The 60,948-nt window shown below is 41.6% G+C and overlaps 2 protein-coding genes across 3 annotated transcripts; one reads left to right on the top strand and one right to left on the bottom strand.

Annotated features, from left to right (window-relative positions):
- The first annotated feature begins 9,375 nt into the window (after positions 1-9,375).
- LOC309796724 (zinc finger protein 81-like) lies at positions 9,376-29,201 on the top strand. 2 transcript variants are annotated; one of them, XM_082610016.1, is made up of 6 exons: positions 9,376-11,526; positions 12,102-12,145; positions 18,404-18,530; positions 18,847-18,945; positions 20,130-20,255; positions 29,086-29,201. In XM_082610016.1, the coding sequence occupies exons 1-6, from the start codon at positions 11,484-11,486 to the stop codon at positions 29,148-29,150; spliced, it is 504 nt and encodes a 167-aa protein (XP_082466142.1). In that variant the 5' UTR covers positions 9,376-11,483; the 3' UTR covers positions 29,151-29,201. The 2 variants fall into 2 exon arrangements, with proteins under 2 accessions (XP_082466142.1, XP_082466141.1); XM_082610015.1 differs by lacking the exon at positions 9,376-11,526 and having other exon boundaries at positions 11,623-12,145.
- Positions 20,997-54,598, bottom strand: ZNF674 (zinc finger protein 674). Its single transcript, XM_082610014.1, has 5 exons — positions 54,550-54,598; positions 54,022-54,335; positions 52,374-52,500; positions 51,958-52,056; positions 20,997-23,814 (listed from the first exon to the last, which is right to left on the bottom strand). The coding sequence occupies exons 2-5, from the start codon at positions 54,109-54,111 to the stop codon at positions 23,189-23,191; spliced, it is 942 nt and encodes a 313-aa protein (XP_082466140.1). The 5' UTR covers positions 54,112-54,335; positions 54,550-54,598; the 3' UTR covers positions 20,997-23,188.
- Positions 54,599-60,948: the final 6,350 nt, after the last annotated feature.

The raw sequence follows: 60,948 nt of genomic DNA, 5'->3' as shown, positions 1-60,948 counted from the left end.
TATTATGCTGCCACAAGCCAAGGAACTACCAGAAGTTGGGAGAAAGGCCTGGGGCAGACACTTCTCTAGTGCCTCCAGGGGGAACATGGGCACTGCCAACACCTTGATCTCAGACCTCTAGTTTCCAGAATTATGAGACAATGAATTTCTGTTGTTTAAGCCACCCAGTTGTGGTACTTTGTTATGGCAGCCCTAGTAAATTAATAAACCATTAATAGCCACTCTCCACTTCCCCCTCCCCTCAGCCACTGGAAACTAATCTACTTTTGTCTCTAGGGACTTGTCTATTCTGGATATTTCATATCAATGGAATCATAGAATAGGTGGCTTTTTGTGTCTGTCTTCTTTTTTTAACTGAGGTATAGTTGATGTACAATAGTATATGTTTCAGGTGTACAACACAGTGATTCGATTTTTAAAGGTTATATTTCATGTATAGTTATTATAAAATGTTGGCTATATTCCCTGTGATGTACCATACATCCTTGTAGCTTATTGATTTTATACATAGTAGCTTGTGCCTCTTAATCCTCTACCCTTATCTTGCCCCTACCCCATTCCCTTTCCCCACTGGTATTTTGTTGTCTATATCTGTTTCTGTTTTGTTATATTCATTAATTTTTTAGAATCCACATATAAGTGATCTCATATAGTATTTATCTTTCTCTGATTTATTTCACTTAGCATAATACCCTCCAAGTCCATCCATGTTGTTGCAAATGGCAAAATTTCATTCTTTTTCATGGCTGAGTAGTATTTGACTTCTTTAACTTATAATGGTTCATACACATTGCACATTGTATCAGTACTTCATTCCTTTTTATGGTTAAGTAATATTTCATTGTATAGATACACATTTTGTTTATCCATTTATCAGTTGATTGACATTTGGTTTGTTTCCACTTTTTGGTTATTAGGAATGATGTTGCTCTGAACGTTTATGTACAACAAGTTTTTTTGGTGAAAATGTTTTTCAATTTCCTTGGGTATACACCTAGGAGTGAAATTGCTGGGCCATATGGTAACTCTGTTTAATCTTTTGAGGGACTGCCAAACTGTCTTCCCAAGTGGCTGTATCTTTTTATTCAATATATTCCCACCAGAAAAGTAGGCGAGTTCCAGTTTCTTCTCATTAATTTAATACAATGATTGCATGTTACTCTGATTAAAAATATGATGAGTTGTTTGGCTTTTAATAGGTTTGAGGTGTGAATTAGATTCCCAAGCATTATGTGCAGTAGGAAATGTAAGATTATAGTTTAGAAAGAATTCAGAGTCAGAGATGCAAATATGAGATTGAGCACACCTCCCCCTCATAAATATGAACTTTATTCCTTTGAAGATTATATCCACATGGTATACCATCCAAAAGAAAAACTAATTCAAAATAGTTACAACTTTTTTCTTATTCTGTGACTAGCTTCTTCATATTCTTTGTCCAATTTTCTATTTTTCTATTCTCTCTTACAACAGTTTGTGAAGATATTTTTATTAGGAATAGTAGCTCTGTTGTAAGTGTTGCAAATATTTTCCCCAATGTACATCTTTTTAAAAAAATTTATTTATTTATTTATTTATTATTTTTGGCTGTGTTGGGTCTTTGTTGCTGTGCCTGGGGTTTCTCTAGTTGTGACGAGCGGGGGCTACTCTTTGTTGTGGCGCACGGGCTTCTCATTGTGGTGGCCTCTTGTTGCAAAGCACAGGCTTTAGGCACGCGGGCTTCAGTAGTTGTGGCTCACCAGCTCTAGAGCGCAGGCTCAGTAGTTGTGCCGCACGGGCTTAGTTGCTCCGCGGCATGTGGGATCTTCCCAGGCTAGGGCTGTGTCCCCTGCATTGGCAGGCAGATTCTTAACCACTGCACCACGAGGGAAGTCCCCCCAATGTACATCTTACCTTTTAATTTTTTTTTTGGTTTTAAAGATGTTTTAATGAGGTCTAGGATTTACTTTATGGCTTCTGAGTTGTTCCCATTTATCCTCCATCACAATGTTTTATGATATTTTCCTATATTTCATTATGACATTTTATTATTTTGTCATATTTAATTTTAATCCATCTGGAGTTTGTCATTGTGTACGATATGATTTAGGGGTCCAGAATTTTTTTCCCTTACAAATAGATTTACATCATATCAGCACTATCAGTTTCCACAAACTTGGAACAACACATTTGTCATGTTATTTTCCATATATGCATGGCTATGCATTGGACCTCTGCCTTCCACTGACTTTTTCATCAACCATCATAACCTAGTTTAACTAGATTTATAACTTTATATACAGTAAGGCAAAGTCCCCTCTCAGTTTCTTAGTTTTTTCACACTATTGTTAGCTAAACTTCATTTGGTATTTCATATACTTGACACTGATTCTGGATTTTTTATTCTGTTTCAGTGATTTCTTTAATTCTGCTCTATGCTACATGTTTTATTTACTGTAGCTTATAATGGAGTATAATATCTTATATGTCTTCCCTTATTATAACTACCCTCAAAATACCCTTGGCTGCTTTCATATATATTTTTTCCTGCCAATTAAAATGAAGAATTGTACCAAAGGCCCCTGATCCTATTTAGAATATTGATTCAAATTGCCTGAAATTCATGGATTAGGTTTATGGACAATTGGGGTTTTACAGTATTGAGTCTGCATTCATGAATACAGTTTACTTATTCTCTTTTATATAGATGACATACAATCTTCTTAGGTTTATTTATAGTTGAATTCTTGCTTTTTGATGTGCATCATTCTTCCTAGTACATATATTTTACTAGTTATCATTGACATGTACATGATGGCTAATCTTGATTCTACAAAGTCCCTAGTTGGTATCTAGCTAGGATATCTGTGCATATTAACAATGATACAATTTTCATTTCAGAAAAAAAGTGACAATGCAAAGGTTAATTTGAGATGCACAGGGGAAAAGGGAGGCATTTCAGGTAAAAGTTATCTATGCTAAAGAAAAAACTGGGGAAAAAAGAGGCAAATGTAACAAACCTGGTAAAGGTTTCCATTTGAAGCCAGTGATTCAAGAGCATTTTCACAAAAGGAATTAGAGAAACTCAGTATTATATATATGATTAAAAAATTCCCATATAAATTTATTCCCAATAAAACAATATTATATATGTGATATATATGATATATATATGTATTATATATTAATACTGTATTACTTTTTACCCAAATAAATTTACTCCCAATAAAACAAAGTTGCTTATGCTAAAGAAAAACCCTTGAAATATAATGAGCGTGAAGAGAAGTCTACTCTTGGGAATTCCCTGGCGGTCCAGTGGTTAGGGCTCTGCACTTCCACAGCCATGGGCCTGGCTTCCATCCCCAGTCAGTGAACTAAGATCCCAGATGCCCACGTGGTGTGGCCAAAAATAAATAAATGAATAATTTTAAAAAAGAACCCAGCATGTTTAAAAAAAGAGAGAATTCTACTCTTGTGCTCAAGGACAAAGATTTATTTTGAGTAAAATCCTATAAACTTGAGAAATGGCAAAGACTTAGTTAATGCTCAGCGTAAACATCAGAGAAAACATGGTGTAGAGAAAATGTACAATTCAAATCAATTTGCAAATGCATTTAGTTCTGGATCACAACTTATTCAGCATTATAAACTTTCTACTGAATAGAAACCTTATTAAAGTAAGGAACATGGAAAGACCTTAGCCAATACGCACTTCTTACTCAACATTAGAGAATTCATATCAGAGAGAAATCCTGCAAATGTGTTGAATTAGCCAATCCCCATATCTTACTCAACATCGTAGCATTCATACTTAAGTGAAACTCTGTAAATGACATGAATGAGGGAATGCCTGCAGACATGACCTCTGCGTTGCTGAGATATGAGAATTCTTGCTGGAGAGAATCCTACAAATGTATTAAATCTGGGAAATCCTTTAGATGTGGCTGCACTGTTGCCACTACCAAGCATGAGAGAATTCATACTTCAGAAACCCTGTGAATATAGTGAATGTGGATGGGAGGGATGTGTTCTTACTCAGAAAACTCATATAAAATAGAAATATGAATCTCCTCTATACTCTTTTAAGCATACTTCATACTTTATTCATCAACAGATAATTTAATAAAATCTAAATAATTGTAATTTATAGGTTATCCTTTTTTTCTTAAAGAATCAAGCATTTTTTAAGGGAATTCCCCCATCTTATTGTTATTATTTTAAAAATTTACTTTATTTTATTTTTGGCTGCATTGGGTCATTGTTGTTGCACACAGGCTTTCTCTAGTTGCGGTGAGTGGGGGCTACTCTTCGTTGCGGTGCACGGGCTTCTCATTGTGGTGGCTTCTCCTGCTGTGGAGCACAGGCTCTAGGCGCGTGGGCTTCAGTACTTGTGGCACACGGACTCAGTAGTTGTGACTTGCAGGCTCTAGAGCACAGGCTTAGTTGCTCCACGGCATGTGGGATCTTCCCGGACCAGGGCTCGAACTCATGTCCCCTGCATTGGCAGGGGGATTCTTAACCACTGCACTACCAGGGAAGCCCTATAGGTTTTTCTTGGTTTAGCATGCGAAATTCACAATGGAGATGGACATTAAGAATTTGTTTTGTGCTACTACATTACAAATCAACCGGAAACTCGTACAAAAATAACTGAAGCAAGCAGATGTATAAAAATACATTTGGCTACAGGCAATAATTTTAATATATTAACCAGTGGTAAGACATCTGGCAAAAACCACTGTTAAATTCAGATGAGATAGTGACATCAACACAGGACATGACGAGTACAGCAAAATGACTGAAGAGAGGGGCACAAGAGGAAAGAGCCTTCATTTCTGAAAACAGCAGCTCTACTCACTCTACATACTCTCCTGCCTGTTTCCCACAGTACATATTATTACACACTGGCTTATTACAACATCTTTCAGTAACAGAAAGAGACCTTGAAAGTAGAATCGTCATCAGCTAGCTGAAGTCTTCCTCCTTTGGGGTTTATTGTGGTTCACACACTTCTCAACTAACAGACACAGTCATCCAAAGACTGAAGCTCTAACCTCTGTGCCACCTGACAGTCATGTGATTGGCTTCATGCCACCATTTTGGAGCCATCAGCCAGTTCCCTGGGGTGGATTCCCATTTTGTCTATTCCAGCCCCATTCACTCTGCACACTCTCCTGCCTGTGGAAATCTGCAGAGGCAGTGGCACACACACCAATGCAGTGCAGCAGGAGATGAACACTTGCAACTGGCCTTCCCCTTCCTACAGGAACTCACGCAGTTCAAAGAGCAGAACGTCATCAAGACATTGCTGGATGGACCTGTCACCTCAGTCACTGCAGGGAAGACTTCCAGGAAGAGGCAGGTACCAGGGACCCTCAGCAGAACCCTGCACCACAGCAAGAAAGCAAGCTCCCTCAGCTGCCGCCCACTGCAAGTACTCGGGACCTCTGTTCCTCGGAGGCGGGAAAATCACAGCAGTGCCCTCCGGCTGCTGCTCCTCAGGTCTGCAACCTCTGCACAAACACCAAGCAAGTGTACTGCTGGGGGCGGAGTCACACTGTGTTCATGAGGTCCACCCACTGGGATGGTTGAAACAAATCAACCTCAGAATCTACAGCAACAGTATGTTCAGGTTCCCCAGGACCACCCTCAGGCTTGAAGATTCCCTAGGACTCGGAACTCAGAAAAGCTGTTAGTTCTTTCCAGAGTCTGTGAGTCCTGCTGACCTGTTATATACAGAATTATTATTATTTTTTAAAGAAGTTTATTTATTTATTTATTTATTTATTTGGCTGCACCAGGTCTTAGTTGCGGCATGCAGGCTCTTTAGTTGTGGCATGTGGCTCTAGTTCCCTGACCAGGGATTGAACCCAGGCCCCCTGCATTGGGAGCATGGAGTCTTAACCACTGGACCACCAGGGAAGTCCCATACACATAGTTAGGATTTATGACAGTGAAAGTAAAATCAGCAAAGGCAAAAGGTGCAGGGGTGAAGTCCAGTGGAAACCAGTGGTGAGATCCAGTTGTCCTCTCCCAAAGGAGTCACATGGACAATGCTTAATTCTCCCAGAAATGATGTGTGACAACACATGCAAAGTGTTGCCAGTCAGGGAAGCTCACCCATGCCTAGGGGTCCAGAGATTTGACTGGAGGTCACTCATGCAGCCATGCAGCTTCCATGTCACTCACTTTAGCTACTCGGTCTACAGCCCCCAGATGTCAAACTAATACAGCACAGCCGAGGGCCTCACACATACAGAACAGACCCTCACCATACATCACATCATTAGCATGAACTACCTGGTCAGATGGAACAGAGGTGCCTGGATTACAGAAATACCCTACTAGGCAGAACACGCCAGGGTCTGTGTGGTGCTCTCCCAGGAGTGGGACAAGGACCGGTCTTCCTGAGACAGGCTTTTCTTTGGAATTTAAGGGCTTGAGTAACCTGGGCCTGCAGGGGTTACACTTTACAGTGAATTTTAACTTAATTAGAGGCCTAATTGCCATTAAAAAATGTTTTCAGGGAATTCCTGGTGGTCCAGTGGGTAGGATTCTGTGCTCTCACCGCCAAGGGCCCAGGTTCACTCCTGGGTCCTGGGCAAAAAAAAAAAAAAAAAAAAAAAAAGACGTTTTCAATGGTGACCCTGGGCAAGGTTGGTGGCGAAGGGGAGGGAAGAACACAGTGCAGGAAGGAGCAGCATTAGCACCAGCATGCTCCCTAGTGTTGGGGAGAGGACAGCAGAAATTGCCACGGTAACCAAGCAGGACCCTATAGGCCTTCCCGGGACAGACCCCTCCCATGTCATCCACCTGCTTCTCATCTGTAGAAAAACTTTAGCCTCCTTGGTCTTCCCCAAGTTTCAAAGAATAATTTAATCAGAGAAGTGAGAAAATGCAGAAACAGAGGAAAACAGTCAAGCAAGACAAAATAATAGTTTAGCCATTAAACAAAGTCAAGGACCTTTAGTTCCTCCCCAAGGGCTATAGATAATCTTCGGAGCCATATCCTGTGACCTGTTTTGCAGATACTGAAACCCCCATCAGGTGGAAGACATTAAGTGCATGCTGACCACAAGCACGTAGACCCCAGACTGGTTGGAAGCAGAAGGTTGATGAGGTTGACTCCCCGATTACCTCACCACCAACCAATCAGAAGAATGTCCATGAGCTGATCACACATCACACAACCTCCTGCCTCACTCTGTCTTTAAAAACCCTTCCCTGAAAGCCATCGGGGAGTTCAGGCCTTCTGAGCACTAGTTGCCTGGACTCCTTGCTTGGTGCCCTGCAGTACATGCTGTACTTTCCTTCACCACGACCTGGTGTCAGTACATTGGCTTTATGGGGTGTGGGTGAGTGGACCCAAGTTGGCTTTGGTAATACCACCACTCACCAGGTGCCTGCCTTAGGACACACTCTGGGCTGGGGGCGCTAGAGATGTGCCTTTAAACAATCCTGACAGCCCGTTGGGATGTGTGGTCTTTAGCTATGACGTAGAAGAGGCCCAAAGGGCCGGTAAGTGGTGGAGCCAAGCCTTCTCTTCTACGGATCGGTAGATCCCAATGGCTGGGTGGAGTGTGGCCTGGAAGAACACCATGGCATCTTTTTTTGGTTCCTGGATGCCCACGTCACACTAGGAAATGCTGGCACGGCATGAGCAACAACTGCACGCCCTTTGCCCGCCCCTTCTCTTTCTGAGAAAGCACTCATTCCTGCAGAGTCAGGATATGCGGACCGTCTGACCAGGGCCAATGACCAGGTCTTTCTGCAGCTGGGGGTTTCTCTACTGTCCTCAGGACACTGTCATTCTAACTCTATTAACTTTCTCCTGCCTCCTGACAGGGGTGTCAGAAAAACTTATCAGGTCACCTCTCTTCTGGAAATAAATAGGTTAGCATCCCTAAACCTGGCCAACATTTAAGAAGGTACAAAGAATCACAGTGGGGGGCAAGTCCCCAGTCACGTGCCTGACAGAAAACAGACTCTTCTCCTTCTCCCGGGACTTCTACACAAGACTGGGACAGAGTCACTTCCCAGGAGACCTCCAGGTTGTAGATTTGGGCAATGATTCATCCAACCAACCTGGGAATAACACACATGCCACCACCTCCTCAGAGGCGAAAGGGAAAGACAGGGAGAAAGCAGTATGCTTAGATGGAAGAGTAAAGAAATGTATGTTGGATTCCATGACTGCTTTTGTCACTTGCTTCTCTCAACAGTGCCTGGCACGTGTTGGCTGTAGCACAGAAGGAATTGGGTGTACTGAGCCCAGACCCTGCCTTGCCCAGCCCAAGGAGTTCTCCTTGGTGACCAGGCAGGTACCACAAGCACACGGCACACACTTGGCCTCTTTCCCCAGACCCCGACAGGGAACAGAAAACTTTCCTCAAGGGCACTCCAGGACTTTTAGCAGGCCATGTTGCCACTGGCTGGCATCGTCAGAGAAACAGCTCTCCCCCCACTTTATGCTGTGCTTTTCAAACAGGCAAAGCCCAGATTCTCCAAGGATCCCCAAGGTCCCAGAAACCGGAGTTCCTCGATTTATTTCAGGAGAATCAGGCATCATGGTTTCCTCCTCATTTGTGCATGCTGCCTGCCCTGCAGCCCAACTCCCAGCCCCTCCTCCATGCTGCTTCCCCGACTGAGCCTGAACCCTGCTCTCTGAACCCTGGCCTGAGACCAGAGCCCGGCTCCGACGGCTCCACCCCGCGCTCAAGATGGCCGCGCCCATGTGTCGCCGTGGAGGCAGCAGGCACGACTACCGGTTTCTTATTGTGAGGATGTAAAGAAAGAGGAGAGCGTGGCTTTGGAAGATGGAGGGGCGGGAACTCCCCAGGGAGCACAGCAACAAGGAGGCCCGGCCGCGCGGGAGAACGGACTGGGAGAGCGGGCCTCGGCCTCTGAGGCGGCGGACTCGGATCGCCACGACACTCCGCGCGGAGCCCGCTCGCCTCCCGCCGCCCGAGACGCCTCCCCAGCCTCTTTTACGACTCGTCGCAGAAAATGCTGGCACGCTCTCGTCGCTCCATCTAACCTCAGAGGGAACGACGTCAGAATCCTTTGTCCCTGAAAGGCGCCGTGTTGCCCATTGGCTGTGTTGTCCCCCGCCCCCAAAGCCCGCTCCTGCGCGTGCACAGCGCTCGGGCTCCCGGGGCGACGGCGAGCGGAAGTACCCTGCTGACCCCGAGGGCTGTGCAAGTTGACGCTTGCGGTTGTTATCTGCCCTGAGACCTAGGGCCCCTGGCGGTGGAGTAAGGGGAGGCAGAGTTGGGGATGGGCTGGATGGGGAGGTCGGAGGGGCCTTGGGCAATGAGGTCGCGCCCCTGGGGTGTTGAGCGACAGGGCCGCGGTGGTGAGGGGAGGGGGCGGGGCTACGGGAGTCAGCGAGTGATTGGTTCATTGCTTGATTCATTCAGCGACCGTTTACTCAGTGCCTACTAAATGCCGGGCACCCCTGTGTTTCACAGTAGTCTGTTCACAATAGCCGTGTGAGTAGGTACTAGGACGCTCTTTGTTTTACAGAGAGAAAGCAAGAACAGAAAGGCTGGGAAACCTAACCAAAGTCACACAGTAAAGTGGAGGGATCCTTTTTCTTTTTTCGTTTTTTCGGCATAACGCTTATGCCTTTCCGACAAACGCACCCTAAATGTATCACTTTGCTGGCTCACTGTCTGTCTCTCCCCTGCTAAGAGTATGGCTCCGCAAGATGGGGCAACTCTGAAGTTTTGTTCATGTAGAACAGTAGAACCCGTAGAACAGTAGAACAGGCACACAGTAGGCCCTGACCTCTTATGAAACGCATAAAAGCGGCAGAGCAGGCGGCCAGTTTCGTTCCAGAGCCCAGGCCTTATCGGGCGGTAATTGAGCTCTTACTGAATGTCAATTCTTAAAACTAGAGTGAGGCACTGTGCCTTCTGGTGGCAAGGAAAACTTTGGGGTTTTCCTCAACTTCGCTCCATCATGGAGGTTGCTAATTGCATCGCCTGTGTGGTCGTTGCCTTTCCAGGGTCACGGTTCATAACTGAGCCCACGGCTCAGCAGCTTCACGCACCAGCTGATCTGCCATGGACTTCCTTAGTTAGACTACAGAAGACCCAGTCTGAGGCCTGAGAAGGAGGTGAGCTCCTCGGGTCAGAGGCAGAGACATGGTCCTGAAGTGATGGTCCCAGCAAAGATGATACCTTTGTCTTTGAATCCTTGGGTCCTGCCTCCTTAGAAATAAAATAGCTCCTCTGAGGGGAGTTGGAAGAGGAGCGCCAGCCCAGACCCCAGGGGCAGAGGGGGGAGGCTCACAGGACAGACCCAGATGCTCTGGTTAGAGGGAAGGGGCTCACAGGATAGCAGGTCCTGGAAGAACTGGACCTGCAGTGCCCTCTGTCCCTCCCTTCAGCTGAGAGAGAGCAAGGCTGCCTCGGTGACTCAACTTCTAGCCACCATCAAGAGCTGTGTGATGGTGGTCAGTTGAACCCCTATCAGAGGAGAGGGATGAAAGTTACAGACGGATGGAGGGACGCTGCCCTGCTGTAGTGCCTGCAAAGGCAGGATCAGGCTGGAAAGATTGACCCCCTGCCTCACGGGACTTTCTCCACTCCTGACACATTTGTGCACACACCATATACTTCCCTCTTGTGCCATGGGCTATTTTTGTTTTGTTTGTTTGTTTTTTTTGGCTGCCCCGCGCGGCATGCGGGATCTTAGTTCCCCAACCGGGGATCGAACCTGCGCCCCCTGCGGTGGAAGCACAGAGTCTTACCCACTGTTTGGCCAGGGAAGTCCCCTGGGCTATTTTTGCATTTGAGTCAGTCCCATTGTATAAACAACCCACTTACCTGTAGCAGAAATGTTGACTCTCCTGTACCCTGACTAGATGACCAAAGAGGTGTCTTTGGATTCTGTGTGTCTGTGACCTTTCAGCGTGGTCTCTAGGTAGGCCATCACCTAGCTTTGCTGCCTCTCATTTTGATGCTAGTAACTGGGTCTGGGAAGTGACTCATCAAGCTGCATCTTGCTGAACCCTGCTGTCCTGATCCTAAGGCAGGGATTGCCACAGTAGCAATGGTTAACAGAAGCTCCTTGCTGAAACTGCGTTTTGAACACGGCCAAATAAGGAAGAGCATGGCGATCAAATAAGGAAGAGCATGGTGATCAAATGGACATAATGGGAAATAAGGAAGTATTGGGGCGGGAACAGGGTGGCGGTGGCCCACTGAAGGGCGGAAGGAGCCTGGCCCAAGGTCAGTGGTTTCCAGCTCCATGTGGACCTGACCAATGCCTGGCCCTTAACCTCCCTCTACCCCGCTCCTTTCCTCCCTCCTCGCCCCTCCCTTCTGCCCTGCGCTCAGCTCTGGTTTGTCTCCTTCCTCCAAACCACAGCAAGCTGTCCCTGTCCTCCAGACTTTGCTCAGGGTCTATCACCTCCAGGGCTCAGTGTGATAATAGGTGACTTGTAATCATTTCTCCTTTTTATTTTACTAGTAAATGATATTGTGAAAAATGAAAAAATGCAAGTAAATAAAAGAGGAAAGGTGGAATCACCACTGGAAGGTAAGCAGTGTCAACGTTTTCATAAATGCTCTTCCTCAATAAATACATATTGCTTAACAAAGGAGATCGCACTGCACTTGCTTTCTGGTAACCTACTTTTAAATATGTTAAGAAATGAGAACGGGATTGCATTGCATTTTTAAAGCCCACGTGGTATTTCCCATGTTGTGTGTCTAAGTTTTGATCTGAGTCTCCTTTGCTGGAGGTTTAGTTGCTTCCAAATTGTTGAGTGGTGGAAACACCTACAGTTAACATCCTTGTAGCCTGTGCTTATTTATGATTGCCTTTTTATGATAAATTTCCAGGCACAGAATTCCTGAGAGAAAGGAGATGTCAGGTTGTTAATGGCTTCCGAGGAGATGTCTTTAATCACAAGTCATAAATCTGTCCAGGAAGAGAAAATAAATTCACGTGGGAAACCCACGGGATCTTAGCCATGTCCCAGGGGAACAGGCTGGAGCTACCAGGCCACGTGTCCAGATCATCCCCGGGCAAGAGTGATTGTTATTAAGCTGGTGATGGTGGTCTCATGGCTGTGTGCACTGATCGCGACCCTCCTAATTCTGCCTTCGTAGATCTCCATCCTTTGTCAGGGCAGAGCCAGATGGCCGTGTCCCAGGTGAGTTCCTAATTTACCCCCTACTTTGTTTCCAGTGAATTTGAGGCAGCGATTAGGAAATTATATTGCAACCTTGAAAAATCTATTAGTCCACTTAGCTCTGGCTGTTTTCTATTCAACCTGTCAACCACCTCAGTTTTCTCCAATCCTTCTCTTCCCCACCAAAAAAAAAAGGGGGGGGGGTTAGAATGAAAGATGCCTCTCAACTACTTCCCTTTTGGAACTGCACTTCATCTTTTCCTCTTTTCCTTCTCAGAGAAGATTGTTTACATACATAGACTTACCTTTCTTCCAGTTCACATTTTTGTTTTTAATTAGGGAAAATAATGAAAGTAAATCGATGCTTAATGTTTTAAAATGCATATAAAAATAGTAGCCCAATCATCCGTATTTCTTCTCCCCCCAGTACCTCATTCTTCCTCAGAGATGCCCTCTTTTAACATTTTGGTGATAAGGCGCTGTAGATGCATTTACATCAGTGTAATTAAGTGAAAATAGACGTATGTGTAACATGTTTTTGCACAAATGCTATCACATTCCCATACCCATCTTGCTTTCCCCACATGATTATATCCTGGATGTTGTTTCTCATCAATACATAAAGATTATTTCAGTTCGTATTTCGTGGCATGGATGTATCATGTAACTATTGCTCTATTCGTAGATATTGGGGTTTTTATTCATTTTTTTTTACTATTATAAACATGCCTCACGAACAGCTTTCTATCTATCTATAAGCTCAGTAGTATACGTGTTGTGGAGGGTTCACATGGAAATTAGATTGCTGAATAAAAGCCTGGAAAATTGGATCACAGAAATTATCTGGTCTTTGAAAATTAATGAAAGTAGTGATTATGAAGGATTTGGGAGTACAAATTTAAATGTAAGATGAAAAGGCACCCAATTCATTTTATGAAGCCACTTAAATTTGATGAAGATACTACAAAAAAGAAAATTATAGACCAGCTTTGCTTAAGAATATGAATGCCCCAAATTTTAAAATATTCTGCATAGAACGGTAATACATTGAATTACACATATTTTAAAGTAATGCATGCACAGGGTAAAAATTTCAAGCAAAAGCTTTGTTCAAGAAAAGGTAAAAAATAATTCTCCCTCTCACTCTGTCCCCGTGTCTCCTTCTTCAGTGTTTCATACATTCTTCCAGAGATAATGTATGCATCTCTATCTAGATATATGAATCTCTTAAAAAAATTTTTTTTTGCAAATTAAAGCACATTCTGGTCCTTGTCTTAATGATCATTCCATTGCAGTTGTACATAGCTTATCCCAGGGATTCTGAACTTTGGCACTCTTGCCATTTGGGGCCAGATTATTCTTTGTTGTTTGGGACGGTCCTGTGCATTTTAGCATGTATAGCAGCATCCCTGGCCTCTATCCGCTAGATGCCAGTAGCACTCACTCCCCAGTTTTGACAAATGTCTCCCGACATTTGCCAAATGTCTCCTGGCGGACAAAATTACACAAGGTTTCACACCAGTGGTCTACCTTATTTACAAAAATAGCCACTTGATATTCTACTGGATGGAAATGCCATTTATTATTTACCTTTCTCCTAGTGATGTATATTTAGGATATTTCTAGGCTTTTGCTACTATAAATAACATAGCAGTGAATATCCATGTACATTCCAGTTGTATGCATGTGAGTATGTCTTTCTAGAAGTGACATTTCTAGGTCAGTGGCTACACACATTTTGAATTTTGATTTAAGACTGTCAAATTGCCCTCCAAATAGCATGTAGCAGTTTGTACTCCTAGCAGCAGTATGATGCCTTTTCCCATAAACAGGCAATCACAGTGATTTTTGCCATTGTGAGGGGAAAAAAGAGTGGTGCATTTTAATTTGCATTTCTTGAATTGAGTGTCTGTTCATATTTTTAAATGCCATTTGCACTTTTTCCTTTCAGATGATTATTCTAAGTTGTTTGCCCATTTTTCTCTTGGGTGTGGAATTACTTTGATTGCTGATTGCTAGCTCTTTATGTTAACGTAATAAGTAAATTAGACCTCTATAATGTACGTTGTAAATATTTTTTCATGGTTTCTCATTTGACTGGGTTTACATATCTTGGAGAGTAGACACTTAAAATTTTAAAATGTGGTCTAATTTCACAATCTTTAGTGGCTTCCAGATTTCATGTATTGCTTCAAAAGGCTTTTGTGAGTCAAGATTATAAAAATGTCATTTCAGTTATGGGAAAAGGAGTGGTTAATGAATGATGGTGGCACAACTGAGTTTCCATCTGGATGGAAACAAAGCTAGACTCTTCTACATCATATGAAAGTAAAATCCAGATTGATTAAAAAACTACATATATATTTGAGAAACTAGATGAAAATTTAAGAGGATATTTCTGTAACCTTGCTCAATGCAAGAAATATTTTTAATGAAATACAAAACCCAGAAACCATACAGAGAAAGACTGTCAGATTAGACTGCATTAAAATGTTAAAATCTGTACAGTCAAAAGACATTTGAGGCTGAAAGGCGGTGCATATGATACACAGAGGATTTATATACAGAAAATGCAAACTGATGATACAAAAAAGACCAAAAATGTGATAGAAAAATAGAAAGATAGTACAGGCAATCCAAAAAAAAAAAAGGGGGTGATGCCATAAGGGAAGATGTTTACCTTTTCCTTATGGCTCATTTTTATTCCTCCTTTTCTGTTGCATTCCAACAAATGAAAGGAGTCTTGGCCCTTCTACTAACTGTTTGCCTTCCAGGTAGAAGTGTGTGTGTGTGTGTGTGTACAAAAAAACCCAAAATTTTTGCACGGGTTTTTAATGAAAATATGCTCCTACTATGCATACTCTGCTTTTTTTCATTTAACAAAAATACATCAGATATCCTTTCATGTCAGCCAATTTTTATAATGGCTGTTTTAGAGTATAGCCGTAACAATTTATTTAACGACTCTGTCATCCACCAGTCCAGATGCAGCTTGTTGACTATCAGGGTTCATTCTTATCAGAAGCAATGTTGCCTGGTGATATAGCTGTCATGCCACCATTATTAGATTCCCAGGAACACAGGACATTGAGGATCATCTCCCCTTATTTTTTGCTAATACAAATAATGCTGCCTTGACCATCCTTATGGCCATATAAATATTTCAGTAGGATAGAGTCCTGGTTAAAATATGAGAAAAAAATGTAATAGGTACTGCCCAACTGCCTGTCAACCAGCCTTCTATGAGAGTACTCATGTTCCTATATGAGGAACAGTGGCTCATGAACAGTGAGCCACTCGTGAACAGTGGCTCTTCTCTATCTTTTGAATGTTTACAAACCTTATAGGTAAAAGACAGTATCTTACTGTTTAATTAGCATGTATTTGAACTTTAATGAGGTTTATAATCTATTTGTATGTTTATGCTTATATTTTTGTTGCTATGAATCTTTTGTCTATTCTATTGAGTTGTCTTTTCTTAACTGACATCAAAATGTCTAGGGTAACAATCCTAGAAAGGGCACTGCTGCATTAAAGAGTATTTGCAACATACATTTTGATGTATATTAACCTGTTGCTCCACCCCCTCCCCCCGAAGGCAATAAATAACTTCTTTGGTGTTTTTCTACACACTTGACTGCAGTAGGTATTATCAACCTGTTTAATGTTTAAGAAGCTGAAGGGTATAAATAAGTCCTGGAGATCTAATGCCCAGCATAGTGATTATAGTCAACAGTACTGTATTATAAACTTCAAAGTTGCCGAGAGACTAGATCTTAATTGTTCTCACTACAAAAAAGAAATGATAATTGTGTGACATGATAGAGGTGTTAGCTAATGCTACTGGACTGGTGGTAATCATATTGCAAAATATAAATTTATCAAATCAACACATTGTACATCTTAAACTTACACAATGTTATATGTTAATTATATCTCAATAAGAAAAAGAATCTGAAGGGTGATAAATGGTATACTATTATAAACTTATTTCACATTCCTCCAGTTATACTGTATTAGGTTGTGGTCTCTTTCTTAAAGATTTGTTAGAATTTTAGTGTAAAAAGGAAATTAGATCATTGTTATGTAGCTTACAAATATTTTTACCACTTTGATACTGATGTTTGAGAATTTAAAAAATTATTTTCTTTCTGCTATTTAGAAATTTCTAATGTCTAGGTAATCAAGTTTGCCAGTCTTTAACTATATGTCTTCTGAATTTGGGGATGGCTTAGAAAGACTTTCGCCACTCTAGAATTATAAAAACTGTCAACTAGTAATTTTATGGTCATCCTGCACACATTTAAATCTCTGACATATCTGTAATTTATTTTGGAGTTCGGAGTGAGATAGATAGCTAATGCAGCTTCATGGTATGCTTTTTCCCTGCATAAATACCTAGCCAGATTTTGCTAATGACTTCTTTTCTACAGCGATTTGAGATACTTTCATTCTGAACCAAATTCTGACCCTGTGTATGTAGGATCTGTTAGTGGTTTTTAGCTTTCTTCATTGTCATTACTGAAGCATAACACTAAGTATAGCATGAATAAAATTCTTCCTCCTCATTAGAGAAATCTGACCTTGAGTTAAACTGGTTTTAGCTTTGTGTCCCTGGAAACCCAATAATGGTGGAATGACAGCTGTATTACCAGGCGTTGTTACTTAGGATCAAAATGACTCTTTTCTTTTTAATCTGTACAAATCAAGCATTTTATTTATATAGCAAGGAAGCACTCATTTTTTCTCCATTTGAATACCACACTTGACATTTAAGATCACGTTTGGCAGTGTACTGCAGGATGCTAAATAAGACTTCACCCATATCGCTTTGGATTTCTTGATATCTTGTTACGTTTTCCATCATCCACTGGAACAATTAGTTCAGCTTCCTTTACCTAAACTCGAAGCTTCCCGGATGTAAAAGCCACAATGACTCTTGATTGGTAAACAAACTGCACCTGGACTGGGAGGATTGTGAATAACTGAAAATAGCTAATAGGAAGCCACCAATTTGGGTTTTCCTCAGTCCAGTGTAACTCTCATAACTGGGCATATCCTTGGCCAGGACCTTGGAAGATGTGCTCAGGGGCCTGTTACAAGAGATACTGGTACATGGAACAGCTTCCGGCTTCTAAGGCAGATACTGCCTGCACTTGCCAGTGTGGCCCTGTTCCCGGGCACCTCAGGCGGGCAGGGGCAGGTTGAGCTACTGGATTGTACTGAGAACTCCTCTTGCTGGCGCCACTGCCCTTTGGCCCACTGTGTCCTGTCTCCCTCTGCAAAGCTGAGTAAACTGGTGCCACATATGGCCCATGGGGGCCTTGTGGGTGCAAAATGTCTCCTTGAATTTAAGGCCACCAAGTGTGGGTGGGACAGGATGGGATCCAGAATGTAAATAGGTGGATTATTGCTCTCTGATAGGAATCCAGGCACTTAGAGAAGTAAATTCTTATTTGGTGGTGATAAGATCAAGTACAGACCTTTCCTTTTTTACCTCAATGTGCTGACCAGGCCAGATATAGTCCTGTTCTTTGACTCATGATTGATTGGATAATCAGCACTGTTGGTCACGATTGAGTAGCTGTGTTTCGAACTGTTTGTTCTAGATCTACAGCCCCTTCAAAGCCTTCTCTGTCAGCCCTAAGCAGAACTGACTTCTCCCTCTTCTGGGTTCCCAGCCCTACCTCTGCCATTGCCTCCTTCCTTTCCTCCCACCCTTTCATGTATGAGTTTGTAAGTGTTGTTTTTCTCCCTCTACTAGACTGTATGTAGCTCCTTCAATTCAGGAGGTGTTTGTTTTTATTAAGCTTTACATCCTTAGAACTTATCAGCTTGGTCTCCAGTCAATAAATATGTGTTGGAAGAATGAATTTCCAGGGTAAAATATTTCTAACACTCGATCTCTTTCCCCATAGAGTTTAAAATAATTTTAGTTACATAAGCACCCTATATACTATACTATGTCAAATTGTGGATGGTGAACAGCATAAGAACAATTACGTAGAGAAAGGCAATGCAGTGTCTAAAAAGTGCGTGTGGAAACCCGACTGAATGGACTTTAATCCTTAATTCCTACCTGTGTGACCCTGGGCAGGTGACCTCACACTCTGTGAGCCTTCCTGTCCTCATCTGTCAGGGTTCTCCTGGGTGGGGGGGAGGACTGAAATCTTTCTACGTGTGAAGGACATAGGATGGGCACAGAGTGGGCACTTGATGTAACATACTGTCTCCGTCCACAAGCCAATCACTGGGCTAAGGAGGAGTGTGCTGTTGCAGGGAACCTTGACCTTCAGGGACGTGTTTGTGGACTTCACCCTGGAGGAGTGGCAGCAGCTGGACGCCACTCAGAAGAACCTCTGCAGGGATGTCATGCTGGAGAACTACAGCCACCTGGTCTCCGTGGGTGAGGGACCCTCCACAGGGTGACTGGAATGCACCCCCCAGGGCTCCCTCTCTCTCGGCTGCTGCAGCTCAGGGGCGTCTGGGCCCTGAATGAATCGGGCCTCAGGCTCACGGTCAAGAATTCATAATGGCGTTTGCACCTTGCACGGGATGTCCGTGCTCCCACATTCTCTGTGGATGGTCTGCACGAGGGCCCGCTAGCTGGGCTCACGGGGCAGTCACCGAGGCCAGACCATCTCTGCCCTGTGAGGATGGGCCTCGGTTCCGGAATGCCTCATGTGTCAATAACAAAGTCCTCTGTCATTTCCCCTTAACAGGATTCCTCGTGGCCCAACCAGGTGGGATCTTCAGGTTGGGACAAGGAGAAGAGGAGGCCAGGATGGCAGCTGGAGAAAGCCCAACACGGAGATGTCCAGGTGAGCCTGCGCCAGGCCAGTTGGGCCAGGGCAAGGGGACCTGGTGGGTCAGGGAGAGCTTGGCCTCGGAGGCACGCCCAGGAGTTCTTCTCAGAAACCCCAGACTTGGGGACACAATTCGGGTCTGATGGAACGAGCTGCTGTAATATCCACATGATGCCCCACCTGCTGGCCCTCTGCAGCCCCTTGTTCTTGGGGTTCAGACAGAGGCAGCCACTGCTGTTCTGTAGATCCCATCTCCACCTTCCAGCATCTGGGTGGCTAGGGAGACGTGCCCAGCCTTGTCTCCTTCCTCCTCCCTCTCCTTTCTGGAAGCTGTTGGGACTTTCCCCATCCCTTGGGCATTTGCGTGTTCATCAGAAGACAAGCAGATGGAGGGGTGATGTTTCCTCTTTACTTGGCATACTGTGGGCCCTCGAAGTCTGAAATGCAGAGTCTTTAACCTCAGGGAAATTATCCTACCTGGTTTACTGGAGTTGGGATGGACAAAAATCTTTGCTAGTGATCTTCAGCTCTACCAGGCAAGTGAGAATGGTCTCATGGAGATTGTCCTCCAATATTTATAATGATATAATATCAATCCTATACAAACCCTTTAGAAAAATAAGGAGGAAATAATTCCCAGCAAGTTTTTTAGACCAGCATTACCCTGACACCTGACCAAGAAATTAAAGGGAAAGAAGAGTACAGACCAATAAATCTCATGAATATTGATGTACAAACCCTTAACAAAATATTTAGCAAATGGAAGCCAATAATATTTGAAAATGAATGCAAGGTTAACATTCAGAATTCAGTTTAATTAAATATATTAACAGAATAAAGGCAAAAACATATTATCATCTCAATGGTTACAGGAAAATAATGTGGCAAAATTAATATATGTTCATGATAAAAAAAACCCTTAATAAACTAGGAATAGAAAGGAACTTCCTCAGTCTGTTAAAGGGCATCTATAAAACGCCAACATCATATTGAATGGTACAAGCCTAAACACTTTCTCTCAAGCTCATTAATTCTTTCCTTGGCTGTAATGAGTCTGTGATGAGCCTGGCATCCCTAGGAGTAAGACTGATGGGCACCAACAGAATTGCTGTTTAATATTACAATCAGAAAAAGGCAAGATTTGGGAATTCCCTGGCCTAACCAGGGACTAACCACTGGACTCCGCACTTCCATTGCAGGGGGCTCGAGTTCGATCCCTGGTCGGAGAACTAAGAGCCTGCAAGCCAGGTGGTACGGCGAAAAAAGAAGAAAAAAAAAGGCAAGATTCAAAGAGAGGAGTCTGAGGGCAAATGCTTCATTAAAAAGTGAGAGTCCCCTGCTGAGTTCCCAGACCTGAGCTAAATTTTAGATCTGGAACCAATTGTCTAGAGAGGTACCCATGTCCCTCATAGGAAGAACCCTACAACATTGTAGCAAACATAAAATACATAACTTAGTCCCTTCCCGAAGGAACCTATGGCCATTTATCTGGGTGACTATAGTCACTGGGGAAAAGGGAATATTTTTAGGACTATTGGACACAACTTTCTGAGTTGACATTAATACCCAGACATGCAAAGCATCACCATGGCCCTCCTGTTAAGAGTGGGGGCTTACTGGGTACAGGTGTTACACTGAGTCCTGGCTTAAACCTGATTCACAGTGGCCCACTGCACATGCAGACCCACCCAGTGGTGATTTCCTCAGTCTCCTAGTGTATAACTGGAATTCATATACTTAGCAGTTGGACCATTTACTACCTCTCTCCTCACCTGTAAAGTTTGTTAGCTGATAATTTATGTAACAGTATTCAGTGGTTACAGAGTAAAGAACTATGGAGATAACTTATTTTTATCCAAAAAAATCACATACAGATATTACAATCACAGGATACCCATTTTTAAGATGCAAAACATATACTCAAAACCATACACTCAGACAACCACATGGAAAAGGAATAGGGAATATATAGACATATATGAAAATAGGGTCATTTTAAGAAGAGAATGGTGTCACATATTAAAGACAAAGCTGAATGGGAAAATGGATTCGAAGACAGAATCAAGTATGTACAAGATCATTTTATTGGTAGTTTCTGCAGATGACATTTAAAAAATTAAAAAATCAATAATCCTACCACCCAAGTGGTAATGTGGATAATCTGCTTAATAATTTGTTGTATTTCCTTCTGAGCTTTTTGTTCTGTGTCTACCTATACACACATACCTAAAACAGATACAAATATAAAACAAATATATTTGTATACATATATATGTGCAAATAATTTTACTCAGCATAAACTGCTACTTTTCTGTCAGCCAGATTCACTGATATAATGGTGCATTATCCATCCTTGATGTATTTTTTTAATAATGTAAATTATGTGGTACATTGTTTTATGTTTTTTCACTTAGCCAATTACCATGAACATTTCCCCAAATCCTCAAACATGAGAAAATTTTTAATTAGTGCATACTATTCTATCTTATTGATATGTCAGTTTTTAATCAATTGACTATTGGATATTCAATTTAGTTTTTTTCTATTTTAAATAGTATTGTGTTAAGGGAGATAAGCTGAAAATTAAAGACCTTTTATTGACTAATAAAATGAGGCATAAATGTAACCATAAAATGATTACCCTTAAATATTAAGTTGTAAGCACTGTTCCTAAGTGAGGTGTGTCAAAGCTTAATATATGCCTTTTCTGTAAGGGGTTTGCATTTTTGCACTGAAAGTGTTGATGAATATGTGTAAGATCTCCTGTTTGAGCTCCTTTGTTTCAGGGATCATGATGACTCATACTCCATCACACCACTTAAGGAAGCAATTTTTCTATTTTGTTTAAGAAGTAAACTGGGAGTTTGCCCTAGCTAGGATTAACAATTTTTGCTTTATATTTTTCTTTCAAAAATGTCATCCTCTACTCCACAGTGAACATATCTTAATGACTGAGTGCTTGTTTGCAGCCTCTGCACCTTTCACACAAAATGTGTGGTATAGACTATGGAGCATATTTCTCTCATAATTTCTAACACAGTTTTCTAAACTCATTAAGTTCTTTGTTTTTCCTCAGCATAAATACTCTGATAGGCAAGGACATTTAAATTCTTTCTAAAGTCTTTTCCAGATCAATATATTCACAGTTTTGCCACTTTTGAATTCTCTGGTATACAGTTCTCCACTTGTGTAAGAATTCTGGGTGAAAAATTGATCACATTTATTATATGCTTCTGGAATTATACTTCTGTGCCTTTTATTAAGTTAAATGAACATTAAATATATGAAGAGTTTTTGACATTTTTTGATATTTATAAGGTTACTCCCCAGGATGAATTGGTATATAATATAATGAGGTATAACTAGTGAAATTATCTCACAGTAAAGTATATTAATAGGTTTTCTCTCCTGTATGACTTTTCTGATGTTTAATGAGAGTTGACTTCCCACTGAAGGCTTTGCCACATTCTCTGCATTCATAAGGTTTCTCTCCTGTATGAGTTCTGTGATGTACAATGAGAGTTGATTTCACACTGAAGGCTTTGCCACATTCACTACATTCATAGGGTTTTTCTCCTGTATGACTTCTCTGATGTTTAATGAGAGTTGACTTCCTACTGAATGCTTTCCTACAGTCACTGCATTCATAGGGTCTCTCTCCTGTATGAATTCTCTGATGTTTAGTCAGTGGTGACTTTTCACTGAAGGCTTTCCCACATTCGTTGCATTTATAGGGTTTTTCTCCTGTATGAGTTCTCTGATGTACAATAAGGGTTGACTTCTCACCAAATGCTTTCCCACATCTTCTTCATTCATAAGGTTTCTCTCCTGTATGAGTTCTATGATGGACAGAGAGGTGTGATTTTCCACTGAAAGTCTTCCCACATATGCTGCATTCATAGGGTTTCTCTCCTGTATGAACTCTCTGATGAACAGAAAGGTGTGACTTTCCCCTGAAGCCTTTTCCACATTTACTGCACTCATAAGGTTTCTCTTTTGTATGAGTTCCTTGATGTTTAATGGGGGTGGGTGTCTCATCAAAGGCTTTCCCATGTTTATTGCACTCAGGTTTCTCACCTGTATGAGTCCTTTGATGTGTAAGGCTGGACTTACCACATTTGATAGCTTCATAAAATGCTTGTCTAATGTGTGTTTTTTCATGTCTAATAAGGTGATATGAACTCTTAAAAGCTTTTGCACATTCACCACATACAGATGGTTTCTCTCCTGTATGAGTTCACTGATGTTTAATCAGAGTTCACTTCTGGATAAATGTTTTCCCACATTCACTGCATTCATACGGCTTCTCCCCTGTATGAGTTCTCTGGTGTGCAGTGATGGTTGACTTCTGGCTGGAGGTTTTTGCACATTCACAGCATTCATAAGGTTTCTCTCCAGTGTGAGTTCTCTGATGTACAACAAGGTTTGCTTTCTGGATAAACACTTTTCCACATTTAGAACATTTATAGAATTTCTCCCCAATTTGAATTCTTGGACTTTTATTAAGGGCTTGCTTATGGTGGAGGGCTTTTCCATGTTCATTAGGCTCAAAGAATTTCTCTCCAGGTTGAGCTTTATCAAGATTAGAATGGAAGCATAATTTCCAATATGCCTTACATTCATCATCTTTCTTTCTTACATAGCTTCTACTTTGACTAAGAAAATTTAAATTATGTTTTGAACACTCTCCCCATGAATCATAGTTAGGGAGTCTTTGTCTTACAGAAACAAAGTTTGTGCTTGGATAAATGATTTTTCTGTATGTTCTGAATTTTTGGCCACTTCCATCCTTCAGTGTTTCCTTATCAATGGATGCAGCTTGCCACAGAGGTTTGTCTTGGCTTTCCTTGTGATTATCTGTTGGGTCACCAACTTGCCAGAATTCTAGGGAAAAAATGCAATGAATCATCAAACTTATAAATATTTCTACTATAATGTTATGGCATAAAATTAATTCATAAATGCCCTGCTGTGAACTCCTATTAATGGACCTGAGCTGATGTGGATGAACCCTCCCTATGCTCCACCACCACCACCTCCCTCAACTGTAAATACAAAGAAATGCTGGCCCATATTTAACAGAAAATAATTTAATACCCAGTCAAGCTCAAAACCAAGCAAAGAAAGTTTTTAGGTGTCAAAACTGAAGTGAGAGTTTAAAGTGATGGGGTGAACAGAAACTGAAGGTTGAAGATTTGCAGGGGAATCCAGACCACAGGGCACAAATGTTCAGGAAACTAGAATATAATCTGCACTTAAAGTAGGAGCCACAAGGGCATCCATGCGTGTTAAACAGGAACTAGAAAGACTCCCCACTGGTCAAGGAAATTGGAAAGAAGGATATTATATGTAAGAAATCAAAAGCCTGATATGATACTATATATAGAAATCCCTAAAGACTCCACACAAAAACTACTAGAACTGATAAATTCAGCACGGTAGCAGGATACAAGATTAACATATAGAAATCAGTTACATTTCTTTACACTAACAGTGAAATATCAGAAAGGGAAAGTAAATAAACAACCCTTTTTAAAATCACATCAAAAAAATGAAATACTTAGGAATAAACTTGACCAAAGAGGTGAAAGACTTATATGCTGAGAACTATAAAACATTGATAAAGGAAACTGAAGAGGATTTGAAGAAAAAATATCCCATTGTCTTGGATTGGAAGAATTGTTAAAATGGCCATACTACCCAAAGCAGCCTATAGATTTAATGCGATCCCTATCAAATTACCCATGACATTTTTCACAGAACTAGAACAAATAATTCTAAAATTTATATGGAACCATAAAAGACCCAGAATTGCCAAAGCAATCCTGAGGAAAAAGAACAAAGTAGGAGGCAAAACCCTCCCAGACTTCAGACAATACTACAAAGCCACAGTAATCAAAACAGTATGATATTGGCACAAAAACAGATATATGAATCAATGGAACAGAGTAGAGAGCCCAGAAATAAACTCACACACCTACAGTCAATTAATTTTTGACAAAGCAGGCAAGAATATACAATGGAGAAAAGACAGTCTCTTCAGCAAGGTGCTTTGGCAAAGTTGGACAGCTGCATGTAAATCAATGAAGTTAGAACACACCCTCACACCACACACAAAAAATAAACTCAAAATGGCTTAAAGACTTAAATATAAGACATGACACCATAAAACTCCTAGAAGAGAACATTCTCTGACATAAATCCTACCAATGTTTTCTTAGGTCAGTCTACCAAGGCAATAGAAATGAAAGCAGAAATAAACAAATGGAACCTAATCAAACATAAGCTTTTGCACAGCAAAGGAAACCATAAACAAAATGAAAAGACAACCTACAAAATGGGAGAAAATATTTCCAAATGACGTGACCAACAAGGGCTTAATTTCCAAAATATACAAAGAGCTCATACAACTCAATAACAAAAAAAACAAACGGACTAATAAAAAAAATGGGCAGAAGACCTAAATAGACATTTCTCCAAAGAAGACATACAGATGGCCAATAGGCACATGAAAAGATGCTCAACATCGCTAATTATTAGAGAAATGCAAATCAAAACTACAATGAGGTACCACCTCGCACCGGTCAGAATGGCCATCATTAAAAATTCTACAAATAACAAAAGCTGCATTAGGATGTGGAAAAAAGGGAACCCTTCTATACTGTTGGTGGGAATGTAACTTGGTGCAGCCACTATGGAGAACAGTATGGAGGTTCCTCTAAAAACTAAAAATAGAGTTGTTATATGATCCAGCAATCCCACTCCTGGGCATATATCTGGACAAAGCTATAATTCAAAAAGATACATGCATGCCTATGTTCATAGCAGCACTATTAATAATAGCCAAGATATGGAAGCAACTTAAATGTCCATTGACAGATGAATGGATAAAGAAGATGTGGCATACACACACACACACACTGAAATATTACTCAGCCACAAAAAGAATGAAATAATGCCATTTGAAGCACCACGGATGGACCTAGAGATTATCATACTAAGTGAAGTCAGAAAGAGAAAGACAAATACCATATGATATCACTTATATGTAGAATCTAAAATATGACACAAATGAACCTATCTATGAAACAGAAACAGACTCACAGACATAGAGAACAGACTTGTGGTGTGTTCCAGGGTTTCTGTGCCAAGGTGGAGGGGGCACGGGGGAGGGATGGATTGGGAGTTTGGTACTAGCAGATGCAAACTATTATGTATAGAATGGATAAACAACAAGGTCCTACTGTATAGCACAGGGAACTATATTCAATATCCTGTCATAAACCATAATGGAAAAGAATATATATGTATAACTGAGTTACTGTTCTGTACAGAAGAAATTAAACACAACATTGTAAATCACCTATACTTTAATAAAATTTAAAAAAATCAAAAGCCTAGTTCTGTAACTCAATGCAAATGATTATAAGTGTAGTACAGAGCCCATAAGCTGAAAAATTAAACTAAAAATTGGTCTTGTATTAGTAGGTTCCTAGTAGTGGCAAGCTTTCCAAAAGATATATTCTTGTGTTTTTATAGCTTAGGAATCACAGGATATCTATGGAATACCAATTTTCACTGAAGAGTTCACAGTAAAAAATTAACAACTTCACAAGGAAATGACCCATCATGAAAGAGAATCAGCAGATACATTTAAAGATACTCCCATTCCTAGAACTGTAGCTAGTAGAACCATGTGAACTTCAAAATAAATATATTTCAACTATTCAAAGAAATAAGGTAAGAACTAGACTGTGGGGGAAAAACTAGGAAAATTATATACAGGCATTATTTTTTAAACTCTAAATAAAGAGGTTGAACAGTAGATAGAAGTTGAACTTCTAACTACTACTTCTATCTAGTCACAGATAAAGACAGATTTAACAAATGAGATGACAGATCTTGAGAAATCACCCAAAGTGTAGCATGAAGAGCTAACAATGGAAATATGGTAAGAGAAATAGAGAAATTATAAGTTCCAAAATAGGTTTAATAGCAAATCCAAATAGAAGACTAGAGAAAAAGGGAGAGGGGGCAATATGCCAAGAAATGGGTTAACAGAGCAACCCTGAGACTGCTATACTTAGAAAGGGTAGCTTGCAAGGTTGGCCCTTGGCTGCCATCTGGGAATCTGGAGTTCAGGAATGTCCCCACCACTGCCTAACTGATACGGCTGCTTGTACAAACAATGTGATTTAAGCAGAACATTTCCTTTCCTTCTGGGGGTCTGGAAGTTTGGTATTTGCTAGGCAGTCTGTGATGTGAGGACGCTGACTGAGTCTCTAATGGGCTTCCCTGGGCATAAACATCACACACATGTTGCTGCACTTTCACTGCTGGGAGAAGTGTGCCCTGTGTGACCCTAGGTGGGAGGGAGAGAGCATAAGGAACCCTGTACATGGAGTCCTCCAGATTCTGCTAATGTCTTTTTCCCTTATGCTCTAGTTGTATATCCTTACTATATCACTATAATAAATTTTAGCTGTAAATACAACTAGATGCCAAGTCCTGGGAGTCCCTCTCGAGAATCTCTGAATGTGGTAGTGGTCTTGGGGGACCCGCAATCTAGGCAATATTTGAAGAAACAATGACTGGCAGTTTTCTGGTATGGAAGAAAGGCATGTATCCTACTCTTAAATGTCCAGAGTCCTGAGTGTGGTAAATAAAAGCAAATCTGCACCTAGCCACAGTTCTGTGTAACTGTAAGACTTTAAGAAAGTATGTATTGAAAGCTACCATGAAGAAATTTTAAAAATCACCTATAAAGAAACAATTAAGTCAGCAATAGATTTCATCAGCTAAAAAAGAAGCCAGAAGATTACATATTTTCAAAGTCCTAAGAGAAGATGTCACGTTAGAACTCTATCCCCAGATAAATTATTGCAATGAAAGATGACAAAAAAGATGTTTTTGGACAAGAAAAGACAGAGAATTTGCCACACACAAAGCCTGCTAAGAATAATGCTTAGTATTGAATTATTCAGGAGGAAAATGACCAAAGGGGAAAAAGGCAGGGGGGAGGGTAAAGAAAATCCAGCAAAGGCAGGAAAAAAGAGGTAAAGGAAAAGCAGGATATCTAGAAAATACAATAAAATAAGAAATACAAATAAAGTAGTAGTACAATAAATAAGTATTAACCCCATTAATTATAGGCCAACCATATTAAATTGTACTTTTAAAAATCAGCTGTAAGTTTTCAAAAGACAATTAGAGCAAAAAGAAAGAAATGTTGAAAATAAAATCATAGAAATATACCTGGCACTTAACCAAAGGAAAATTGGTAAAACAATGCTTATGTTATACAAAACAGAATGACCTGGATGCCAAAAGCAAGTAAGGACAGAATATGACAATATTATAAAGGAATTTCACTTACATAGATGCAAAACTCTTAAATATACAAGGCAAATTGTTTCTATTTATGACAGAAAAAAGGTTATACATCTAGTAATGTTGAAAATGTATATACCCTACTATGTATTCCACTTATACCAGAGAGAAATTCTGCAAATATGTACATGTAAAAGAATGGCAACAAGATATTAGAAACAACCAGATGCCCAGCAATAGAGGCTTGGATTGATGGACTGTGATACTCAGCTGTTGGAATGCTATGCAGGAGTGAAAAATGAATGAACTAAATCTAACATATCAGCATAGCTAAATTCAAAGGGTAACACTGAATACTGAAAAAAAGTTGTAGAAAGACCCCTATGGTTCTAGAGCACTAATCTGGTAAATTTACAAAAAAGAATGCTATACTGATTACAGATGCAAATTTATGTAGTAAAAGTTTAAAAACATGGGTTAGAAAGATAACGCACCAAATTCATGATATTGTTTGCCTGGGGTGGGAATGAAGGGAGCAGGATTCAGGAGAGGAAAAGGGAGGCTTCACCTTTAATTGTAAACCTCTAGTTCTTTTATAAACAAAAAACCACCACCACCAAATGACAAAATCTTAGCATTTGCTAATTCTGGGAGGTAACTACAAGGGTATTTGTTATGACTATGATTTTCTATACTTTTCTGCAGTTTTAAGAGAAATGCCTTAAGGCGGGGCTTCTGGAACAGTGGAGTGAGGACCTTAGTAAATCCTCTTCCCCATAAAAGCAATGAAAATACTGGCAAAATTATCAAAATCTGTCATTTCAGGACTTTGGAAATTAATCAAAGGCACGCAACAGATTAAAAAGCATTTATTCAAGAAGAACCAGTGAACCTCACTAAGAGCAGCCAAGTGTGTGGTTTTCCACTTGGTGCTACTTTCCCCCACCCCCACCTCCACCCCAAACCGCTGGCTCCTCAGCTCCGTGGTCCGGAAGCAGTGAAAACTGGCATTGTCACAGCAACTGAAGGGAGTTCCACCAAAAGCCTCATCTCCAGAGTACTGTTACTACTTGACCTAACTTGGAGCTCGGCTCCAAGAAAGAAGGGACAGTATCTGGTAACTCCAATCCCCATGAAGAAATAAACAGCACCAGTAAAGGTAATGTGCAGCAAAGTGTTAACATGTCAGGCCTGGCTGCTGCCTGAAGTTTGGGAATGCAGATTGTGGAATGTTCCCTATGTTGATAAGATGATTTTTGCCTGCTTGGGGCACTGAACACCTGATTTTCTTCTGGGTGACTAGATGCCTGGAGGTGCCTATTTTTAGTGGGTAAACTTGGAATCTCCCACAGACAAAGTGAAAAGGGCTTTCTAAAAAGCCTTACTTGCCGCTTGGACTTGAATTGCAGCTGTCTAGCCCTGTAGCATCTTGGCTTTGCACGAGAAAGGAGCAACTATCCCTGCGGGGATTTGTCTCCTCTACCAAGTGCCCAGCAATGCTGGTGAAAATGAACCCCCTATTAGGACACGTGAAGAAATGTCAGCAAGCATTGAAAAAAAGGGGAAAAAATCTTACAAGCTTACAGATAGAAAAAAAATGATACCAAGTATCAATAATCAGAATAGGCTTCAGAGTTCTCAAAAGGAAAATTACAATCAGAAGACAATGGAACAATGCCTTCAAAAGTCTAAGGGAAAGAAATGTCCATCCTAGAACTCTACCCCAACCAAGCTCAACTCTCCATCTTGGATGAGGATTCAACACTTTCAGATATTCAAAAATCTCAAAAAATTTACCTCCCATGGACCTACATTCTTTCTTAGGAAAGTACTGGAAGAATGTGCTCCAGTGAAATGTGGAAAAAGGCATGGCATAAAGCAAACGAAGGAATCCAACAATGCAGAAATGGAGGGAATTCCCAGAATGATGGTGAAGAGATGTCAGGATGGTAGCTGAGCAAACAGGAATGAGGATAATCCACCCAGAAGGAAGTGGTCAGAGGCCTCCGGAGAAACTCAGGGGTATGACATTGATGGGACACTTGAAGCTCTGAAAGCATTCAGAATCACTCTAGTCAACTGGTCATGTTTAAGTTAAACTGGTGATAAGTACATAGCAAAAGAAGCAAATGAAAGAAACGACAATTTTTAACCAAACGAAACTAAAAGTTATGCAGAAAAGGTAAATTAATCATAGATAACTACATGGCTAAGCTGTCTATAGTGTTTATATAGTCATTATATTGTAAACAGTAGTACTGACGTAAACCAAATTTATGGTATAATCATATTGGGAACATGGGAGAACAAGAAGTATTTGTGTTCCAAAGAAGACATAGAGTTGGCCAACAGGCACGTGAAAAGATATTCAACATCACTAATCATCAGGGAAATGCAAATCAAAATCACAATGAGATATCATCTCACACCTGTCAGAATGGCTACCATCAAAAAGAACACAAATAACAAATGTTGGGAGGATGTGGAGAAAAGGGGACCCTCGTACACTGTTGGCGGGAATGCAAACTGGTTCAGCCACTATGGAAGACACTATGGAGGTTCCTCAAAAAGTCAAAAATAGAAACTACCATATGATCCAGTAATTCCACTCCTGGGTATACATCTGCAGAAAACGAAAACACTATTTGAAAAGATACACGCATGTCAATGTTCATAGCAGCATTATTTACAATAGCCAAGACATGGAAGCAACCTAAGTGTCCATCAAGAGATGAATGGATAAGGAAGACACACACACACACACACACACATACATACACACACACATACATGCAATGGAATATTACTTAGCTATAAAAAGGAATGAAAATTTTCCATCTGTAAGAACATGGATGGGCCTGGAGGGTATTATGCTTAGTGAAATAAGTCAGACAGGGAAAGACAAATACCATATGTTTTTGCTTAAATGTGGAATCTAAAAACTAAAACAAATGAATATAACAAAACAGAAACAGACTGACAGATACTGAGAACAATTTAGTTGTTACCAATTGGGAAAGGGAAGGGGGAGGGGCCAGATAGGAGCAGGTGATTAAGAGATAAAAACTACAAGGTATAAAATAAATACGACACAAGGATGTAATGTACACACAGGGAATACAGTCAATATTTTATAATAACTTTAAATGGAGTATTCTATAAAAATATCAAATCACTGTGTTGTATACCTAAAACTAATATAATATTGTAAATCAACTATACTTCAATAAAAAAGAAAAAAAAATTCAAAAAAGAAGTCTTTGTGTGTTTGTATGTGTATCAGTGGCAAAAACAATGAAGTGAGCTAAATCTTCATCTTCCAAAGAAGAAAATTTTAAATAATTTTTGTAAGATATATGTAAATTATAAAGAACAGAGATACCAAAAAGTATCTGCGCATCCATCACTCATTAAAAAACAAATTATTTTTACCTTTGAAGTTCTTCATGTGCCCATTTCATTCTCTTCTCAGATAATCACTATTCTGAATTTTTATGTTTGTCATGCCCTGACTGCTTCTCAGCCTTTTGGCTAAGACCAAGTACACTATCATGCCCTTGATATTCATTATAGTTTTATCACATTTATTTTATTCTTTAAACCTCGGGCATGATTTAATTTGATAAAAATTAAACTTTTTTTAATCAAAAGAGACTACTGCCTTGGGTCAGTAAATTTGAAATCTCAGATGAAAAATAATTGTCTAAAGAAATGACCAGAATTGACAGAAGATACAGAAAACATGAATAAATCAGTAATTATTTAAAATAATTATAAAATTCACTAGGTAATCAAAAGTCTTGCCCTAAAAAGGGGCCTCTTATCCAGATGTTGTTGTAAGTGATTGCTATCAAACTCTTAACAACAGGTATACTTCAGTCAGTGCAGTTTCAGAAACTAGGAAAAAAAAAAAAAAAGGAAAGAGTACCCAGTCTCTTTTATGCAGCTAGGATAACCATAGATACCAGAGTAAGAGTAGAGTATAAGAAAAGAAAATCTAAGATTTGTCTCACTTCTGAACATTAACGGAAAACTCTGAAATTAAATATGAGTAAACTGAATTCAATTAATTTAAAAAATGTTTTACAACTAAGTAGAGTAGTGCAGGAATGCAAGAACAGTTCAACAGGAGAAAATCTATTAATATAATCCACCACATTAATAGATGAAAGGACAAAAAAAATATCTTCCCAATAGATGCAGAAAATAAGCATTTGAGAAAATACAACACACATTCATGATTTTTTTTAAAAAGTCTTAGTCACTTTCTCATTTTGTCACAGCTTACCCTTCCCCCTCCCCATATCCTCAAGTCCATGCTCTAGTAGGTCTGTGTCTTTATTCCCATCTTACCCGTAGGTACTTTATGACCCTTTTTTTCCTTAGATTCCACATATATGTGTTAGCATACGGTACTTGTTTTTCTCTTTCTGACTTACTTCACTCTGTATGACAGACTCTAGGTCCATCCACCTCACTACAAATAACTCAATTTCATTTCTTTTTATGGCTGAGTAATATTCCATTGTCTACCAAGTGTAAAATAGATAGCTAGTGGGAAGCAGCCACATAGCACAGGGAGATCAGTTAGGTGGTTTATGACCACCTAGAGGGGTGGGATAGGGAGGGTGAGAGGGAGGGAGACGCAAGAGGGAAGGGATATGGGAACAGATGTACATGTATAACTGATTCACTTTGTTATAAAGCAGAAACTAACACACCATTGTAAAGCAATTATACTCCAATAAAGATGTTAAAAAAAAAAGTCTTAGTCAACTAGGGATATAAAAGGAGCTTTTGATGAAAGGTATCTTTCAAAAAACCACAGCAAATCTACTTAATGGTGAAAGTTTTAGAAGTTACATTTTCTCTCTGTGCCTCAGTTTCTCATCTATAAAATGAGGATAACAACCAGTCTCCTTTACAGGGTCATTTGGAGGATTAAACTCTGTAATGTGTACAAAGCACACAGAATACTGCATTTGTGGCACACAGCAAGTGCTCACACATTGACTATCATTACATTTCTAGCATTGTCCTCATCGTTATTTCCATTAGAATCAGAAACAAACAAGGAATTCGCTATCACTGTATCTAAAACACTGTACTACAGGCCCTGACTAATAGAATGGGAGAAGAAAAAGAAAATGTATAATTGGACAGGAAAATACAAAATTGTTTTTATGAAGATAATTGTTTACACAGAAGACCCAAGAGAATCTAAAAACTATTAGTATTAATAAAAGCATTCAGAGAGGTTTCTGTACACAAGTTGAATATATAAATATCACTGCATTGTCATACATTAGTATTAACCAATTAGGAACCATAATAGGAAAAAAGATCTCAATCACAATTGCAATAACACCTAAGAGGTATCTAGGAATAAATTTAACAAAACATGTGCAAGCACTTCCTGAAGACAAGTTCAAAACATTACTAAATGGCAGAAAACACAGGTTGAGTAAGAGTTCACTGATGGGAAAATTCAATAAAGATACCAAACCCCAACCTACTTCCAACTCATCTCCAAACACAGTGCAATTGCAATTGAAATCTCTACTAGTTTTCCATGGAACTTCACAAACTAATCCTATGATTCCTATTTGAAGACCAAAGGGTCCAAAGAGATAAGGAGAATCATCCCACCAACTATTTACAACATCAGTAACAGTAAGAATGGTGTGTGTAACAGTTGACATTTATATAGCATTCACTCAGTATCAGGCACTTTTAAGTGCTTTACATACTTTAACTCATTAGAATAAAGTTATAAAAACATGCAAATGGCAAAGGGACAAACAGACCAATGGAACAAAATAGCCTGGGAACAGACCCACATGGATATGGAACTTGACCTGTAGCTGAAGGGGCATCATACCCCACTGTTGAAAGGGTTCAGTATGCAGCATGACACAAGTGGATGTCCACTTGGGGAAATAAGGTGATGTAATAGTTTCCTTTCTCATGAGTTATATAAAAATAAATTCCAGGCAGATTTTAAGAAAATAAAAAGCAAAATTTTAAACTTTTAGAAGAAAATTATATGACAACATCTTGATGAGCTCAGTCAGAAAAAAGTTACATAAAATTATACAAAAAGCACAAAGTAAAAAACAGATCAATCTAATTACAATGAAAACTTCTATTAAAAAAACAACAGCAATAACCAAGATAAAGAAAAGATATTGACTACACACGAACACTCTATGACATAAATCACAGCAAGATCCTTTTTGACCCACCTCCTAGAGAAATGGAAATAAAAACAAAAATAAACAAATGGGACCTAATGAAACTTCAAAGCTTTTGCACAGCAAAGGAAACCATAAACAAGACCAAAGGACAACCCTCAGAATGGGAGAAAATATTTGCAAATGAAGCAACTGACAAAGGATTAATCTCTAAACTTTACAAGCAGTTCATGCAGCTCAATAACAAAAAAACAAACAACGCAATCCAAAAATGGGCAGAAGACCTAAACAGACATTTCTCCACAGAAGACATACAGATTGCCAACAAACACATGAAAGAATGCTCAACATCATTCATCATTAGAGAAATGCAAATCAAAACTACAATGAGATATCATCTCACACTGGTCAGAATGGCCATATTCAAAAAATCTACAAACAATAAATGCTGGAGAGGGTGTGGAGAAAAGCGAACACTCTTGCACTGTTGGTGGGAATGTAAAGTGATACAGCCGCTATGGAGAACAGTATGGAGGTTTCTTAAAAAACTACAAATAGAACTACCGTACGACCCAGCAATCCCACTACTGGGCATATACCCTGAGAAAACCATAATTCAAAAAGAGTCATGTATCAAAATGTTCATTGCAGCTCTATTTACAATAGCCAGGACATGGAAGCAACCTAGGTGTCCATCATCGGATGAATGGATAAAGAAGATGTGGCACATATATACAATGGAATATTACTCAGCCATAAAAAGAAATGAAATTGAGTTATTTGTGGTGAGGTGGATGGACCTAGAGTCTGTCATACAGAGCGAAGTAAGTCAGAAAGAGAAAAACAAATACCGTATGCTAACACATATATGTGGAATCTAAGAAATAAAAAAAAAATGTCATGAAGAACCTAGAGGTAAGACGGGAATAAAGACACGGACCTACTAGAGAATGGACTTGAGGATATGGGGAGGGGGAGGGGGAGGCTGTGACGAGGTGAGAGAGTGGCATGGACATATATACACTACCAAGCGTGAAGTGGATAGCTGGTGGGAAATAGCTGTGTAGCACAGGGTGATCAGCTCGGTGCTTTGTGACTGCCTAGAGGCGTGGGATAGGGAAGGTGGGAGGGAGGGAGACGCAGGAGGGAAGAGATATGGGAACATGTGTTATGTATAACTGATTCACTTTGTTATACAGCAGAAACTAACACACCATTGTAAAGCAATTATACTCTAATAAAGATGTTTAAAAAGGAATCTATATAAGTCAAAAAAGACAAACACCCCAACAAAAACACAAATAAAGGATATGCACAGGTTAAGTCACAGAAGAGGAAATCCAAACAGTTAACACCAAATATGAAATGACAAATACTTTTACTCATAATCAGGGAAATGAAAATTATAATAAGATACCAACTCATACTTACCAGATTACCAGAATGTAAAAAGTGTGCCCATACTACAATTCTAGAGAGAGAGAACAGTGCCATCACTGCAGAATGTTCTATTGGGCAGCACTGGTCTGAGTCATGCATTGTCTGTATCATCAGTATGGCTGCATAAGGTTACAGAGCTTTGCATTTTTACATTGACACTTCCTGTTCAAAAGCTGAAGTTTCAGATATTTGAGAAGCTACATCTGCCCACCCAGCTGCAATCCATGCTCTTAGGGAATTGGTTTAACATGATATTTATTAAAACCCATGTAACAGCATGGTGACTATAGTTAATAATACTGTATTGCACATTTGAAAGTTGCTAAGAGAGTGAATCTCAAAAGTTCCCATCACTTGGATAAAGCAGTATGTATATTGTACATACATACAATGGAATACTACTCAGCCATAAAAAAGAATGAAATAATGCCATTTGCAGCAACATGAATGGACCCAGAGATTATCATACTAAGCGAAGTAGGGTCAGAAAGAGAAAGACAAATACCATATGATACCACATATATGTGAAATCTCAAATATGACACAAAGAATCTATCTACGAAACAGAAGCAGACTCACAGACATAGAGAACAGACCTGTGGTTGCCAAGGGGGAAGGGGGGTGAGGGAGGGATGGAGTGGGAGTTTGGTGTTAATGGATGCAAACTATTATATATAGAATGGATAAACAACAAGGTCCTACTGTATAGCACAGGGAACTATATTCAATATCCTGTGATAAACCATAATGGAAAAGAATATAAAAGAGAATGCATATATGTATGTGTATATGTATCTCTGAATCACTTTGTCATACAGCAGAAATTAACACAACATCATAAATCAACTATACCTCAATTAAAAAATCTATTATGAAATTGTTTTATAAACAATTTTTTTAAAGTTCTCATCACAAGAAAATAAAAACACTTTTAAAACCCCACTCTTTTTGTTTCAAAGGCTGGTAATAAAATACTACCAAGTGCTTCCCCAGTCCAGAGGCCTCTGCAGGACTTAAAATGAGTAGGCCAAAACCACTTAATGTCCCTCAGCAGTAACAGACACCTTAAAACTATGAGTATTAAGGTTGAAGAAACTGAGGAAGAAACTTTCTTCAGAGAGAGCTGTTGGAAAGCTGTGGCATTTTCTCTAACAATAGGGACGGGAGGAGTGCATTCGCCTCAGCCCTAATCTAGGAAGAAAAACTTCAAGGAGACAACTTGCTTGATATACGCCCAGTAGAGTTTTGGGGATGCAGGGGACTTGGCACCTGATTTGCACCTAGAAAAACTCTACAGGTGACAGGCAGGGTTAGGCAGTCTGTGACCGCAGAAAAGAGGTTGCATGGGGGGTGAAGAGACCAAGGTGCAGATCCCACCACACACACATACTCCACAAGCTAGATGTGGACCCTCTGGATAGGAACAGGATTGGGTTACTTTGGAGAGAGAGCTTTCTGCTAGTATCCAGGTGACCTCAGCAAAAAGAGATTGGAAGTATACAATGGTGCTGCAGGTGAGGGTGGGGAGGAGATATATTAAATAATTTATTGGAAAAGAGGCACTGCCTATACTGAGGAAACTGCAGTCAAGGTTCCTAGCTGGGACGTCTCCAAGGAAACCATAAACATGCCAGGGACAGGAAGAATCAGTCTTTGGAAATCTGCCACATGCAGAGGGCATTGATATCAGATCACATCTTTATCGGTTAGGGCAAACTGTTTTTGTCCTTTGTATGTCCTTCCTTCCTCACTTGCTTCACCCAAGGAGCCAGAGATGGCCTAGTTGTTGCGTAGGGGAGTGAGGGGGAGTAAAAAAAGAAAAAGCTGAGCATGCTTCCTTTGCTACTAAAAACTCCAGCCTGAAGCACTGAAGCAGGCATTAGCTGGGGGAGAGATTTCCCTTTAAATGAAGTTCATAGTTTTCACTTCTACATGTGATTAGACTTTTTTTTAACTAAAATGAGACTACCACACACCCTCAGAAATTAAAAGGATACTAAGGAAATATTGTGAACAAATTTATGCCAATACATTTGACAACTTAGGTGAAATGGACAAACTCCTTGAAAGACAAGTTACCAAAGTTTGTTCATGAAGAAATAATCTGAATAACCCAATATCTGTTAAAGAAATTGACCTTGTAGTTTAATGCCTTCCCACAAAGAAAACTCCAGGCCCAGATGAGTTCGCTGGGGAATTCTATCAAACTTTTAAGGAAGAAATAACACCAATTCCATACAAATTCTTCCAAAGAACTAAAGAGGGGATGGAATACTTCCTAGCTCACTCTATGACTTCACTATCTTGACTGTGGTGATGGATTCTTGGGTGTGTGCATGTCAAAACTTATCTAATTATGCACTTTAAATACATGCATTTTTTTGTATGTCAGTAACACCACAAATACACAGGCTAAAACAGCTAAATCAGTACTTAGAGGCAGTCATAACATTCACAATGCTTATATTAGAAAGGAAAGCTATCAAATCAGTGATCTAAGCTTCTACCTTATGAAACTAGGAAAAGAGAAAATTACATTCAAACTAGCAGAAGAACAGAAATAATAAAGATAAAAGCAAGAACGAATGAAATCAAGGTTTCCATTTCTAGCCACAGTGGAGTATGTCTACTACAGCCCCTGTCTCCTGCTGATTATTGCAGCTAAAAACTCTGGACAAATTATATAAAGCAGCTACTTAGGACTCTGACAAGTTAAAAAGAAAAAAAGCAGGTAGACTCTGAAGGTGAGTCAAAAAGTGGAGAAGCAGCCCATACACCAGTGAGTTTCTTTTTTGTCCCTGCTCTTTTTTCACAAGACTCTGTCCCAATGGCATACAAAACTCCAGAAGTCCTGAGCTCATCCAAGAGCTGTGTGTACAAGGGAAAGCAAAGCCTCACACCAAAGTTTTAAGAACTGAACAAAACTAAGATTTCAACCACAGCTCAAGTCTAACACCTGAGTGACAAATGCATGGAGACAACCGTAAAACAGGAGAGCAAAGGCTCTGAAAACTGCACAAAGACTTAAACCATCACTCAAGACTAAAGTCTCAAATTAACCCCCAAATGGTGCATACACAACACAGATGCAAACAAGCACAGCAAAGGCTTTGAACAGCGAACCAACCGGAATCAACACCCACAGAAGGCAAGACAAAACTAGTGGTTTGAATCTAACTAGGTTTATTACATGATAAACAAAGATTAAAAGGAACAAAACAATCACCCCTATCTAAGATAGAATCCAAAATTATTCAACATAACAAACAATTAGCAAAATGTGACCAATTCTCAAGGGAAAAGATAATCAACAGATGCCAGATGCTGGAAATACAAAAGACATTTAAGCAGCTGTTGAAACTAAGCTCTATGAGGCAAACACACTTGAAATGAATGGATAAACAGAAGTTCTCAACAGAGATACAGAAACTGTAAAAAAAAAAGAAATTGAAACTTTAGAACTAAAAAAGACAATATCTGAAATTAAAAACAAACAAACAAACAAAAACAACACATGAGATGAACGGAGCAGCAGAACAGAGATGACAGGGGCAAGAGTCAATGAACTTGGAGTTAAACTGACAGAAATGATCCAACCTGACAAGGTGAGGAGTAGAGACAAAAAAATTTGGAAAAATAAAAGAAAGAAATACAGCATCAGGTATTCCTAGGACAATATCAAAAGGTCCAACATTCATGTCATTGGAGTCCTCAAAGGAAAAGAGACTAGTGCAGAAAAAAAGGTCTGAAGAAATAATGGCCAAAAAACTTCCCAAATTTGGAGAAAGACATAAATTGACAGATTCAAGAAGCTCAGCATACCAAAAACAACGTAAACTCAAAGAAACACCCAGAAATATGACAATCAAATATCTGGAATGCAAAGTTAACAAAAACATCTTGAATATAGCCAGGAAAAAAAAAAGCACACTGCATGTGAAGAAACAATGATTCAAATGACTGTGAGGTTCTCATCAGAAACAATGGAGGCCAGAAGATAATGGAACATCCTAAAAATACTAAAGGAAAAGAAATGTCAACCCAGAATTTTACACTGATGCAAAAATATTCTTCAAGAATGAAGACAAAATTTTAAAATTCTCAGGAGAACAAAAAGTAAGAGATCTTGTCACCAGCAGACCTGTTCTAAGAGAAATGATACAGGATCTTCTTCAGGGTGAAGGGAAATCATATCAGAGGGAAACGTGGAACTTCAGGAATAAATAAAGATCAACAGAAATGGTGAAATATCTGGGTAAATATAGAGACTATTTTTCTCCTTTTGAATTCTTTAAGGTATGTATGACAGTTGAAAGCAAACATTATAACATCATCTGAGGGGTTTAAAATATATGTGGATATAATACATTTGAAAACCTATAACATAAAGGAGGGAAGGTAAGAGACCTATATTACTATAAACCTTCTACATATGACTTGAAGAGTTAAAATATAACTACAAGTGGTGAAAGGGTTAAGTATGTATATCTTAATCCCCAGAGCAACCACTAAATTAAAAAAAAAACCCACAGGAGATATTGACAAAAAGCAAATAGATATGTTTAAAATGAAGTATTTAAATCGCAGTTGCATTCCCTATGCAAGACCTATGCATTCAAAACTACCAAATATTACTGAGATGAATTTTTATAGACCTAAATAAATTGAGAGATACACTATGTTTGTGAATTGGAACACTCAGTATTGTTAGTATTTCAATGACCCACAGATTCAAAGTAATCCCAAACAAAATCCCTGTAGGCTTTTGTGCAGAAATTGGCAAGTTGATTCTAAAATTTATATGAAAATATCAAGGACCAAAACATTATGAAAAGGAAGAACAAAGTTGGAAGACTCACAGTACCTCATGTGAACACTTAATGTAGGCTACAGTAATTAAGACAGTGCGGTATTGGCAGATAGACCAACGCTTATGTGCTCAACTGTTTTTGACAAGGGTGCCCAGGTAGATCAGTGGAGAAGAGACAGTCTTTCCAAAAATGCTGCTTGAACAATTAAGTATGCATATGCCAAAAAAAGAAGAAAAACAATGACCCTTGCCTCATACCAGGTAAAAATATCCATCTCATTATTGGCCATAGGCCTAAATATAAGAGCTAAAATTATAAATCCTCTGAAATAAAACATATGAGAAAATCTTTGTTACCTTGGGTTACAGAATTGTTATATAGGGCACAAAAAGCATGAACCATAAAAGAAAAACTTGATAAACTGGACTTTATCAAAATTAAAAATGGAGACTTCCGGGTAAGATGGCGGAAGAGTAAGACGCGGAGATCACCTTCCTCCCCACGGATACACCAGAAATACAGCTACACGTGGAACAACTCCTACAGAACACCTACTGAACGCTGGCAGAAGACCCCAGACCTCCCAAAAGGCAAGAAACCCCCCACATACCTGGGTAGGGCAAAGCGGAGAGATCCCCACACAGAGGATCAGTGCCGAGCGGCACTCACCAGCCCGAGAGGCTTGTCTGCTCGCCCGCCGGGGCGCGCAGCGCTGGAAGCTGAGGCTCGGGCTTCGGTCAGAGCGCAGGGAGAGGACTGGGGCTGGCGGCGAGAACTCAGCCTGAAGGGGGCTAATGCGCCACAGCTAGCCGGGAGGGAGTCCGGGAAAACTCTGGAGCTGCCTTAGAGGCAAGAGACTTTTTCTTCCCTCTTGGTTTCCTGGTGCGCGAGGAGAGGGGATTAAGAGCGCTGCTTAAAGGGGCTCCACAGACGGGCGCGAGTCGCGACTGAAAGCGCGGAGCCCAGTGACGGGCGTGGGACGCTGGGGCTGCTGCTGCTGCCGCCAAGAAGCCTGTGTGCGAGCGCAGGTCACTGCCCACACCGCCCTTCCGGGAGCCTGTGCAGCCCGCCACTGCCGGGGTCCCGGGATCCAGGGGCAGCTTCCCTGGGAGAACGCACGGCGCGCCTCGGGCTGGTGCAACGTCACGCCGACCTTTGCCACTGCAGGCTCGCCCCGCACTCCGTGCCCCTCCCTCCCGCCCGGCCTGAGTGAGCCAGAGTCCCCGAAGAGGCTGCTCCTTTAACCCTGTCCTGCCTGAGCGAAGAACAGACGCCCTCCGGCGACCTACACGCAGAGGCGGGGCCAAATCCAAAGCTGAGACCCAGGAGCTGTGAGAACAAAGAAGAGAAAGGGAAACCTCTCCCAGCAGCCTCAGAAGCAGCGGATTAAAGCTCCACAATCAACTTGATGTACCCTGCATCTGTGGAATACATGAATAGACAACACATCATCCCAAATTGAGGAGCCCGGAGTCAGTGCTGTGCCTCTGAGGTGGGAGAGCCAACTTCAGGACACTGGTCCACAAGAGACCTCCCAGCTCCACATAATATCAAACGGCAAAAATCTTCCAGAGATCTCCATCTCAACACCAGCACCCAGCTTCACTCAACGACCAGCAAGCTACAGTGCTGGACACCCTAAGCCAAACAACTAGCAAGACAGGAACACAACGCCACCCATTAGCAGAGAGGTGGCCTAAACTCATAAAAAGTCTGCAGACACCCCAAAACACACCACCAGACGTGGACCTGCCCACCAGAAAGACAAGATCCAGCCTCACCCACCAGAACACAGGCACTAGTCCCCTCCACCAGGAAGCCTACACAACCCACTAAACCAACCTTAGCCACTGGGGACAGACACCAAAAACAACGGGAACTACGAACCGGCAGCCTGCAAAAAGGAGACCCCAAACACAGTAACATAAGCAAAATGAGAAGACAGAAAAACACACAGCAGGAGAAGGAGCAAGATAAAAACCCACCAGATCTAACAAATGAAGAGGTAATAGGCAGTCTACCTGAAAAAGAATTCAGAATAATGATGGTAAAGATGATCCAAGATTCTATTTCCCAGATCCAAAATCTTGGAAATAGAATAGACAAAATGCAAGAAACAGTTAACAAGGACCTAGAAGAACTAAAGATGAATCAAGCATCGATTAAAAACACAATACATGAAATAAAAAATACTCTAGATGGGATCAATAGCAGAATAACTGAGGCAGAAGAACGGATAAGTGAGGTGGAAGATAAAATAGTGGAAATAACTGCTGCAGAGCAAAATAAAGAAAAAAGAATGAAAAGAACAGAGGACAGTCTCAGAGACCTCTGGGACAACATTAAACGCACCAACATTTGAATTATAGGGGTTCCAGAAGAAGAAGAGAAAAAGAAAGGGACTGAGAAAATATTTGAAGAGATTATAGTTGAAAACTTCCCTAATATGGGAAAGGAAATAGTTAATCAAGTCCAGGGGGCACAGAGAGTCCCATACAGAATAAATCCAAGGAGAAATACGCCAAGACACATATTAATCAAACTGTCAAAAATTAAACACAAAGAAATCATATTAAAAGCAGCAAGGCAAAAACAACAAATAACACACAAGGGAATCCCCATCAGGATAACAGCTGATCTCTCAGCAGAAACTCTACAAGCCAGAAGGGAGTGGCAGGACATAATTAAAGTGATGAAGGAGAAAAACCTGCAACCAAGATTACTCTACCCAGCAAGGATCTCATTCAGATTTGATGGAGAAATTAAAACGTTTACAGACAAGCAAAAGCTGAGAGAGTTCAGCACCACCAAACCAGCTTTACAACAAATGCTAAAGGAACTTCTCTAGGCAAGAAACACAACAGAAGGAAACGACCTACAATAACGAACCCAAAACAATTAAGAAAACGGGAATAGGAACATACATATCGATAATTACCTTAAATGTAAATGGACTAAATGCTCCCACCAAAAGACACAGATTGGCTGAATGGATACAAAAACAAGACCCATATATATGCTGTCTACAAGAGACCCACTTCAGACCTAGAGACACATACAGACTGAAAGAAAGGGGATGGAAAAAGACATTCCATGCAAATGGAAACCAAAAGAAAGCTGGAGTAGCAATTCTTATATCAGACAAAATAGACTTTAAAGTAAAGACTACTAGAAGAGACAAAGAAGGACACTACATAATGATCAAGGGATCGATCCAAGAAGAAGATATAACAATTGTAAATATTTATGCACCCAACATAGGAGCACCTCAATACATAAGGCAAATACTAACAGCCATAAAAGGAGAAATCGACAGTAACACACTCATAGTAGGGGACTTTAACACCCCACTTTCACCAATGGACAGATCATCCAAAATGAAAATAAATAAGGAAACACAAGCTTTAAATGATACATTAAACAAGATGGACTTAATTGATATTTATAGGACATTCCATCCAAAAACAACAGAATACACATTTTTCTCAAGTGCTCATGGAACATTCTCCAGGATAGATCATATCTTGGGTCACAAATCAAGCCTTGGTAAATTTAAGAAAATTGAAATTGTATCATGTATCTTTTCCGACCACAATGCTATGAGACTAGATATCAATTACAGGAAAAGATCTGTAAAAAATACAAACACGTGGAGGCTAAACAATACACTACTTAATAACGAAGTGATCACTGAAGAAATCAAAGAGGAAATTAAAAAATACCTAGAAACAAATGACAATGGAGACACGACGACCCAAAACCTATGGGATGCAGCAAAAGCAGTTCTAAGAGGGAAGTTTATATCAATACAATCCCACCTTAAGAAACAGGAAACATCTCGAATAAACAACCTAACCTTGCACCTAAAGCAATTAGAGAAAGAAGAACAAAAACATCCCAAAGTTAGCAGAAGGAAAGAAATCATAAAAATCAGATCAGAAATAAATGAAAAAGAAATGAAGGAAACGATAGCAAAGATCAATAAAACTAAAAGCTGGTTCTTTGACAAGATAAACAAAATTGATAAACCATTAGCCAGACTCAGCAAGAAAAAAAGGGAGAAGACTCAAATCAATAGAATTAGAAATGAAAAAGGAGAAGTAACAACTGACACTGCAGAAATACAAAAGATCATGAGAGATTACTATAAGCAACTCTATGCCAATAAAATGGACAACCTGGAAGAAATGGACAAATTCTTAGAAATGCACAACCTGCCAAGACTGAATCAGGAAGAAATAGAAAATATGAACAGACCAATCACAAGCACTGAAATTGAGACTGTGATAAAAAATCTTCCAACAAACAAAAGCCCAGGACCAGATGGCTTCACAGGCGAATTCTATCAAGCATTTAGAAAAGAGCTAACACCTATCCTTCTGAAACTCTTCCAAAATATAGCAGAGGGAGGAACACTCCCAAACTCATTCTACGAGGCCACCATCACCTTGATACCAAAACCAGACAAGGATGTCACAAAGAAAGAAAACTACAGGCCAATATCACTGATGAACATAGATGCAAAAATCCTCAACAAAATACTAGCAAACAGAATCCAACAGCACATTAAAAGGATCATACACCATGATCAAGTGGGGTTTATTCCAGGAATGCAAGGATTCTTCAATATACGCAAATCAATCAACGTGATACACCATATTAACAAATTGAAGGAGAAAAACCATATGATCATCTCAATAGATGCAGAGAAAGCTTTCGACAAAATTCAACACCCATTTATGATAAAAACCCTGCAGAAAGTAGGCATAGAGGGAACTTTCCTCAACATAATAAAGGCCATATATGACAAACCCACAGCCAGCATCGTCCTCAATGGTGAAAAACTGAAACCATTTCCACTAAGATCAGGAACAAGACAAGGCTGCCCACTCTCACCACTCTTATTCAACCTAGTTTTGGAAGTTTTAGCCACAGCAATCAGAGAAGAAAAGGAAATAAAAGGAATCCAAATCGGAAAAGAAGAAGTAAAGCTGTCACTGTTTGCAGATGACATGATATATACATAGAGAATCCTAAAGATGCTACCAGAAAACTACTAGAGTTAATCAATGAATTTGGTCAAGTTGCAGGATACAAAATTAATGCACAGAAATCTCTGGCATTCTATATACTAATGATGAAAAATCTGAAAGTGAAATCAAGGAAACACTCCCATTTACCATTGCAACAAAAAGAATAAAATATCTAGGAATAAACCTACCTAAGGAGACAAAAGACCTGTATGCAGAAAATTATAAGACACTGATGAAAGAAATTAAAGATGATACAAATAGATGGAGAGATGTACCATGTTCTTGGATTGGAAGAATCAACATTGTGAAAATGACTCTACTACCCAAAGCAATCTACAGATTCAATGCAATCCCTATCAAACTACCACTGGCATTTTTCACAGAACTAGAACAAAAAATGTCACAATTTGTATGGAAACACAAAAGACCCCGAATAGCCAAAGCAATCTTGAGAACGAAAAATGGAGCTGGAGGAATCAGGCTCCCTGACTTCAGACTATACTACAAAGCTACAGTAATCAAGACAGTATGGTACTGGCACAAAAACAGAAAGATAGATCAATGGAACAGGATAGAAAGCCCAGAGTTAAATGCACGGACATATGGTCACCTTATCTTTGATAAAGGAGGCAGGAATGTACAGTGGAGAAAGGACAGTCTCTTCAATAAGTGGTGCTGGGAAAACTGGATAGGGACATGTAAAAGTATGAGATTAGATCACTCCCTAACACCATACACAAAAATAAGCTCAAAATGGATTAAAGACCTAAATGTAAGGCCAGACACTATCAAACTCTTAGAGGAAAACATAGGCAGAACACTCTATGACATAAATCACAGCAAGATCCTTTTTGACCCACCTCCTAGAGAAATGGCAATAAAGACAAAAATAAACACATGGGACCTAATGAAACTTCAAAGCTTTTGCACAGCAAAGGAAACCATAAACAAGACCAAAAGACAACCCTCAGAATGGGAGAAAATATTTGCAAATGAAGCAACTGACAAAGGATTAATCTCCAAAATTTATAAGCAGCTCATGCAGCTCAATAACAAAAAAACAAACAACCCAATCCAAAAATGGGCAGAAGACCTAAATAGACATTTCTCCACAGAAGATATACAGACTGCCAACAAACACATGAAAGGATGCTCAACATCTTTACTCATTAGAGAAATGCAAATCAAAACTACAATGAGATATCATCTCACACCAGTCAGAATGGCCATCATCAAAAAATCTAGAAACAATAAATGCTGGAGAGGGTGTGGAAAAAAGGGAACACTCTTGCACTGCTGGTGGGAATGTGAATTGGTACAGCCGCTATGGAGAACGGTATGGAGGTTCCTTAAAAAACTACAAATAGAACTACCATATGACCCAGCAATCCCACTACTGGGCATATACCCTGAGAAAACCATAATTCAAAAAGAGACATGTACCAAAATGTTCATAGCAGCCCTATTTACAATAGCCCGGAGATGGAAACAACCTAAGTGTCCATCATCGGATGAATGGATAAAGAAGATGTGGCACATATATACAATGGAATATTACTCAGCCATAAAAAGAAATGAAATTGAGCTATTTGTAATGAGGTGGATAGAGCTAGAGTCTGTCATACAGAGTGAAGTGAGTCAGAAAGAGAAAGACAAATACTGTATGCTAACACATATATATGGAATTTAAGAAAAAAAAATGTCATGAAGAACATAGGGGTAAGACAGGAATAAAGACACAGACCTACTAGAGAATGGACTTGAGGATATGGGGAGGGGGAAGGGTAAGCTGTGACAAAGTGAAAGAGCGGCATGGACATATATACACTACCAAACGTAAGGTAGATAGCTAGTGGGAAGCAGCCGCATAGCACAGGGAGATCAGCTCGGTGCCTTGTGACCACCTGGAGGGGTGGGATAGGGAGGGTGGGAGGGAGACGCAAAAGGGAGGGTATATGGAAACATATGTATATGTATACCTGATTAAATTTGTTATAAGGCAAAAAATTAAAAAAAAAAAATTAAAAATGTCTTTTTATGGAAGGACACTGTTAAGATAAAATCAAGCCACAGCATGGGGGTAAAAACTTGGAAAACACATAGCTGATAGAGGGCTTGCATCCGGAATATATAAAGAACTCTCACAACTTAATAATAACAAAAATGGCAACAGATTACAAGAAACAGTTCACCAAAGATGTATAGATGGCAAATAAACACATGAAAAGATGCTGAACATCAGTTACTGGAGAAATGCAAATTAATATCACAATGAGATACTCTTATACAGCTACTAGAAAGAAAGACTAACAATATTAATAATACCAAGTGCTGGCAAGGTAGCAAAACATCGGAACTCTCATATGCTGCTGCTGGGCATCCAAAATGGTACAGTTACACTGGAAAACAGTTTGGTAGCGTCTTGTGAAGTTGAACATACACTTACCACATGACCAAGCAATCCCACTCTAGATAGTTACCTAAGAAATATGAAAATATATGTCCACACAAAGACCTGAACATGAATGTTCATACCAGCTTCTTTCATAATAACCAAAAGTTGGAAAAAATTCAAAAGTGCATACCCTGGTCTATGGAGTATCATTCGGCTACAAATAGGAACAAACTGCTGATACATGTCACAATACGGATGAACCTAAAAAGCATTAAGGTAAATGAAAGAAGCAAGATACATAAGGCTACATACTATAAGATTCATTTATATGAGATTCTAGAAAAAACAAAACTAGAAGAAGAAACAAGATCAGGTGTGGGAGTAGGGGAGAAGTTTAATTGTAAAGGGGAACAAGGGAATGTTTTAGGGGGAATGAAAATGTCCAATATCTTGATGGTGGTGGTGTTTAAATGACTATATATTTGTTAAACCTATGAACTGTACACTTAAGAGAGGTGAACTTCATGGTATATAAATTATACCTCAATAAACCTCATTTTAAAGAAAAGAATGCAGTTACATCAGAATAAATATATCATGAAAATACATGGAAAATGCATATGGAAATTACATTAAAACATTACCATACACAACCCACTATCATATTGTGCTATTTATGCATTTCCTTTTATTAAACTACCTGTTAAGCATTAAGGATAGAAAAAATACTAACAAATATTTAATTCTAGTTAATGATATGCCTGTGGGAATATTTAGGTGTGAAGTGTATTGATCTCCACAACTTACTTTGAAATGCATCCCACACAAAAAAATAAGGGAGATTGATGGAAGAACGAGGAGTTAGTACACAAATAGGAGATAAAGCAAATATAGCAAAACATTCATTGTAGAATCCAGTTGGTATTATATGGATGTTCAAACCATAATTCTTTTGCTTGTTTTATCTGAAAATTTTCATAATAAAATGTTGGGGGAAAAAGGAGCTGATAAAGAACAGCAAAGTAAGCTCAAAGAAGTAGGAGTAGAAATAAAAGTAAAAGGAAAACGGAAAACACACAACAGAGAAAATTAACAAAGGTAAAAGTTCTTTCTGTGAAAAGCTCAACAAACTTAAAATAATAAATACGACAGTGAGGCTACTCTTGATACTTGGATCTTGATAGAAGATTTTTATTATCTCAGAATGACCAGAGAATTTATGAGACCTGTCAGAGATTTCATCCAGGGGCCAGAGGAGAATACAGGCCCTGAAGTAGCTTAAAGAATGGAGGAATGGGGGAAGAGAACCAAGCTGTTGCGCTCCTGTCTTCCATCCCACCTGACCTGTGCTCCTAGGTGATGGCCTTGCTAAGTCTCCCAGTCCTTTGAACCCTTCTCAGCGGACATTTAAAGCAATGAATCTGAACTAGACATGGGCTTCACAACTATCTGGGGTGTTATTCACTACGTGCATAACTAGGCCTACCTCAGATTTCTGAAACAATTTCTAGAGGGTGGGGCCTACTCATGAGTATCCCAAGGGTTCCACAGGTCACTATGTGATACACCTCCAGTTGACAACCACTACATTTAAAAAAATATTCTGTATGGCTAATAACAATAATAAAAAGAGTGATAATATATATTGAGAACTTCCCTTATTCCAAGCACCTTTTTTGGTGCTTTACATTCATCAACTCATTAAATTCTGACAATCCTGTAAATTCTAGCATTAGCCCCATTCTACAAACAGGCAGAGAAAGGCTCAGCCACGCGTGCAAAGTGACAGCTTGTGAGTGAAGAAGCCAGAATCTGAATCCAGGCTGTGAGCTGCAAAGCCCAAGCTCTTCACCACTGGGCTGTGGGAGAATAACAAACCTTCCTCTGCTCTGGTCCAAAACAATGAAAGCAATACTTATCCAGTGCTTCGACCAGCCCCGCACCTGGATGAATGAGAATAAGATGCAGGCTCTCACCTCTAGAGGTTTGTGTTCCAGGCAGAGAAAAAAGCCACAGGCACTTGGCTAGGTTTTAAAAAAGTTACCAAATGGAATGCAAACATAGAAGTTTAGCTACGTTATTTAAAGTTACAAATGTAGCTAACAAAGAAACAAAAAATAAAAATTTAACAAACATTGAGAAGAACAGGGGAGCAGAAGGCCGAGGTGTAATTGGGGTAAATCCTTATTTTTTCATAGAGGGGAGAGAAAACTGAGAGCTCTAGAAATGCAGGTGTGCAGGTATACGCTGGACCTATGGAGATGCACGAGAGGGATTAAAAACAAAAACCTTGAAAACAAGCTGTGCTTGGAGGTGTGACTGGGAATTCACCGAGATTACTTTGTACTCCATTATGTTCTGCAGACTTAGACTGAACATGTGCATGGGACACTTTTAATATAATACAGCTTGTAATATAAGGGAAAGGTGACTCAAAGGGTGGAAGGTGCCTCTGAGTTTGCTTCCTCCTTCTTGGAAACACTGGAAGCAGGATAAGGCATGCCATTACCAGACAAGAAACCCTGATGAATCTCTACAGGGCAGCAGATACGGGATTGACAGAGCAATATAGAGGGAACTGTAGCCCAAAAAGTCCCTGGGAGAAGGTACAGGGAGATGGGTGCATACGCCAGCACAACTGTGGAGGCTCTGAGCGAGAGGGTGCATCTGCCGGGCAGGAGTGGGCTCTGGGAAAGACAGCTGGGGAGTCACCTGGGATCAGCTGGGCCCGCGTCCGACTACAGCTGCAGCTGTGAAACTAAACTCTAAACAGCTGTTGAAAAGCAGATTCAGATTCAGTAAATCTGAGGTGGATCCCAAGAGTCTGCACTTCTACTTTGAGGCCGGGCCATGCCCAGGCTGCTGGTCCACAGACCACAGTGAATAGTTACAGCGCTCCAGACAGACTTCTTCGGGAGGGGGCCACTGAGTGGCCACTGTGAGTGGGAGAGAAAAGGAGGAAGACCAATGTCTGAAGACTTTCTGGATAAGGGGCCCTGAGCAAAAACAAAGAAACAACAGAAAAGGAAAGAAGCAGCTCTGTCCAGAACTGAGACACTACTCACTGAAGCATGCCATCGTGGGAGTAACATGCTCTCAAGTTTATTTATTTTTTTAATAGAGATAACACAAAAGACAAAATAATTGAGTGGGAGGGAAGTACTGACAAGAGGAGGAATCTAACAACAGGCGGAATCAAGTCAGATTTGGAAGAGCCTCAGAGAAATAAGAAAACAGAAACCTGTGTGAAGTTGACACTGTTTAACCACAAAGTGAGGGCAGACAAGGACATGGTGGTACTTGGCCTGGTAGAGCTGAAGGTCACTAGCAAAGCTTTTTTGTCCATCCCAACTCCAGTAAACCAGGTAGGATAATTTCCCTGAGGTTAAAGACTCTGCATTTCAGACTTCGAGGGCCCACAGTATGCCAAGTAAAGAGGAAACATCACCCCTCCATCTGCTTGTCTTCTGATGAACACGCAAATGCCCAAGGGATGGGGAAAGTCCCAACAGCTTCCAGAAAGGAGAGGGAGGAGGAAGGAGACAAGGCTGGGCACGTCTCCCTAGCCACCCAGAAGCTGGAAGGTGGAGACGGGATCTACAGAACAGCAGTGGCTACTTCTGTCTGAACCCCAAGAACAAGGAGCTGCAGAGGGCCAGCAGGTGGGGCATCATGTGGATATCACAGCAGCTCGTTCCATCAGACCTGAATTGTGTCCCCAAGTCTGGGGTTTCTGAGAACTCCTGGGCGCGCCCCCGAGGCCAAGCTCTCCCTGACCCACCAGGTCCCCTTGCCCTGGCCCAACTGGCCTGGCGCGGGCTCACCTGGACATCTCCGTGTTGGGCTTTCTCCAGCTGCCATCCTGGCCTCCTCTTCTCCTTGTCCCAACCTGAAGATCCCACCTGGTTGGGCCACGAGGAATCCTGTTAAGGGGAAATGACAGAGGACTTTGTTATTGACACATGAGGCATTCCGGAACCGAGGCCCATCCTCGCAGGGCAGAGATGGTCTGGCCTCGGTGACTGCCCCGTGAGCCCAGCTAGCGGGCCCTCAGTGCAGACCATCCACAGAGAAGGTGAGAGCACGGACATCCCGTGCAAGGTGCAAACGCCATTATGAGTCCTTGACCGCAAGCCTGAGGCCCGACTCATTCAGGGCCCAGACGCCCCTGAGCTGCAGCAGCCGAGAGAGAGGGAGCCCTGGGGGGTGCATTCCAGTCACCCTGTGGAGGGTCCCTCACCCACGGAGACCAGGTGGCTGTAGTTCTCCAGCATGACATCCCTGAAGAGGTTCTTCTGAGTGGCGTCCAGCTGCTGCCACTCCTCCAGGGTGAAGTCCACAAACACGTCCCTGAAGGTCAAGGTTCCCTGCAACAGCACACTCCTCCTTAGCCCACTGTCAAAACAAGGGGGGCAGTGGGGGGTGGGGCACTGGCATCTAGAGGGTAGAGGCCATCGATGTTGCTAAATATCCTCCAATGCACGTGGCAGCCCTCCACAACACAGCATTATCTTGCCCAAAGGTCAAGAGGGCAGAGGTGAGAAAACCTGGGGTTGAGCAGTGAAATGGAATGATCATGAAAAGGACTAGAATGTGCTGTAATATGCGAAAAGAAGAAAATAAAAAGAAAAAGGGATTCTTATATCAAGATAGATAAATAGGCACACATAATTTTTGGAAGAATGCATGAAAAAAATGAAGGAGACCCAAAGACAGGGTGAGAGGGAAAATTATTTTTCACCTTTTGATGAACAAAGTTATGTTTGAATTTTTTACCATATGCACAGAGTACTTTTTAAAATACTCAATTCAATTTATTAATGCTCTATTCAGAACATGTTTTTAGAATTTTGGCATCCATATTCTTAAGTGAAAGTGCTCTTTCACTTTTTGCTTTTTTGTAGTATCTTCTTTGAGTTTAAGTTAACTGGCATCATAACATGTACTGGATTCCTTTTCATCTTTTAACAGCCTGGAAAAGTTGAACACAGAAATTATCTGGTCTTTAAAATTTTGTGAAAGCAGCAATTAGCCCAGGATTTGGAAGAGCAAATTTAAAGTATGAACACCTTTGATTCAAAAATCCTACTTCCAGGTGTATTCTCCATAAATACCTGTACTAATGGGCCAAGAGATACATAGAAAGTTGTTCATGAGGCACTGTATATAATAGAAAAAGAAAATTAAAAATCTAAGTATCCATTCATAGAGAAATCATTAAATGATACTTCTATACCACGAAATAGGAACTGAAATAATCTTTATGTACTGATGAGGAACAACACCCAGAATATAATCAGGTGGGAAAAGCAAGATGGGTATGGGAGTGTGATGGCACTTGTGCAAAAACACGTTACATATATGTCTATCTTTAGTTAAATTGATGTAAATGCATCTACAGCACCTTATCACCAAATTGTTAACAGTGGGCATCTGTGAGGAAGATGTGGTACTGGGGAGAGAAGAAGTAGGGATCTTTTGGATACTGGTTTTATGCATATTGGAACATGAGACATGGATTTACTTTCATTATTTCCAATAATGAAAAAGCAAAAAGTGAACTGAAAGTGAAGAAAGAGAAAAAACAAGATGAGTCTATGTATTTAAACAATCTTCTCTGAGAAGGAAAAGAAAAAAAGGAAGAAGAGCAGTTCCAAGAGTAAGAAGTAGATTTTAAAAGTCTTTTCCTTCCTACCTTTCCTTGTTCCTTTTTTTCTTTTTTTTTTGGTGGGGAGGGGAAGGGCTGGAGAATCTGAGGTGGATGACAGGTTGAACAGAAAACAGCCAGAGCCGAGGGGACTAATAGATTTTTCAAGGCTGCAATATAATTTCCTAATCGCTGCCTCAAATTCACTGGAAACAAAGTAGGGGGTAAATTAGGAACTCACCTGGGACACGGCCATCTGGCTCTGCCCTGACAAAGGATGGAGATCTACGAAGGCAGAATTAGGAGGGTCACGATCAGTGCACACAGCCATGAGACCACCATCACCAGCTTAATAACAATCACTCTTGCCCGGGGATGATCTGGACACGTGGCCTGGTAGCTCCAGCCTGTTCCCCTGGGACACGGCTAAGATCCTGTGGGTTTCCCACGTGAATTTATTTTCTCTTCCTGGACAGATTTATGACTTGTGATTAAAGACATCTCCTCGGAAGCCATTAACAACCTGACATCTCCTTTCTCTCAGGAATTCTGTGCCTGGAAATTTATCATAAAAAGGCAATCATAAATAAGCACAGGCTACAAGGATGTTAACTGTGTTTCCACCACTCAACAATTTGGAAGCAACTAAACCTCCAGCAAAGGGGACTCAGATCAAAACTTAGACACACAACATGGGAAATACCATGTGGGCTTTAAAAATGCAATGCAATCCCGTTCTCATTTCTTAACATATTTAAAAGTAGGTTACCAGAAAGCAAGTGCAGTGCGATCTCCTTTGTTAAGCAATATGTATTTATTGAGGAAGAGCATTTATGAAAACGTTGACACTGCTTACCTTCCAGTGGTGATTCCACCTTTCCTCTTTTACTTGCATTTTTTCATTTTTCACAATATCATTTACTAGTAAAATAAAAAGGAGAAATGATTACAAGTCACCTATTATCACACTGAGCCCTGGAGGTGATAGACCCTGAGCAAAGTCTGGAGGACAGGGACAGCTTGCTGTGGTTTGGAGGAAGGAGACAAACCAGAGCTGAGCGCAGGGCAGAAGGGAGGGGCGAGGAGGGAGGAAAGGAGCGGGGTAGAGGGAGGTTAAGGGCCAGGCATTGGTCAGGTCCACACGGAGCTGGAAACCACTGACCTTGGGCCAGGCTCCTTCCGCCCTTCAGTGGGCCACCGCCACCCTGTTCCCGCCCCAATACTTCCTTATTTCCCATTATGTCCATTTGATCACCATGCTCTTCCTTATTTGATCGCCATGCTCTTCCTTATTTGGCCGTGTTCAAAAGGCAGTTTCAGCAAGGAGCTTCTGTTAACCATTGCTACTGTGGCAATCCCTGCCTTAGGATCAGGACAGCAGGGTTCAGCAAGATGCAGCTTGATGAGTCACTTCCCAGACCCAGTTACTAGCATCAAAATGAGAGGCAGCAAAGCTAGGTGATGGCCTACCTAGAGACCACGCTGAAAGGTCACAGACACACAGAATCCAAAGACACCTCTTTGGTCATCTAGTCAGGGTACAGGAGAGTCAACATTTCTGCTACAGGTAAGTGGGTTGTTTATACAATGGGACTGACTCAAATGCAAAAATAGCCCAGGGGACTTCCCTGGCCAAACAGTGGGTAAGACTCTGTGCTTCCACCGCAGGGGGCGCAGGTTCGATCCCCGGTTGGGGAACTAAGATCCCGCATGCCGCGCAGGGTGGCCAAAAACAGAAAACAAACAAACAAAACAAAAATAGCCCATGGCACAAGAGGGAAGTATATGGTGTGTGCACAAATGTGTCAGGAGTGGAGAAAGTCCCGTGAGGCAGGGGGTCAATCTTTCCAGCCTGATCCTGCCTTTGCAGGCACTACAGCAGGGCAGCGTCCCTCCATCCGTCTGTAACTTTCATCCCTCTCCTCTGATAGGGGTTCAACTGACCACCATCACACAGCTCTTGATGGTGGCTAGAAGTTGAGTCACCGAGGCAGCCTTGCTCTCTCTCAGCTGAAGGGAGGGACAGAGGGCACTGCAGGTCCAGTTCTTCCAGGACCTGCTATCCTGTGAGCCCCTTCCCTCTAACCAGAGCATCTGGGTCTGTCCTGTGAGCCTCCCCCCTCTGCCCCTGGGGTCTGGGCTGGCGCTCCTCTTCCAACTCCCCTCAGAGGAGCTATTTTATTTCTAAGGAGGCAGGACCCAAGGATTCAAAGACAAAGGTATCATCTTTGCTGGGACCATCACTTCAGGACCATGTCTCTGCCTCTGACCCGAGGAGCTCACCTCCTTCTCAGGCCTCAGACTGGGTCTTCTGTAGTCTAACTAAGGAAGTCCATGGCAGATCAGCTGGTGCGTGAAGCTGCTGAGCCGTGGGCTCAGTTATGAACCGTGACCCTGGAAAGGCAACGACCACACAGGCGATGCAATTAGCAACCTCCATGATGGAGCGAAGTTGAGGAAAACCCCAAAGTTTTCCTTGCCACCAGAAGGCACAGTGCCTCACTCTAGTTTTAAGAATTGACATTCAGTAAGAGCTCAATTACCGCCCGATAAGGCCTGGGCTCTGGAACGAAACTGGCCGCCTGCTCTGCCGCTTTTATGCGTTTCATAAGAGGTCAGGGCCTACTGTGTGCCTGTTCTACTGTTCTACGGGTTCTACTGTTCTACATGAACAAAACTTCAGAGTTGCCCCATCTTGCGGAGCCATACTCTTAGCAGGGGAGAGACAGACAGTGAGCCAGCAAAGTGATACATTTAGGGTGCGTTTGTCGGAAAGGCATAAGCGTTATGCCGAAAAAACGAAAAAAGAAAAAGGATCCCTCCACTTTACTGTGTGACTTTGGTTAGGTTTCCCAGCCTTTCTGTTCTTGCTTTCTCTCTGTAAAACAAAGAGCATCGTAGTACCTACTCACAGGGCTACTGTGAAACACAGGGGTGCCCGGCATTTAGTAGGCACTGAGTAAACGGTCGCTGAATGAATCAAGCAATGAACCAATCACTCGCTGACTCCCGTAGCCCCGCCCCCTCCCCTCACCACCGCGGCCCTGTCGCTCAACACCCCAGGGGCGCGACCTCATTGCCCAAGGCCCCTCCGACCTCCCCATCCAGCCCATCCCCAACTCTGCCTCCCCTTACTCCACCGCCTGGAACCCGAGGTTTCAGGGCAGATAACAACCGCAAGCGTCAACTCGCACCGCCCTCGGGGTCAGCAGGGTACTTCCGCTCGCCGTCGCCCCGGGAGCCCGAGCGCTGTGCACGCGCAGGAGCGGGCTTTGGGGGCGGGGGACAACACAGCCAATGGGCAACACGGCGCCTTTCGGGGACAAAGGGTTCTGACGTCGTTCCCTCTGAGGTTAGATGGAGCGACGAGAGCGTGCCAGCATTTTCCGCGACGAGTCGTAAAAGAGGCTGGGGAGGCGTCTCGGGCGGCGGGAGGCGAGCGGGCTCCGCGCGGAGTGTCGTGGCGATCCGAGTCCGCCGCCTCAGAGGCCGAGGCCCGCTCTCCCAGTCCGTTCTCCCGCGCGGCCGGGCCTCCTTGTTGCTGTGCTCCCTGGGGAGTTCCCGCCCCTCCATCTTCCAAAGCCACGCTCTCCTCTTTCTTTACATCCTCACAATAAGAAACCGGTAGTCGTGCCTGCTGCCTCCACGGTGGCACATGGGCGCGGCCATCTTGAGCGCGGGGTGGAGCCGTCGGAGCCGGGCTCTGGTCTCAGGCCAGGGTTCAGAGAGCAGGGTTCAGGCTCAGTCGGGGAAGCAGCATGGAGGAGGGGCTGGGAGTTGGGCTGCAGGGTAGGCAGCACGCACAAATGAGGAGGAAACCATGATGCCTGATTCTCCTGAAATAAATCGAGGAACTCCGGTTTCTGGGACCTTGGGGATCCTTGGAGAATCTGGGCTTTGCCTGTTTGAAAGCACAGCATAAAGTGGGGGGAGAGCTGTTTCTCTGACGATGCCAGCCAGTGGCAACATGGCCTGCTAAAAGTCCTGGAGTGCCCTTGAGGAAAGTTTTCTGTTCCCTGTCGGGGTCTGGGGAAAGAGGCCAAGTGTGTGCCGTGTGCTTGTGGTACCTGCCTGGTCACCAAGGAGAACTCCTTGGGCTGGGCAAGGCAGGGTCTGGGCTCAGTACACCCAATTCCTTCTGTGCTACAGCCAACACGTGCCAGGCACTGTTGAGAGAAGCAAGTGACAAAAGCAGTCATGGAATCCAACATACATTTCTTTACTCTTCCATCTAAGCATACTGCTTTCTCCCTGTCTTTCCCTTTCGCCTCTGAGGAGGTGGTGGCATGTGTGTTATTCCCAGGTTGGTTGGATGAATCATTGCCCAAATCTACAACCTGGAGGTCTCCTGGGAAGTGACTCTGTCCCAGTCTTGTGTAGAAGTCCCGGGAGAAGGAGAAGAGTCTGTTTTCTGTCAGGCACGTGACTGGGGACTTGCCCCCCACTGTGATTCTTTGTACCTTCTTAAATGTTGGCCAGGTTTAGGGATGCTAACCTATTTATTTCCAGAAGAGAGGTGACCTGATAAGTTTTTCTGACACCCCTGTCAGGAGGCAGGAGAAAGTTAATAGAGTTAGAATGACAGTGTCCTGAGGACAGTAGAGAAACCCCCAGCTGCAGAAAGACCTGGTCATTGGCCCTGGTCAGACGGTCCGCATATCCTGACTCTGCAGGAATGAGTGCTTTCTCAGAAAGAGAAGGGGCGGGCAAAGGGCGTGCAGTTGTTGCTCATGCCGTGCCAGCATTTCCTAGTGTGACGTGGGCATCCAGGAACCAAAAAAAGATGCCATGGTGTTCTTCCAGGCCACACTCCACCCAGCCATTGGGATCTACCGATCCGTAGAAGAGAAGGCTTGGCTCCACCACTTACCGGCCCTTTGGGCCTCTTCTACGTCATAGCTAAAGACCACACATCCCAACGGGCTGTCAGGATTGTTTAAAGGCACATCTCTAGCGCCCCCAGCCCAGAGTGTGTCCTAAGGCAGGCACCTGGTAAGTGGTGGTATTACCAAAGCCAACTTGGGTCCACTCACCCACACCCCATAAAGCCAATGTACTGACACCAGGTCGTGGTGAAGGAAAGTACAGCGTGTACTGCAGGCGCCAAGCAAGGAGTCCAGGCAACTAGTGCTCAGAAGGCCTGAACTCCCCGATGGCTTTCAGGGAAGGGTTTTTAAAGACAGAGTGAGGCAGGAGGTTGTGTGATGTGTGATCAGCTCATGGACATTCTTCTGATTGGTTGGTGGTGAGGTAATCGGGGAGTCAACCTCATCAACCTTCTGCTTCCAACCAGTCTGGGGTCTACGTGCTTGTGGTCAGCATGCACTTAATGTCTTCCACCTGATGGGGGTTTCAGTATCTGCAAAACAGGTCACAGGATATGGCTCCGAAGATTATCTATAGCCCTTGGGGAGGAACTAAAGGTCCTTGACTTTGTTTAATGGCTAAACTATTATTTTGTCTTGCTTGACTGTTTTCCTCTGTTTCTGCATTTTCTCACTTCTCTGATTAAATTATTCTTTGAAACTTGGGGAAGACCAAGGAGGCTAAAGTTTTTCTACAGATGAGAAGCAGGTGGATGACATGGGAGGGGTCTGTCCCGGGAAGGCCTATAGGGTCCTGCTTGGTTACCGTGGCAATTTCTGCTGTCCTCTCCCCAACACTAGGGAGCATGCTGGTGCTAATGCTGCTCCTTCCTGCACTGTGTTCTTCCCTCCCCTTCGCCACCAACCTTGCCCAGGGTCACCATTGAAAACGTCTTTTTTTTTTTTTTTTTTTTTTTTTGCCCAGGACCCAGGAGTGAACCTGGGCCCTTGGCGGTGAGAGCACAGAATCCTACCCACTGGACCACCAGGAATTCCCTGAAAACATTTTTTAATGGCAATTAGGCCTCTAATTAAGTTAAAATTCACTGTAAAGTGTAACCCCTGCAGGCCCAGGTTACTCAAGCCCTTAAATTCCAAAGAAAAGCCTGTCTCAGGAAGACCGGTCCTTGTCCCACTCCTGGGAGAGCACCACACAGACCCTGGCGTGTTCTGCCTAGTAGGGTATTTCTGTAATCCAGGCACCTCTGTTCCATCTGACCAGGTAGTTCATGCTAATGATGTGATGTATGGTGAGGGTCTGTTCTGTATGTGTGAGGCCCTCGGCTGTGCTGTATTAGTTTGACATCTGGGGGCTGTAGACCGAGTAGCTAAAGTGAGTGACATGGAAGCTGCATGGCTGCATGAGTGACCTCCAGTCAAATCTCTGGACCCCTAGGCATGGGTGAGCTTCCCTGACTGGCAACACTTTGCATGTGTTGTCACACATCATTTCTGGGAGAATTAAGCATTGTCCATGTGACTCCTTTGGGAGAGGACAACTGGATCTCACCACTGGTTTCCACTGGACTTCACCCCTGCACCTTTTGCCTTTGCTGATTTTACTTTCACTGTCATAAATCCTAACTATGTGTATGGGACTTCCCTGGTGGTCCAGTGGTTAAGACTCCATGCTCCCAATGCAGGGGGCCTGGGTTCAATCCCTGGTCAGGGAACTAGAGCCACATGCCACAACTAAAGAGCCTGCATGCCGCAACTAAGACCTGGTGCAGCCAAATAAATAAATAAATAAATAAATAAACTTCTTTAAAAAATAATAATAATTCTGTATATAACAGGTCAGCAGGACTCACAGACTCTGGAAAGAACTAACAGCTTTTCTGAGTTCCGAGTCCTAGGGAATCTTCAAGCCTGAGGGTGGTCCTGGGGAACCTGAACATACTGTTGCTGTAGATTCTGAGGTTGATTTGTTTCAACCATCCCAGTGGGTGGACCTCATGAACACAGTGTGACTCCGCCCCCAGCAGTACACTTGCTTGGTGTTTGTGCAGAGGTTGCAGACCTGAGGAGCAGCAGCCGGAGGGCACTGCTGTGATTTTCCCGCCTCCGAGGAACAGAGGTCCCGAGTACTTGCAGTGGGCGGCAGCTGAGGGAGCTTGCTTTCTTGCTGTGGTGCAGGGTTCTGCTGAGGGTCCCTGGTACCTGCCTCTTCCTGGAAGTCTTCCCTGCAGTGACTGAGGTGACAGGTCCATCCAGCAATGTCTTGATGACGTTCTGCTCTTTGAACTGCGTGAGTTCCTGTAGGAAGGGGAAGGCCAGTTGCAAGTGTTCATCTCCTGCTGCAC

The sequence above is a fragment of the Mesoplodon mirus genome (assembly GCF_964341445.2).
Source record: "Mesoplodon mirus genome assembly, chromosome: X".
Classification (NCBI taxonomy): Eukaryota; Metazoa; Chordata; class Mammalia; order Artiodactyla; family Ziphiidae; genus Mesoplodon; species Mesoplodon mirus.
Note: the sequence above shows the minus strand (reverse complement) of the source record. Positions and strands in the feature narration are given on the sequence as shown.

Bases quoted from the DNA above. Each gene is read 5' to 3' on its own strand.
- LOC309796724 (XM_082610015.1), top strand. From the start codon at position 12,056: ATGGCTGTGTGCACTGATCGCGACCCTCCTAATTCTGCCTTCGTAGAT. The intron at 12,146-18,403 runs GTGAGTTCCTAA...GTGCTGTTGCAG, and splicing joins GCCAGATGGCCGTGTCCCAG to GGAACCTTGACCTTCAGGGA. The intron at 18,531-18,846 runs GTGAGGGACCCT...TCCCCTTAACAG, and splicing joins CAGCCACCTGGTCTCCGTGG to GATTCCTCGTGGCCCAACCA.
- ZNF674 (XM_082610014.1), bottom strand. From the start codon at position 54,111: ATGGCTGTGTGCACTGATCGTGACCCTCCTAATTCTGCCTTCGTAGAT. The intron at 52,501-54,021 runs GTGAGTTCCTAA...GTGCTGTTGCAG, and splicing joins GCCAGATGGCCGTGTCCCAG to GGAACCTTGACCTTCAGGGA. The intron at 23,815-51,957 runs GTGAGCCCGCGC...TTTTTTCCCTAG, and splicing joins CCCAACACGGAGATGTCCAG to AATTCTGGCAAGTTGGTGAC.